The 64838-nt window shown below is 44.3% G+C and overlaps 3 protein-coding genes across 3 annotated transcripts; all 3 read left to right on the forward strand.

Annotated features, from left to right (window-relative positions):
- The first annotated feature begins 23110 nt into the window (after nt 1-23110).
- Nucleotides 23111-31977, forward strand: LOC138961732 (baculoviral IAP repeat-containing protein 3-like). The gene is made up of 4 exons (XM_070333407.1): nt 23111-25512; nt 25890-26059; nt 27898-28603; nt 29468-31977. Exons 1-4 carry the CDS (start codon nt 24459-24461, stop codon nt 29677-29679), a joined length of 2142 nt encoding a protein of 713 aa, XP_070189508.1. The 5' UTR covers nt 23111-24458; the 3' UTR covers nt 29680-31977.
- A 9020-nt stretch (nt 31978-40997) lies between these two features.
- On the forward strand, nt 40998-49536 carry LOC138961735 (baculoviral IAP repeat-containing protein 7-like). Its single transcript, XM_070333408.1, has 4 exons — nt 40998-42014; nt 42379-42548; nt 42840-43167; nt 45485-49536. The coding sequence occupies exons 1-4, from the start codon at nt 41105-41107 to the stop codon at nt 45700-45702; spliced, it is 1626 nt and encodes a 541-aa protein (XP_070189509.1). The 5' UTR covers nt 40998-41104; the 3' UTR covers nt 45703-49536.
- Nucleotides 49537-53637: 4101 nt separating this feature from the next.
- LOC138961111 (mucin-2-like) lies at nt 53638-59607 on the forward strand. Its single transcript, XM_070332711.1, has 3 exons — nt 53638-54056; nt 54297-54583; nt 55448-59607. The coding sequence occupies exons 1-3, from the start codon at nt 53638-53640 to the stop codon at nt 59605-59607; spliced, it is 4866 nt and encodes a 1621-aa protein (XP_070188812.1).
- Nucleotides 59608-64838: the final 5231 nt, after the last annotated feature.

The raw sequence follows: 64838 nt of genomic DNA on the forward strand, positions 1-64838 counted from the left end.
CTCAGCTGACAAGTCTGATTTGTGTGGGTAAAATAAGATTATAATATTTGATTTAGTGGTCGTTTCCGACCAAACGCACTAAACTTGTACAGTATGTGAATGTATCCAGGGCTGTCGAATTGATTTCGATTCATTTTCCAGTCATTACAAGAGGTGATATTTGTCCAGGGTAACACATCCATTTAGATTTGTTTTCAGAATATTGTATTTTAGTTTTTTAATATAATATTTAAGTTGTTATGTTTTCGTTTTATTTTATTTTTTTTAAATTTTTGCCGGCGTTTTAGACCTATTTCAAAATGAGAGAGCGCTCTTAACAATACCTGTCACTTGGTATCATCTGACAGTGACACATATAATTTGAACTATCATAGTGCCGAGTTGAGACATGCATGCACTAACCTATGACCGAGTTCGAGCCTTTGTTCGCTTGAAGGTTTTAATCGCTTAAAGGCACAGTCCTTTCTTTGTGTGCTATTCGATTCAACATGTCTGTCTGGCTGTCTGTCTGTCAGCGTTTGATGTGTCCGTGCGTATTTGAATTGTATGATCTTTCTTTTGTACGTAAGTTGAATAACTTTAAGAAGAGACTCCATTTTTACATTTAGTCAAGTTTTGACTAAATGTTTTAACATACAGGGGGAATCGAGACGAGGGTCGTGGTGTATGTGTATACATGTGTGTGTGTGTGTGTGTCTGTGCGTGTGTGTGTGTGCGTGTGTGTGTGTGTAGAGCGATTCAGACTAAACTACTGGACCGATCTTTACGAAATTTTACATGAGAGTTCCTGGGTATGAAATCCCCAGACGTTTTTTCTTTTTTTCGATAAATGTCTTTTATGACGTCATATCCGGCTTTTTGTAAAAGTTGAGGCGGCACTGTCACACCTTCATTTTTCAATCAAATTGATTGAAATTTTGGCCAAGCAATCTTCGACAAAGGCCGGACTTCGGTATTGCATTTCAGCATGGAGGCTTAAAAATTAATGAATTACTTTGGTCATTAAAAATCTGAAAATTGTAATTAAAATTATTTTTTTATAAAACGATCCAAAATTACCTCTTTTTTTTATTCTTCATCATGTTCTGATTCCAAAAACATATAAATATGTTATATTCAGATTACAAACAAGCTCTGAAAATTAAAAATATACAAATTATGATTAAAATTAAATTTCCGAAATCGTTTTAAAAACAATTTCATCTTATTCCTTGTCGGTTCCTGATTCCAAAAACATATAGATATGATATGTTTGGATTAAAAACACGCTCAGAAAGTTAAAACGAAGAGAGGTACAGTAAAGCGTGCTATGCAGCACAGCGCTACCGCGCTGAACAGGCTCGTCACTTTCACTGCCTTTTGCACTAGCGGCGGACTACGGTCATTGTGAAAAAATGCAGTGCGTTCAGTTTCATTCTGTGAGTTCCACAGCTTGACTAAATGTAGTAATTTCGCCTTACGCGACTTGTTAGTTCTGCAGACAAAAAACACACACATTATTTTCAACCGCTATTTCCTTTAGTTTCAAAGCAAATTTACAAATCCCCCGGCATGTGGTACTTTTTCAAATGTGAGTAGCTGAAAATACCAGAGCTGGTTTTCAGTCAAATATTACAAGCTGTCGTATTTACAGCGTAGCAATAAGGTCCGATATTTTGACTACAACAAGTATAACACGCCGACTCGAAGCGTATTATACATGTACACTCTTCAAAACAAGTTAAGGATCGGTTGAAAAAACGGATCTAATTATAAAAAAATTGCCAAAAAATTAAACATCGGCATAAAAATTAAAAGATTAATGTGTTTGAATTAACAAATGAACAATGAGTCTTGACCTAGAATTTTGTTTGGCAGGCAGAGTTATTTCCCTTTGTGGGACTTCTCAAAAGCTTCTGCATTTTGGAAGAAAAAGGGTGTTTTTTATAGCCCCATTAAATTTGCGGAACGCATGCCAGGGAAAAAAGTTGTGATGCACGTGCTACAACAGAGTCCTGGCTGTGAACATCGCTCACCAGCTTGTGTTTAAAGGTTGACACGCTGACACGCTGGGCGGGGATGTAGCTCAGTTGGTAGCGCGCTGGATTTGTATTCTGTCGGCCGCTGTCACGCGAGTTCGATCCCAGGTTCGGCGGAAATTTATTTCACAGAGTCAACTTTGTGTGCAGACTCTCTTCGGTGTCCGAACCACCCCCCGTGTATACTACATTGGGTGTGCACGTTAAAGATCCCACGATTGGCAAAAGGGTCTTTCCTGGCAAAATTGCTTAGGCACAGTTAATAATTGTCTACCATACCCGTGTGAGTTGGAATAAGGCCGTGAAAGGTAAATATGCGCCGACATGGCTGCAATCTACTGGCCGTATAAAATTTCATCTCACACGGCATCACTGCAGAGCGCCTAGAACTGTACCCACGGAATATGCGCGATATAAGCCTCATTGATTGATTGATTGACACAATTATGCACAATAGCAACATGCCCACACGAAGAAAACAGCGATTTGGATAGTGGAAGGGCAATATGATGGCTACAAGACGGTGTTGCTGCCAGGCAAGTGGCCCAGAGGCTTACAGTGGCACCCTCGTCATCATCAGACTAAAACAGAGATTCAACGCAACTGGAAGAGTGCAGGAGCGACAACGTTCTGGTCGGCCCAGAGTCACCACACAAAACCTGTTTTCACGGACCTATTCCTGCCCTAGCATTAGGAGCGGCTTATTGCGCTAGCCCCCAGGGTGAGCAAAATAGTGTGTCCGACAAAGCGTAAGGAGTGCCGTGAATAACTTATTGCTGACACAGCCATATATTATAGTGTTTGTGTTTCTTTACGGTCGCTCCTCGAATTTGCGATTCCTAAACGCCCCACTGAACGACTGACGTCACATGTCGCTTCGGTCTTTTCCGGAGGAACACCGCGTGTACATAATACACACTTCGATCGCGTAGCACTGCCATTGCACATTTTCGCAACGAAAACCGTGCCACTGTTTCATTCATCTTGGCGTGTTAAATCTGAAAGCAATATAAGTGAACGAACAATTGAAAACATATCACGTTACTAAACTGTAGCTCAGTGTTTCAGTGTGACGTGGAAGTGTTCAAATATCTGCTGTATCAGGGAAGCCTTCACCTGAACGTGACGACTGCGAGAGGCGAGCGCAAACCGTTGTGTTGTTCAGAAATGGTGTTCCCTTTGATATTTTAGTGGACATTTAACTTCAAATGCAACCTTTCTTAGCCGTAGAGTTGGTAACAGAACCTTCATGCGCGAGAAACGCCACATACGACGGAGTAACCCTGAAATGCCTTCACTTTTGTAGCCCTGTCTGCCTGCCAAACGGTTGTGTGACGTGTCTAGTGTGTTGGCGAAGTGTCTTGTGCTTGTCACTTCTCGCTTTCAGCCCTCACCGCTGGCTTGCACCGTCTGTCCTTTTTAGGACAATGCGAAAAGAGAGCAGAATGCGTCAGTCTCTCCTGCCAGTACAATAACCTCTCCACAACAAGCCCTATGTAGTGCCTCCATCGCGGCGACAGGCGTAAACTGGGTACCGCAAGGCCCCAGGCTAGACTACAAGGACTCGGAGGAGGTTGGCCCCTAGACGTGCGGCATGCGGGCCCACCGGTGTGTGGAAACGCCCAGGTGCCCACGAACCAACCTCCAGCTATGGGTCAAATAGCCGGGCAGGATAGGCTCGTCAACCCTGGCAGGCAGCTATCCTAAGAGAAGACCACTCTGAATTCAAAACGAGGGTAGAGGAGGCTCATCATCCATGGAAGGAAACTCGTCTAGGAGAAGGAAAACTCCGAAATGAAACCCACGCAGTCCCTCGAAGACGGAACGGCACTGGCCTTTTTTAGGCGGGGAGCAGACCGGGTGCCTACGCTATCCTCGACAAATGGTTGTGTCGTCAACGAACCACGAATGGTTGTAGCCCTGTCTGTCAGTTGATGTCGTAGCCTAGTGGTTTGTGCTCCAGCTTGAAGGTCAGCTGACTCGAGTTCGACTCCCTTCCTGGTTTTTTTTCTTGTTTGCTTTATTTTTGTCATCTATTTTGTGTCCTTAACTCCACCCTTCAATCTTTTCAACCCTGATGCATTCCGTTTATTTTATTTTTATATATATATATTTTTTTTTTAAACCATTTCCCCCAAAGCGGTTTAGCACGGTGGTATGGAATGAAAACGCGATTACACAAAGCTCACATGTGCACAGTCTGCAAACTAAACGGCGTGGGCTCACCGTATTAGCCAATAACAAGCACACATATTAAACCGCAGCGCAAAGCGTAAACATTAGTACAACTTGAAAAAATCAATAGGCCTATAGTTACCAGAAACAAAACCGTGCTTCGCACCGAACAGTTCGACAGTGACTAACCTACTGACCGAACCGCACCTCTCGCTTGTGACAGTCGCTCATGATACAACCATTCTTTTGCCGAGTCTGATATTGATCTTCATAAAACTATGTGTAAGTGTAACAAAAGAAAAAAACTAATTTCTTTCATATTGCCTGAATAATAACTTTATTAACTGATAATCAAGGTGGCATCGCCGAATGACTGCAAGTGCAACGCGATCGAAGTGGCACGCGGTGTTCCTCCGGAAAAGGCCGAAGCGGCTGTGACGTCGGTCGTTCAGTGGGGCGTTTAGGAATCGCAAATTCCTGCCCGGTAAAGAACGTACAGAACGCAAAGTTGAAGGCAGAGACAAAGATCCCATCTCAACGATCCGGCCGTGTAGTGAATTCATCTGTCCCCCTTATTCAGCTTTCTGATTCGGCCCCGATGATCTTGTATAAACTCCACGCTGGATAGCCCCCCTCCCTTCCATAGTACTGATGATCGAGCTTGGGTACTTTACATTCATGGGGTCCAATTTGTTTGTTTGTTTGCTTAACGCCCAGCCGACCACGAAGGGCCATATCAGGGCGGTGCTGCTTTGACATATAACGTGCGCCACACACAAGACAGAAGTCGCAGCACAGGCTTCATGTCTCACCCAGTCACATTATTCTGACACCGGACCAACCAGTCCTAGCACTAACTCCATAATGCCAGACGCCAGGCGGAGCAGCCACTAGATTGCCAATTTTAAAGTCTTAGGTATGACCCGGCCGGGGTTCGAACCCACGACCTCCCGATCACGGGGCGGACGCCTTACCACTAGGCCAACCGTGCCGGTATGGGGTCCAATTCCTTCAACCAAATTATGTTATTTAAACTTAAACATGTGCTTCATCCTAAAATAATTATTTCCAATCTCCCGCAAGGGACGTAACCAATCGGTGCATATTTTCGAAGAAATCAAATTTTGGAGTGAAATCTATTAAAATTCACCAGCAATTTTCTTCACTTGCAAGAAACTGATTCGCGTTTCTTCCTTAAAAAAGTGTACTTCTCGACCAGGAAAAAACATTTCAGTCTCGAGTATAATTATATACCGTAAACTACCTTGTATAGCCCAGTATCGAGTAGACGCCCACCCCCTACTTTGGGCCGAAAGCTGTGCATAGGGCATACTACCTAGTGTGTGTGTGTGTGTGTGTGTGTGTGTGTGTGTGTGTGTGTGTGTGTGTGTGTGTGTGTGTGTGTGTGTGTGTGTGTGTGTGTGTGTGTGTGTGTGTGTGTGCGCGTGTGTGTGTCAGACAGACAGACCGACAGACAGTTAGTTTTGTGCAATAACGCATCCTTTGAACACTTCCATGCCAAGTGACCAAAATGTCATTATTCTCGCAAAGGACCCGCTCCTGCAAAGGGTATAGTACCTAATAAACGCCCACCCCCAACATTTGGGCAAAATTGGTGCATAGGGGGGATGGGCGTACAAGGTAGTTTACGGTATATATATATATATGTATGGAATAAGAAAGCTGAATTTCGTTACATCGGCTCACCAACTCCGAGTCCGATCTGGCAAAGCTTTGACATGGGATAAGGCCACCCCTGCACACAGAAATAGTGTACGCATTCTAAGGTAATACGCGAAAAAGAAACAAACAAACAATTTTGTGAAACTGAAAGTTCAGGGACAAGAAACATCATGTGTGTTTTTACAGATAACGGAACCAGGGTTAATAGTCGAGGCAAGTTAGCTCTATCCTAGTTAACACAATAAACATTGTTATTTTGATTATCAAGTATTATTTCTACGAATGGATACAATTTATAATAGCTGGTGCGGGGAAAATAAGCATAAAATGTGTGTGATGGGGTTACTCGGGTTCAGCCGGGTAAACAATAATTGCATGGGTTTATTTTTGGCATGACCACGAGATGGAACTAATCTCGACCTATCATGTTTTGACTTTGACCATCCCTGTAATGTCATCTTGTTGGAATGACATGCAAAAACAACCCGGGTGCAGAGTCCGTTGTGAAAGGAGCGGTAGCCTCCCCTGTCACAAGTGGAATGCACATTGTGGTGCACAATAGGATTGGCATATTTATTACAGGTGCTATTCGGTCAAAGTTTACCAATGCAGAAATCCCAAAGGCTTACTGAAGGAAAACTTTAAAAACAAACGACTGAAATAAATAACAAGAAAGCAAGGAAGAAAGAAATTAAAGAGCAAGGAATGAAGCAAAGTACACATTTTATTTTTAAATGGACAGAAAAACATAGAACAGAACTTTATACAAGAAGACAATGACGTCATAAATCAAGTGTCAAAACATACACATAAAATACACAAATAAAATACACAAATAAAATACACAAATTAACAAACAAAATAACAAGCAGACACAAAACAGCATCAACAACAACAAAAATACAGAAAAAATAGAACATTCAAAATTGATGCATATACTCGACACAAACAAAAGAATACATTTGTAGTAAAATCTTTTTGCCTTTCATTTTTGTCTGCTTACGCAAGAATATTCGTTCGGCGAAACTGGTTCCCAATTAACGAAAAATCTACTGTCAATTCGAAAAACTGTTCTGATTAAAGCGGACGCCAAAGTCTACCAAAAACTTAGGAAAACTGCCGAACCCGTTTGGTCTTTATCCGCAAATCGGCGGTAGGGAATGAAACATATCAACATGCCTGTTACGTATACATGTACATAACAATTAACCTATGTATCTGTTCGTCTTACACAGATGAAATATGGCCACCGATTCTGACAACTTCCTCTGTCTCAATGAAATAATCTTGCGACTAACGCAATGTTTACATCGACTTACGAAGACCAGACGTTACTTGTGAAGTCCCAAAATTGGATTCATTCATCGGTCGGTACTCAAGAACTACTCTGACGATGGGTGAGAGATGGTAGAGAGAGAGAGAGAGAGAGAGAGAGAGAGAGAGAGAGAGAGAGAGAGAGAGAGAGAGAGAGAGAGAGAGAGAGAGACAGAGACAGAGACAGAGAGACAGAGACAGAGAGACAGAGAGAGAGAGACAGAGAGACAGAGAGAGAGACAGAGAGAGAGACAGAGAGAGAGAGACAGAGACAGAGACAGAGAGCAAACAACACGCCAGACAGAGGCATTAGGTGGGGAGGCGGTGGTCGAGGAGAAGTCGAGGATGCTGTGTTCAACAATGCAGTTTCCTGCTCCAAAGAGTGCAACAAGGTTGCATCACGTTCACTTTAGAATGAGGTAAAACAATACCAGTGATGAAAGATGTTTCCACTTCAAGACAATCTATCACAACCTCAGTTTTCGTCACCCTAGTAAGCACTATTATTAGATTCACTCTTGCGTGCTAGTTGTGTAACATTTGTTTCAAAAAAAGAAAGAAGCGTGGCCGTATCGGTTTGCCGAACTGGTCTCACGTGACGTGACCCCCCGCGGGTTAGGGGGAAGAATTTACCCGATGCTCCCCAGCATGTCGTAAGAGGCGACTAACGGATTCTGCTTCTCTTTTTACCCTTGTTAAGTGTTTCTTGTATAGAGTATAGTCAATTTTTGTAAAGATTTTAGTCAAGCAGTATGTAAGAAATGTTAAGTCCTTTGTACTGGAAGCCTGCTGGGACACAAGTAATGGGTTAGTGCATTTGTAAACAGGAATCGCTTGACAAGTGGCCCCCTTCATCCCCCCTTCCTCGTCCTGATATGGCTCTGCGTAGTCGGCTGGACGTTAAGCAACAAATAAACAAATTGTACTGGAAACTTGCATTCTCCCAGTAAGGTCATATAATTATTGTACTACGTTGCAAGCCCCTGGAGCAATTTTTTGATTAGTGCTTTTGTGAACAAGAAACAATTAACAAGTGGCTCTATCCCATCTCCCCCCTTTCCCCGTCGCGATATAACCTTGAACGGTTGAAAACGACCTTTGGGGGGGGGGGGGGGGGTGTCATTTTAGGTAAACAATCTCCAAAAAATCTTCAAATTCGGGCTTTTCCCCTGGACCCCACCCCCCAGTAAACATTTATGGTGCGCCGCGCATGCATTCACCGTCGCTTGGGCGATCCCACCTGCGCGGACATACGCCGCGGAGACTACGCGCCGGTGCATTTAAATTCTAGGTTACACCATCGCCACTGTCAATGCGCCATACCGACGCCGCGCAGTTCCAAAATGCGGGTGTATTTGTTTTGCTTGGTTTTTGTTGTTGTTGGTTTGTTTGTTTGTTAATTTTGTTTTTACGTAGAGCCGAAAGGCACATCGGATTGTGGGTTGGTCGTGCAGACGGTAGGAAAAAAACCCAGCTTCAAAATGTGAAAAAGTCCAAATAGCTATTTCTTTCATTTAATTCGGCGGCTAAACGGCTCAAGCGATTTCAAAATCCTTTTAAGACAGTATCATGCTATTGAAGGGGTACACTAAAAAAAATTGGCAAAACAATATCTGGCCCCTTACGGCAAGCAGCTTGATTTCCCCAAAACGTTTCACGAGAGCGGCGTCCTAACCGTAAGAGCTAGCGCCTGCGGATTTTTTGTGAACGAAGAGGGGGGGAATGTGCTTATGAAAATCAAATTTTCGAGAGCCTATAGGTCTTGTTTTTTTTTTAAATGAATTTAGTGGGGGGCGTCGGAAAAGATCTGTTTTCAAATGTAAACACAGTAGATAAAATAATAAGAAGATATATAGATCTGTTTAACCAATCACAATGGAACTCCAAAATATTCCATAGATTTGTTTACTTAATTTTTAAAAGATAAGTTCGAAACATTATCATCTGATAAGTCGCCGCATAACCTTATAGGTTCCAGCGACTAAATATTCCTGATCCTGTTCCCCGGGTTTTCGAACCAAGGGCGGCAACTGTGCAACCATAGACATGTACGTCATCATGATCTCCCCTTATTATGCGTTATTCATCGTCAATAATTTGACCGTTATTTTGGCTGTCTTGGTGAAATGGTAAGATATATCTCTATGTTTTTTACATGTAAAAATACAGTTATAGCAGTTATGTACAAAAATAAGCAGCATATGCTCTTTTCGCCAAAGTAAAGTCCTTTTTATATTTAGTCAAGTTTTGACTAAATATTTTAACATCGAGGGGGAATCGAAACGAGGGTCGTGGTGTATGTGCGTGTGTCTGTGTGTCTGTGTGTGTGTGTAGAGAGATTCAGACTAAACTACTGGACCGATCTTTATGAAATTTGACATGAGAGTTCCTGGGTATGAAATCCCCGAACGTTTTTTTCATTTTTTTGATAAATGTCTTTGATGACGTCATATCCGGCTTTTCGTGAAAGTTGAGGCGGCACTGTCACGCCCTCATTTTTCAACCAAATTGGTTGAAATTTTGGTCAAGTAATCTTCGACGAAGCCCGGGGTTCGGTATTGCATTTCAGCTTGGTGGCTTAAAAATTAATTAATGACTTTGGTCATTAAAAATCTGAAAATTGTAAAAAAAAATAAAAATTTATAAAACGATCCAAATTTACGTTTATCTTATTCTCCATCATTTGCTGATTCCAAAAACATATAAATATGTTATATTCGGATTAAAAACAAGCTCTCAAAATTAAATATATAAAAATTATTATCAAAATTAAATTGTCCAAATCAATTTAAAAACACTTTTATCTTATTCCTTGTCGGTTCCTGATTCCAAAAACATATAGATATGATATGTTTGGATTAAAAACACGCTCAGAAAGTTAAAACAAAGAGAGGTACAGAAAAGCGTGCTATCCTTCTTAGCGCAACTACTACCCCGCTCTTCTTGTCAATTTCACTGCCTTTGCCATGAGCGGTGGACTGACGATGCTACGAGTATACGGTCTTGCTGAAAAATGGCAGCTACTTGACTAAATATTGTATTTTCGCCTTACGCGACTTGTTTCTTTTGGTTTCTTACATGTGTCACAGCACACCGCAAGCATTTAGGCGAATAGCAAGTGAGTGGTATATATATATTATCAATTGTATAGTAGGTAACGGTGTTAATTACACGTTTTCCATTTGTGTCTTTGATTATTACTTGATGCCATGTATGATATTACAATATGTCTTTCAAGTCAACAGTGTGTCCAGTTAGATTGCGTACATGCATAGTCATCATAACTCGAATTTTGTTTTACTTCGAATTACTTGGGATGCGCCGCATCGACTTCTAGCATGCATGTCACCTGCTCCAGGCATGGTCACGCGATGGTCAGGCGCACCATATACGCATGCGCCGCGTCGACTAGTGGACGATCATAGTATTGACTGAGGCGCATGCACCAAAGTTCCATGAGGCGCATGCACGGCGCAGGTGTATGGTGCATGCGTGGCGCATGCGCGGCGCACCCAAAATGTTTACTGGGCGGGAGCCTCCTGCGGCCCCCAGACCCCCGCCTTTGTAAGCTGAACTCACTTTTTCCAATGCTAGGCCCTGATATCAGCGGTTGTTCGATGATTTCTGACCCGTTTATATTAATGGTGATTTTTTCCATGCCAACGACGGTTTTGAAGTTCCATTTCAGCGATTATGTGATGAAATGTGCACCGTTGATCGATTTCAATGGTTATTATTTTTGGGTCACGAAATTATGCACAGTGATGCTGCAGGCTAAGATGTACTGCGTTGTCACCTTGAGTAAAGTGTGTACGCTTTCACCCATCAATATATTGATGTATTGCTCCTTTTTCTTTGCACGGGGAGTTGCAGTGTAAGTTGTGGTTATTGGTTAGGTGAAGTCAGATTTTTCAAAGGGAAAAAAGGTTGGGGAGTGGAGGTGAGGCGCGGTTACACGTACGCACACACATAGACTTATATACTAGGGTCTGTGTAGAGAGTGAGAGAGTGAGATAGTGAGAGAATGAGACAGAGTGAGACGGAGTGAGACGGAGTGAGAGAGAGAGAGTGAGAGAGAGTGAGAGAGAGAGAGAGAGAGAGAGAGAGAGAGAGAGAGAGAGAGAGTGAGAGAGAGAGTGAGAGAAAGAATGAGACAGAGTGAGACGGAGTGAGAGAGAGAGAGAGAGAGAGAGAGAGAGAGTGAGACGGAGTGAGACGGAGTGAGAGAGAGAGAGAGAGAGAGAGAGAGAGAGAGAGAGAGAGAGAGAGAGTGTGAGAGAAAGTGAGAGTGATATAGAGGGAGTGAGAGAGAGTGAGAGATAATGAGAGAGAGAAAGAGGGGGAGGTAGAGAGCTAGAGAGAGAGGGGGTGAGAGAGAGCGAGACAGAGAGAGAGAGAGAGGGGGGGGGGGGGAGAGAGAGAGGGAAATAGAGAGAGAGGGGGGAGGTGGAGAGGGAGAGAGTTTGTCAAAAACGAAGACCATACAAGTCATATTGTCTGGTTGATCGCATGATTGATTAATATTGGATAGAACGTGTTATTTATCTGTGTATTACAGGTAGAGAAGACTTATTCTTGTCTATATTGATGATAAATCAGTTAACAGAGACGATGCCAAGAGTATGAAAACTAAACACAACCATCAACAAACCAATCAGCCTACTATTAAAACACACATTCAGCTGATGACAAAACTCGGGTTCACTTAGAACGACCTCATATTGGACACTTAGAGTACACGAACAAATGGGGGGATTCCGTGGGTGCAGTCAAGCATTCACAAGTGAGTGGCAATATATTTGTTCGCTTAGAATGGGATAGTATCTGCTAATTATTCTTTTGGCCCACACACTTCCACAACAGTATTGAACAAGTCACACGATCCTCGATTGCGATTGTGGGATCCTCGGGCCAATCACTAGCGAGGCGTGTGTCTGAAACACGTGACGATTGTTTGTTCAACTAAAAGCAAGGGTATTCACTCTTTCACAACACATTCAAACCGTACAGAGTTATTTCCGAACATCGTCTAATGGGCCACTGGGATAATCTGCAGTGCGTCGTCTGTGCCGCTGACTCTGCGCAGGTATAGTCTGCCCCTTAGGGGCTCTGCTCTCATAATGTAACTTCAGCAGGACCGACGACGCACTGCACATTATCGGCCCAGCCCGCTACACGTTGCATGAAAGGAAAACAGGCCAAGTACTCGTCATAATCCTTATCGCGACATAAACAATATGCAGTGCGTCGTCTGTGCCGCTGAAACTGCGCAGGTATATTCTGCCCATTAGCACAACCTTGGCCAGCGTCAGCTGTGACCGACATGGGGGGAAACTTGGTCGGCTCTGCACGAGAAAGCCTCAACGTTGTGGGGAGCAAGTGCAGGGTCGGATTGGTTGGAGTTTGTAACAAAACTAAATACAGTCTACTTCGTTTATAACGTCGCCGGATATAACGTCACCCCGTTATATCGTCACCCAAACACCGGTCCCGGCTCAATTCCTTCTTTCCAAGACTATTTTAACCTCGGATATAACGTCACCGGATATAACGTCACCCAGTTATAACGTCACTCATCCATGTCGCTTATAACGTCATATCAATCCCCATATGCAGCAGTTTGCATGGTGAAGGACTGTCAAGGCATGTTCATTTACCCTACACGTGTCACAAGTTTTGTGTGTTAACGGTATTCAAGTTTTTCCGTTTTCCCGTTGTTAGAGACCCAAGGAAAACTAGGTTCAAGGCATAATCATTTTTGCTGCATGCGTTTTGTGAGTTCCTGTTCGAGGTTTTTAATCAAAAGAAAAATGTTTTATTTCATTTCGTTTTGTGAGTTCCTGTTCTATGTTTTTAGTCAGTAATGAAAAATGTTTCATTTCATTTCGCTTTGTGAGTTCCTTACTTAGGTTCCTCAGTGTTCTAGGTTTTTAATTAAAAGAAAAATGTTCCATTTCATTCGTGTTGTGAGTTCCTGTCTTTGTTTTTAACTAAAAAAAATTGTTTTAAAAAGTTTCATATCGAGCATACATGGTTACTCCTGCGCGAGCGCGTGCGAATGGATCTGTCTACTTCTGTCCTTCAATCACGCATATATAAAAATAAATCGATTATTGAAATGACGGTAGGAGAAGGTCGAGAGGATGAGAACAGACTACGACGTTTGTTTGTTTTTGGGTCCGTAGAATACAGACTACAACTGCCCTCGACGAGGAGGCTGAGCGTCACTTTCAATTGGGCGTTGTCGACAGGCTGAGTAGGTCGCTCAGGCTAAATTGTAAAGGTAAACATTAAGTGCAGTGAACCGACAAATTGAGAAAAGTGATACTGCACTCTTAAAGCACTATTTTGACTCAACTTGGAAAGCCATGGACGTTATATCAAGTGACGTTATAATGATAATAATAATACAGAAGTAGTCTAACGAGTATAACGTCCCGCTCACAAGATGTGGTGGAGACGGTCGATGGGGAAGGGGGGTAACTATGAACCCAAAGTTGTTACTACCAGAACGATTGTGCGTAAAGGTGGGCAGCCACTTTGCTGTTGACGAGAAACTTCTTCGTTAATAATAATAATATAAGTCAAATAGACATTAATTACGTATAAGGACCCATGAAGTTCTCGTCATTTTTACATTTAGTCAAGTTTTGACTAAATGTTTTAACGTAGAGGGGGGAATCGAGACGAGGGTCGTGGTGTCGGTGTGTGTGTGTGTGTGTGTGTGTGTGTGTGTGTGTGTGTGTGTGTGTGTGTGTGTGTGTGTGTGTGTGTGTGAGTAGAGCGATTCAGACTAAACTACTGGACTGATCTTTATGAAATTTGACATGAGAGTTTCTGGGTATGATATCCCCAGACGTTTTTTTTTCATTTTTTTGATAAATGTCTTTGATGACGTCATCCGGTTTTTCGTGAAAGTTGAGGCGGCACTGTCACGCTCTCATTTTTCAACCAAATTGGTTGAAATTTTGGTCAAATGATCTTCGACAAAGCCCGGACTTCGGTATTGCATTTCAGCTTGGTGGCTTAAAAATTAATTAATGACCTTGGTCATTAAAAATCTGAAAATTGTAAAAAATAAAAAAATAAAAATTATAAAACGATCCAAATTTACGTTCATCTTATTCTCCATCATTTTCTGATTCAAAAAACATATAAATATGTTATATTTGGATTAAAAACAAGCTCTGAAAATTAAAAATATAAAAATTATTATCAAAATTAAATTTTCGAAATCAATTTAAAAACACTTTCATCTTATTCTTTGTCGGTTCCTGATTCCAAAAACATAGATATGATATGTTTGGATTAAAAACACGCTCAGAAAGTTAAAACGAAGAGAGGTACAGAAAAGCGTGCTATCCTTCTCAGCGCAACTACTACCCCGCTCTTCTTGTCAATTTCACTGCCTTTGCCATGAGCGGTGGACTGACGATGCTACGAGTCTTGCTGAAAAATTGCATTGCGTTCAGTTTCATTCTGTGAGTTCGACAGCTACTCGACTAAATGTTGTATTTTCGCCTTACGCGACTTGTTATTTCTTCGGACATCAAGGACAGGTCAAGATCTAGCAGAATATGAATAAATGACAGCCATGTGTGTGTGTGTGTGTGTCCTTAAAGCTAATAACGTCGGACACTATAATTAAAGACTGAGATTGTCGATGGAACCAGACGGAGCTTGACACTCTAACACAAGCAACCTGTCTCAGAATCAGCATGCAGCCCACAATACTGTATGTTGATACTGTTGCCGAATTTCGGGGAAAATGTTGTGTATACAATTTTGTATTCATGGTATAGCCAGGTTTTGGAAATACGCAAAGAAGAGAATAGCCCACAATTCTATATATGAGGAAGTGAATTAAAGATTATTGTAATAAGTTAGTTTAAAACTTACAACAATATGTTGTTGTAATTTTTAAACAACACTAATGCATGCACTTTCCATTTCTGCACAGTTTTATTAAAACAGTCAGTACTTTAGAAAGGGACATAACTCTTGGACTCCGGATATAACATCACCCGCGCGTAAAAGTGACGTTATAACCGATGAACCGGATACAGCGTCACCGCGTATAACGTCGCTCAAAAACATCCCCCAAGGGGTGACGTAATATCCGGAGTATCAACCAATCCGATGCAGCATTACGGTCCCACCGACTTTGGCGTTTTATTGGGCGTAACACCTCTTGACTTACTTGACTTATTCCTGTAGGCTCGGGCCCTGTGGAGCATAGGGCCGGGCATAACACCTCTGGTTCATGTATTTATTTTATTGAGGCTATGTTGTGTTTTATTGGAGCATTGATCGGGATTCTCCCGAAATACGTCATTCGTATAGGGACTGCGTAGAAAGTCTTTCATGCTATTTTGACACTCGCGTCTCTCTTGTAAATTGGCCTTCTGATTGGTGGTTACATTATTGTGTACCTCATTTTTCTACGTCGCTGTGAGGGTATGCTTGAGAGAGAGAGAGAGTGTGTGTGTGTGTGTGTGTGTGTGTGAGAGAGAGAGAGAGAGAGAGAGAGAGAGAGAGAGAGAGAGAGAGAGAGAGAGAGAGAGAGAGAGAGAGAGAGAGAGAGAGAGAGAGAGAGAGAGAGAGAGAGAGAGAGAGAGATAGAGACAATGATTCGGGATGTGGGAATGACTAAAATACCAATTAAAGATATTAGACGACCATGAAAACCACTTCCGATCTGCCGAGCATAGCATAAGCATAGCCTGGCATAAGAGTATCCTAACCTTTGGATACTCTACTCAAAATCTATAATTATGCAGGTTTCTTTTTGTGCGGATGTATAGTTTTTTGTTCAGTTGACTTTTACACCTGTGTCAAACCTCGAAACACTGTACAGGGAACAGCCAGGCTGCAGATTATTCAATATTGGTATGTGCCTACGTTGAAGGAAGCTCATATCCCATCTAAAAGCCTTGATGAGTCTGCGGTAATTCACAAAACGTCTGAGACGGTACGGTTTGCATCTTGAACCATATTGATTCGATGAGGTCGTTGTACTAGGTACCGGATTTGCGTTTGCAAGGCGCGGTTGTTTACTACGAATATTGCAGCATTTGCGCATTGCGCATTGCGTAAATAGGATTAGTCGCAATTGTACCAGAGAATTTTCAGTTGTTGTTCATTGTGTTAAGATTATTCACAGAGGAAAGACGATTTATTCAAGCATTCTGGAGTTGTATCAGTACAATCGGTATGTGATATTTATTTATCGATGTGTTTGTTGTATACTACTCCCTTTTTACATTTAGTCAAGTTTTGATTTTTATATCACTTTTATTAAGTTTTATTTGTAAGGTCTGCTTTGTAAGGCAGAAGCATTGTGGTTTCTTTTTCTCCCCCCCCCCTCTCTCTTCTCTCTCTCTCTCTCTCTCTCTCTCTCTCTCTCTCTCTCTCTCTCTCTCTCTCTCTCTCTCTCTCTCTCTCTCTCTCTCTCTCTCTCTCTCTCTCTCTCTCTCTCCGACATCCTTTGAACGGGTGGCTGGACTTCTGATCTATATTTATTTTGAGATCAGTGGAAGGGCTGAAGCAGGGGAGGCTAGCCAGTTACAAGCTTGTGGGTTACATATGCTTTGGATTGGATCAGTTGCGTCCCATATATTCAGCGCTGTCTGCCATGGATTTTTTATCATTGGGATTGGATGGGGCGGGTAATACAATTGGGTCTTATTTTCAACGATTTTTCTCTCCAATTCATCTCTGGTACGATGTACACGAATTTTAATGAGGAAGTGTTGTTCAAAGAATAACAACAGCGCTCAGATCAGAAATATGTATTCAACACGAGCTACTTATATTTCTTTCATTAGCACGCGATATACTTTGCCCTTCTTAAATTATTATGCACTGGTTATGCAAACTGCTATCTGAAAATAGGAGTGTCCATAGTTTGAAGTATAGTGCAACACGTGGGTACAGCTTCAATATATTTGCGTTGCTTACGAAATACAGTGTCCATATCCATAGATTACAAGACTTTGAGGTGTGTGTGAGTGTGTGTAAGTGTGTGTAGGGTGGGGGGGGGGTGCGTGCGTGCGTGTGTGTGTGTGTGTGTGTGTGTGTGTCTGTCTGTGTGTGTGTGTGTCTGTGTGAGTGTGTGTGTGTGTGTGTGTGTGTGTGTGTGTGTGTGTGTGTGTGCGTGTGTGTGTGTCTGTCTGTGTGTGTGTGTGTCTGTGTGTGTGTGTGTGCGTGTGTGTGTGCGTGTGTGTGTATGTGAGTGTGTGTGTGTCTGTGTGTGTGTGTGTCTGTGTGTGTGTGTGTGTGTGTGTGTGTGTCTGTGTGTGTATGTGTGTGTGTGTCTGTCTGTGTGGATGGTGTGTGAGTTTCTGTGTGTGTGTCTGTGTGTGTCTGTGTGTGTGTGTGTGTGTGTCTGTCTGTGTGTGTGTGTGTGTCTGTGTGTGTGTGTGTGTGTGTGTCTGTGTGTGTGTGTGTGTGTGTGTCTGTGTGTGTGTGTGTGTGTGTGTGTGTGTGTGTGTGTGTGTCTGTCTGTGTGTGTGTGGTTTCTGAGCGGTGTTCAAAGCGCATGCTCCAAGCCACAGGAGCTTGTATCGGACTACGACATACTACTAGTATGTCGTAGTAGTGGACTGTAAATAATGATCGACCGGCGATTGGATACAAGCTCCTGTGCTCCAAGCGGCTTTCAGTGCTGTTGAAGTACATGCGGATATGCATTGGCCTTTTAAAGTATTGCCATTTGTTCTGAATGGAGCTGTTATCTTTATATTAGTCCTCTTTGGTTTAAACATAAGTTTATTTTAAAGGCACAGTAAGCCTCCCGTAAACCATCACAGATACGGTCAGGCTTTTACACACAGTACAAACACCCTTTCATTTAAAAACTCACCGATTGAGAACATCCCAGGTGCCCTCCGTAAAGAGCGAACAATTTTCAAAGAATTTATTTTTGCGTGGTTTATCTTACCCCTGAGCCATCGTGAACCCGTGTGATCCAGTTTCCCTTTTTCACAATGTAGTCGTCAGTTAGTCATTTGAATGCGACTCGATGTGAGCTTATTTACAATAGCACGTTTTTATGCACGAAACGAACAGCTGTGGTTCACAAGAACTCTAGCGATGGCTTTTTACTGTTGAGAGGAACGGCGATATGCATAAACCGTCGTCTGCCACGACCATTGCGTGACCCTGCTTCCGGGATTTTCTTTTATCAAACTTTCGAATTGTACTGATCTTGTCTTGATGAAAAAAGAATTATTTTGTAAGAATGTTTGTGTAACAAGCTGTCAATTTATTATTTAGATTTTAAAAGTTAGGTCTAGCGCAAAAACGCACCACGGTCCAAAAACATTCTGATAATCATCGATCCACGGCTATTGCCAGTTTACATCGATAGAATGAGACCCGAAGGGAAGTAACTCACTTTTGACCTGAGTTCAGGATGGGTCCAAAAAGTGTTCGAGACAATCTGCAAAATTAATTCTTTAAAAATTGCTCGCTCTTTACGTAGGGCACCTAGGATGTTCCCGTTTGGTGAGCGTTCAAATGGAAGGGTGTTTGTACTGTGTGTTAAAGCCTGACAGTATCTGTGATGGTTTACGGGAGGCTTACTGTCCGGGCGTGATTTCCGGTATTGAATATTCATAACAGCCGTCCAGCACCAAAACGAGGCGCCATTGTAGAGGAACAAGCCCACGAAAATAAATTCTTTGAACATTTCTCACGCTCGACAGAAAGCAGCCAGGATGTTCCCGTTCGGTGAGCGTTCAAATGGAAGTATGCTTGTACTGTATGTAGATGCTCGGGGAGCTCTGTGATGGTTTACGGGAGGCTTACTGTGCCTTTAACAAAGGTTACAATCATGACATGCATACAACATACACAGGTAACAGCAGCAAGCTAGAAGCTTATAGTGGTGTTCCTGCATGACAGTACAACGTAAGGCGGTAACGGCTGAACAATTCGTCTCAATAAACCAAATATATTAATAACGTAATAAACGTTGCCTACTGATTATCAAGAAAGACAGTAAAAGGAAGGAAGGAGGGGAAGAAGAGGAATACAAAGAAGAGGGATGGGTAGGAGATGTGCAGACGTTAAAAGTTGTTGTCCGGATTGTGTCTTTCGTTTTGGTTTATCTTCGTTGCCTCCCCACCCCCACCGCACCCCTCTCTCTCTCGCTCTTTCTCTCTGCACCCCTTCCCCTGTGTTATGTTACTACGATTCGATACAGTTGTGCCCATTTGACACTTTTACTTTGTCATTATTCACGAGACGTTGTACCGACGTGCTGCTGAATACGATCATATTTCGTGCTCGGGTACTGGCACATAACCACAAATCTGCCGTGTGCTGACAAAACCGAGTAAGTCCATTTTTTTCAAAAATGATATTTTTTTGTTCATCAAAAAGAAGAAATCAATGCGCATCTTTTGTGTTAATTTCTACTTTTTAGAGTGCTTAGATAAGCAGATATGAACAGGTAAGTCCACAACCAACAACAACTTTTTAAGTGTGCATGAATGTTTTGACAAAACCAAGTAAGTCCAAGGCCAAAGGTTTCCCAATTTTCGTATATTATAATGGTAGTTTCAAAATTCTTTCAGAGGACTCATACAGAAAAGACGTCATTTTAAGTTTAGAACTCACAAATGACGTCATTTAAATTTTAGAACACACAAATGACGTCATTCGATAAGGCGAGACATAATGACGTCACCTTATGACGTTTTATTTCAAACATTTTTCTTCTGTATGATTCTCCTGACGATCCTTGTCTCCCATGTGTGAATGTGTAAGTGGAGCGTATAAGAATGTGTAAGTCGAATGTCCATGTGTGAATGGGTAAGTTGAGCGTATAAGAATGTCCATGTGTGCGATGTGTAAGTGAGACATGGATGTGTTCATGACTCAATGCGTAAGCACAATGCAAGGAATGGCCAGAGAGGTATGTGGGAGGTGTGTTTATAACCTGCCCTGTCATATAGTGCTATATGTCTTATGTCAAAACAGTGTCCTGTTTGTATTATTGTTATGTACCACGCCTGAATTTCTCTATGAGATAATAAAGTATTCTTATTCTTATTCTTATTCTCTCTCCCTCCCTCCCTCCCTTCCTCCCTCCATCTCTCTTTCTATCCCTCCCTGCCTCTCTCGCTATCTCTCTCCCTCTTCCTCCCTCTCTCAATGTCCCTCCCTCCATCATTCTCTCTATCCCCCCTTCCCTTTCGCTCTCTCCTCCTCCCTCTCTTCCCTCTCTCCCTACCGCCAACAATCGACTTTTCTCTGCCTCCTTCCTTGTCTCTCTCTCCCTCCCCTCTGTCCCTCCGTCCCACTCTCTTTCTCTCCCTATCTCCCCCTCTCTCTCCCTCCTACTCTCTTCCTCCCTCCTTATCTCCCTCCCCATATCTCGCTCCCTCCCTCCTCTCTCTCCCTCCATCCCACTATCTCTCTCCCTCCCTCCCTCCCTCCCTCCCCTCTCTTCTCTCTCTCCCAACCTCCATCTCTCTCTCCCAACCTCCATCTCTCCCACGCTTCCCCCCCTCTTCTTCCTCCCTCCCTATCTCCCTCCCTCCCTATCTCCCCTTCTCTCACTCCCTCCCTCCTCTCTCTCTCCCTCCATCCCACTATTTCTTTCCCTCCCTCCCTCTCTCCCTCCCTCTTCCTCTTCTTTCCTCCCTCCCTCAAGCCCACTAAGTCTCTCCCTCCCTGTCTTTCTCTCTCTTCCTTCCCCTCTCCCTCCCTCCTTTCCTTCCTTTCTCTCCCTCCCTTCCCCCTTCTCTCTCACTCAATCCCTCAATCCCTCCTCCCCCTCCCTCTCTCTCCCTCGGTCCATTCCTATATCTCTCTCTTCCTCCCCATCTATCTCTCCCCCCCCCCCTCCCTCTCACATTCCCTCTCTTTCTCCCTCTCGCCACCCCTCTTTCCATCTCTCTATCTCCCTCCCTCCCTTTATTTCTCTCTCTCCCCCATCCCTCCATCCCGCTCCCCCCCCCCCTACTTTCTCTCCTCTCTCTTACTCTCTCTCACTCCCTGTCTAGTCTCTCCCCCCTCTCTCTCTCTTTCCATCTTGTGCAAATTCGTAGTGTTATTTTCACTGTTTTGTCATTTCTCTTGACAACACTTCTTCTTCCAAGATCTGCGCATTTTTTGTTAGATCTGATATTGGGGGGAAAAGTGGTAAAACCAAGTAAGTCCACAAAATGCCCAACAAAACCAAAACCATCCATCAGATTATTATGAAAATCGGGTTTTATACGTAAATTAATGCTATTTATCTTATTATCTCGGTTGTTTGATCTAGATAATCATCACTGTTGAGACATTTTATCAAACAGTAAAAGTCGTTTTTCTCGGAAGTAGCGTCAGTGGACTTACTCGGTTTTGTCAGCACACAGCAGAAATCGGGTTGGGGTGTTTGGACGGTTCAAGTATAGGTAGTCAAATGCGTCTAAGGGTTTGTATATGAATGTGAGGTTTGTATATGAATGTGAGGTTTGTATATTAATGTGAGGTCATGCATGTGTCTTCTCGATTGATACACGCTTGCTATGCACTCGCACACACGCGCGTGCGGCATACAGCCAGAAATAAACAGAAAATCAGACAAACAGGCACACACACACACAGTCACAAACACACACGTGTGTCTCCGTGTGTATGAATGCGTGGTAAATCCACAATAACATTTTAAATGATTCTGACAGGTGTACCCATTTTTGTTTTTCAGGTTCGTTGACCATAACCCAAGATTAGAAGCTCACACACGTTTGCAGGAGAAAGCATTCAAGTACGAAGCGCTAGATAGTGAAGAAATCAAGCAGATTCACTGTTCTGTGAATTCGCCATCGCCGAAACACTGTTCTGTGAATTCGCCATCGCCGAAACACACGCGATATTTGAGAAACACAAAACAAACACAAGTGATGTGCGCCTTTGCTTACTAAATCAAGTGATTCGGATCAAATTACTCAAAGGATCGTCAAGCCACCGTTTAGCAAGCGTGATCAGCAATGTTCCTGTCTTCGCAACTGTAAGTAGCAAGTGTGATTACCAAGCAACCATCTTACAGCTGTAACTGTGACCGCTTCACACCTGAGATCACGGTTTTGTCAAATCATCACAATAATGGGGATGTCTGTCAGCTTTATCTTGTTCCTTGTACTGCAGCTAACGATGAATAAGCTCGAGGGACGCAACCTAGTATTGAACCAGAGTCTTCGTGGCTGCACTCTGCCCAGCTTTATGGAAAGCCGTTTGGCTCATAACCATTACACGCGTAATAAAAAATAAATACACGCGTAATAAATGATTAATACGCGTGTAATATATGATTAATGCGCGTGTAATTTATCTTTTTTCTTATGCTATGGAATAGCATAATGATTAAATACACGTGTAATAAATATTTCATACGCGTGTAAGAAATGATTATTACGCGTGTATTAATTATTTCTTACACGCGCATGAAATATTTATTACGCGTGTATTAAATATTTTTTACACGCGCATGAAATGATTATTACGCGTGTATTAATTATTTCTTACACGCGCATAAAATATTTATTACGCGTGTATTAAATATTTCTTACACGCGCATGAAATATTTATTACGCGTGTATTTAATCATTTCGTACACGTGTATGACATTTTTATTCCACGTGCATTTAATCATTTCTTACACGCGTATAAACTATTTCCTGCATGTGTATTTAATCATTTCTTACACGTGCATGAAATATTTATTACACGCGTATTTAATCATTTCTTACACGCGCATGAAATAGTTATTACACGCGTATTTAATCATTTCTTACACGCGTAAAAAATGATTATTACACGCGCATTAATCATTTATTACACGCGTATTAATCATTTATTACGCGTGTATTTATTTTTTATTACGCGTGTAATGGTTATGAGCCAAACGGCTTTCCATACAGCTTTACAGCTGCACGAGCGTTTTCCATCGAGTCGTCAATCCGAGAACGACTCAACCTTGTGACCCTGGCGGAACATACCGAATTCTTAACGCTCAGATTTGAGAAACGTTTTGCTCGTGCAGGCTCTGTTTCGAATGGCACGTGTTTCACCAAGGCTTGGGATATTGTCACGGACCAAAGGCTTTTTCATCGAGAGAACAACGACAGAAAAGAATGCTTAGTACGGAGAATCTGCGCATCCCTTCCTTTTGCGTGTCTTTTTAATCAAAGTTACATCTTGTGTCAGGTTTCGGTCGTCACTGCCTGTTTGAAAACGTCTACTTCTCTTTGGAGCAGCACATTCACCCGTCGAAGCTACACTTGTTTGAACATTTCTGTGAGCTCTGTCTGTTTGAAATTGTATCCGTTTCTTTGGAGCAACGATCAAAGCAATCTTTGTTCGAATCTTTATATCGGATATGTGTCTTTGAAAATATCAGCATTTATTTCAAAGAATGTATCCATAGCTTCAAGACCCGCTCACTGTTACCTGGTTAGCTTCAAGAAAGTACATTTAATCCTGAATGCTTCTGGGCTTTCAAATATAACAGAGTTCGGTGCCACTCTCATACACCAAGCAGAACAAGTTTCTCACTCAAGTGCCGCCAATTATGAATGGACCTTTCTGTTAAACCTGAAACATTTAACTGATGTGGCAGTTCTAACGGAATTATCACTTGCAACAAGTCTTCCATTTCTCAAGCATAGTAATGAATGTCCGAAACCATCTGCGATTTCCGGGTGCTGCAACAGAAACAGACCAGTTTTATCAAGTGACGTCACGGATGACGTAAATAGAACTATCAAGATAAACGTCACATCAGACAATCCAGAAGATTTGTCATCTGCGTTTACCGCCAGAACTCTTTCAAGCCTTCTTCCCAGTGTGAACCTTGTGTGTTTTTTTCATTCAGCTGACAAAACTTGTCATTGTGGCAAAGTTTCAGAAACTATCAAGTCACTCGTTTTCACCGTTATTGCAGTCATTGGGTGCTTATATGTCCATCACATATACACAGTGTTTAACAGAACAGTTTGTGATATACACATTGGCCTGACGGTTTCTACTTGCTCCTTTTCAAAGTTTCAGCTTGTGACCGAAGAAACTCAAGAAAACACAATCGTGAATGACCGGTGTTTCGACCTCTCTGGCTCTAATGGTAAAACGCTTTTCCGGAAGAGGCATCTGCTTCAAAAATTAAACAACAGAACACTTTCTGCGCATCTGAATGTACAGTTGTGTACAGACAGAAAGTTCATATCTTCTGGTGGCTCTGACAAGTATCATTACCACTGTGTAAAGCAACTTGACATGTTTCCAAGGACATTCAATCCTCCAGAGGTTCGCGTAGCGCCAGTCACCCGGTTTTTACCGGACGCGACCTTTAACCCAGACATTGACCTTGCTCATCTTGGATACCGGCTGGCAACGCTCGGCGCGCTGTCGGGGTTATTTCCGGTGTCGAGGGTCAAACTAGCAGACGCGGGATTCTACTTCCGGGGTCAAGGTGACGAGATGACCTGCTACAGTTGTCGCGTGCGCCACTCTGGTTGGACAAGAGAAGACAATCCAATGGATGTTCACCGACGGTTGTCTCCCAGTTGCCAGCACGTGAGGGAGAAAGACGGAGAACAGTCTGGTGGTGTAGGTCCTCGAGGAAGCGGTGATGTAGCTCCAACGGGCACCGAAAGCAGACCTCTTCACAGTCATGCGATGGTGAACAGAGCATCACCGGGCATGAACACTCCCGTGGAAGATTCAGAAACAACCCCTACACAGACAGCATCTCAGACAGGCGAAAGAACATCATCATTGCAAGCAAGTGGCTCTGCTGCGTCTCCAAACGCAAGTCACAGAACCTCAGCTATTATTTCCCAATCTGACTCGAACTCGCGGCCTGCAGAAAGCACTGCAAGAACAGCGGCTGCACATAGTTCTTCTAGCTCTGAAAATAGGAGCAGCAGCAGACCTCTGCAGAACAGTACAAGCAACAGTACACCTCAATTCAGTAACAACTCATCTCAGGTCAGTAACACAACAGCTTCCCCAGCAGCAAACAGAACTTCCTCCAACTCTTCCGCGACACTAGCCACCAGCAGCAACGACAACACCAGAGACCCTCCCACAAGACCTGTATCCACCAACACGTCAACGAGACAGGAGAGCAGTGACGCCAACAACAGCAGCAGGGAGGGGGAGAGGGCGGAGGGGAGGAGCCTGTTTCCCACGGCAGCGTTGGACCTGGGAGGAGCAGTGTACCCCATGTACCAAGACATGGCCAGCAGGAGGCGGACCTTCACCCAGTGGAATGACTCTCAGGCCCCGCCCCTTGACTACGTCATTCTGTGTGGCATGTTTTATGCTGGTAAGTAGAACTTTCGCTTGAATGTCTGTTCACTTGGGTAGGGATTTTATCCGATGTATTAAGACATGGCCAGTATAAAAAACGGACCTTCACCCAGTGTGATGACTCTCAGGCCCCACCCCTTGACTACGTCATTCTGTGTGGCATGTTTTACGCTGGTGAGTAGCCTTTATTCGACTTTGAAGCTGACACATGGTTTTAAAAGGACCTATTATATCTATAAAATTTATACAACGTCAGTTCTTCATACAAAGTTTTAATCTCTTCGAATCAAACAAAAAAATCAGAAGACTTTTGAGTTGATTTGAAAGTGTTGTTTTTTGTATTTCATTTAGAATTGCAGTCATTTATTGTATGTTCTTGTTTATCTGGTGCAGGTTATGCAGACTGCGTCAGATGCTTCTACTGTGGTGTCGGCCTCAAACACTGGGTGCCGACTGATGACGTATGGACAGAGCACGTGCGCTGGAGGCCCGGATGTGGCTACCTGATAGCCATCAAGGGAGAGCAGTTCATCCGTGACACACAAAGACGACTGGGAATAGAGGTAACGTAGCGCAAAAGAGAGTTTTTGAAGACACCGTACACGGACATGGGATTCTTCCGTAAATTTACGGAATTCCGTAAATGTTCAGGCTCCAGGGATCATTCTTGAGATTCGTGCAAATCAGTTGAGAAAATTTTGGGGTATATGTGGGTATAGACCCAAGTTTTTCGGCCGGTCCGCTGATCGCAACTCTCCATTCCATACTATTCTTGAACGGTTGGGTCCTAAAACGGTCAGACTGTTGCTGGTCGATCCGTATGGGAACGCGCTCTTTGTCTCCTACCAGTCACCGTTTCAACGTAGCTATCGGGGATTCAGTATAAGCATACCGTATGAGAATGATTCGGCGCCATTTTTATATCGCTTCGAGCCACCTGCCAAAATGATGAGGAAGCTAAAGCGAGACGAAACCGTTCTAGCCCGGGAAATTGACCAGCAGAAGTACAAGAAAAATCTCTGTAGATTCGACTGGCACGATGAAGTTGTATCATTGAGCTGGAAAGACGAGAAAGGCAAGACGTGAAAGTTGGCGATGCTTTTGCTAAAATCAACTTGCCGGAAAAAGCTCAGTGCACTTTGTGCAACGATGTTGTCAACTACGGCTCCAATGGAAAGACTGCCCTCAAAAGGCACTTGAAAAGCAACAAGCACCTGACTATCCTGAAAACCCAGTCGGGTAATCAGTCACTGGGGTCGTTTGGCACCGACAAAGTAAGAACATTGAAACCGCACCTTCACACGCCACCACCCCGCCCCCCACCTCTCTCTCTCTCTCTCTGTCTCGCTCTCTGTCTCTCTCTCTCTCTCTCTCTCTCTCTCTCTCTCTCTCTCTCTCTCTCTCTCTCTCTCTCTCTCTCTCTCTCTCTCTCTCTCTCTCTCCCTCCCCCTCCCCTCCTTATTTTGAGTCTTAGCGTAAAATTCATTTGAGAAACATGGGAAGGAAGAGAGAGGGGGGGGGGGGGGGGGGGGGGGGGGGTTGGGGGTTAGGTTAAATTCACTTGAATTAATTTTTTCTTGCAAGTAAAAATGTAGGCCTATGCAGTGGACTCTGACAAACTATTTTCTACTCATGGAAAACAGTTCTGCTTTAATTCAAGGTGAGGTAAAAAAAAAATCAATTTTCTTTCATATGTTTCCCTGCTGTTTGAATTGTTGTTATTGCCATTGATATAGAAGCTCTATGATTAAGCTGAAATATGCATTTCAGGGCCATTTTTGTGTGTCTAAAACACTAAAAACCTTCAGCTTCGCCCCCAGACCCCGACCAGGGGCGTTGCCCCTGGACCCTACTGGGGGCCTTCTGCGGCCCCCAGACCCCCACCTTCTTTTTCCTTCTTTTTCACTTTTTCTGAATCCCATGTCTGCGTACAACCCGCGTAGAACTTCTCGGTAATCACCACCACAGATCTGCCTTATCTATAACGTGGAATGGAGTATAATTCTATCAATATGAGGCTTATATCGCGCGTATTCCGTGGGTACAGTTCTAAGCGCAGGGATTTATTTTTATTTTTATTTTTAATTTTTATGCAATTTATATCGCGCACATATTCAAGGCGCAGAGATTTATTTATGCCGTTCTACTAGAACACATACCAACAATCAACAGCCTTGCTGCTTTCTGTGTCTCGTGACAGGATGCTGCTTTTGCTGTTAGACCATCAAACGGGTTTTCCGATACTTCGATTGGTCGTCATCTTTGATATTGGTGTGATTAATCAACACTGTTTCTGTCTTTTTTTTACCATTTAAAGCCGGGTCACACCCGGGAACATGCCCCTAATGGTTTTACCGTGAGGGCGTTAAACAATATTTATCATCATGGCGTATTTCTTCAGACCTCTGGGGGCTCCCAAGGTGCAGCAAACAGCAGGGATAGTGTCCAGACTGCTGGCCAGAGACCCCCGTCCACCACCCAGAGATCATCAACCGGTACAGCATCGTCTGCAGCAGCAGCAATAACAACATCGGCAACAGCTTCTGTTCGGTCAACGTCAGCCTCCTCGTCGTCTCAAGCGTCAATAACCTCAAGCAACACAGGCAACACAGCTGCAACAAGAACACCAGCGACAGTATCAACAACTCGCCAAACGTCAACAGCATCTTCGTTTCGATCACCAAGCAACCAGAGTCAAGCTACTACGACCAGAACAACAGTCACAACGTCAACGTCTTCGGCTCGTCAAACGTCAACCTCTTCATCATCACAAGCACCCAGAGCATCGGCCAATACCTCCAGAACACCTACAACTTCCCATCATCAACCTTCAACCACGTCTTCATCAGATGCTTCTGGAGAATCAAGAGCTAGTGTTAGCCAACCAGCTGTGACAAGTGCAGAGCCAGCAAGCCAAGGCTCTCGAACACCGTCTTCGATAACCTCCGCAACATCAGGGAATGGAGAGAGGAGAGGTGAAGGAACGTCGTCATCTGGGACGACATCAGGGGCATCATTGTCGGAAGGTGGAAGCAGCGTCCAGAGTGATGGTGAAGGGAGTCATAGCAACCGAAGAGGAACGAACGTCGTTGCTGCTGCGTCGAGTGGTAAGTTTGTATACAAAAAAGTGTCTCTAATTATGTTAGCCGGTCGATCTGGTTATAACCCCCCGCGGGTTAGGGGGAAGAATTTACCCGATGCTCCCCAGCATGTCGTAAGAGGCGACTAACGGATTCTCCTTTTGTTACCCTTGCTAAGTGTTTCTTGTATAGAATATAGTCAATGTTTGTAAAGATTTTAGTCAAGCAGTATGTAAGAAATGTTAAGTCCTTTGTACTGGAAACTTGCATTCTCCCAGTAAGGTCATATATTGTACTACGTTGCAAGCCCCTGGAGGAATTTTTTTATTAGTGCTTTTGTGAACAAGAAACAATTAACAAGTGGCTCTATCCCACCACCCCCCCCCCCCCCCCCCTTTCCCCGTCGCGATATAACCTTGAACGGTTAAAACGACGTTAAACACCAAATAAAGAAAGAAAGAAAGATCTGGTTATATGGTGTCTTTATCTTGCTCTGGTTTTCACCATATCAGTCTCTTTGCCTCTGCCTTTGCCTGTCTGTATGTCTCTGTCTCTGTTTCTCTCTCTGTAACTCTCTCTCTGTAACTGTCTGTCTGTCTGTCTGTCTCTCTCTCTCTCTCTCTCTCTCTCTCTCTCTCTCTCTCTCTCTCTCTCTCTCTCTCTCTCTCTCTCTCTCTCTCTCTCTCACACTCACTCACATATCATCCTCTTCCTCCTCATCTTCTGCATAATCATCATCAACCTCATCATCTTCTTCATCACCATTAGTGCAACGATTGTAATATCAATAACAGTAATGTTGTTGTTGTTGTTGTTATTGCCCTTTTTATAAGCTGTAATACATTCGCATTGTGTGCGTGTTTTCTGATTAATATCGCGTTGTGTTAACAGCAGAGGAGCGAGAACGGCTCGCTCGCCTCCAGGCAGAGAACAGACGACTGACGCAGAGGTTTCAGTGCAGAGTGTGTCGCCAGGCGGCCATTGATACCATCATCATGCCATGCGGACATCTCGTCGTCTGCGAGAGTTGTGCCGGAACTGTGACGTCATGTCCGCTTTGTCATGACGCCATCCGGGCAACCGCCAGGGTTCACATGGCGTAGTGGGAACTTGTGTAACATCGACTGCAATGTATTCAAATCGAGTAAAAATATGTTATTACTCATGTTCAAGAATGACTCTTACTCTCATCATGATCAGTTTACTTCGCCCAAATCAATCCATACTATAATGATAAGAATCTCTTCACAGAATATATCTGGTTCTTCTTCATGATATATATACGAGCTTATGGTTTGTTGTGAATTTCTAGATGCATTATAATAATATCTACTACTAAGTTTCTAACCATGTATTGTCGCATTGTCTGTCGGGCATTCAAACGGAGTTCATCGGTCACCCAAAGCCAAACTGGATTGTGGTCAGTATATTTGTTACATTATGTGAGGATGATATTGTACACAGGTGCTCACTATTCTTTTCATTGCTCTTGTAAATATTGAGAATCAAAAAACCAGAAAGGTAAGATGTTTTTGGACTTGTAAATATTGACTTCGGCGTATATTCTGGTTAAGTTGTTACGTTTTTTTTGTTTTTTTGTTTTTGTTTTCCGTGATTATTTTTCTTGCCTTCGGGCACGCCGGATTGCGATTGTTTTCAGGCTTGATTTTTGTTGAGTTTTTCTTGAGAGAATGTCAAAGTAAAAAGGTTCTCACTTGGCGGGATTTGCTGGCTTTTTGCGTGGGAACGAACGAAAAGGAATATTTCTGTCCTACAAGCAATGTGTTGGCCTCTTTAAGGCAAGTATGGGGTGATAATTATGATATTTTTGTGCGTGGGTCATGCAGCCATCTCTTGTACCTGGTGCTACTGGTAAACATAAGCACGGTGTTTATCTGTGTAATCCTTGCATTTAAACAGTTAAAGTGTAATTTATTCTCCCGTGTCATTGCTTTAACTTCATTCAGACAATGAGGCTTGTACCATTGCCTATTGAACTGATTGTGTTTTTTTATGTGAACCGCTTTGTTCTCGTGAGAAATTGTCAATGTTTCTGAAATTAAAATGCTTGTTATAGGCTTATATCTGTAATCCGTGCAATTAAAACGTGAAAGAGTAGCTCCACCATACTTTATGTCTTTGTATTATTTCAGACATTGAGATATATACAATTGTTTCACCGGTTTTCAATGATATGTGAACCCGCTTCGTCCAGTATTTCTCAATTTGTACAGTTCCCGAGAAAGAAGTGAGTCAATGTTTATCTTGGCCACAGGATGTAAGTACTACACAAGAAAATTGGTTGATTAAAATCAACATGGCCGAAGCAATGTTTTCATAAAAGAAGCGGAACGGTATTGTACGGGCACATGTTGAATTTGGGTTACATATGATGTGTTGCAGAGTATTTGAAAATCCGTAGGCATAAAAACATGCAAAGAAGAGTGATAGGTCCCTGTTGTGAATATAATCAAGTGTTCACCGCCCTCAGCTAATTGAAGAAAGAGGGCGGCCATCAATAAAATAATAGTAGATCATAGTGCAATTTCATGTTGGCATCTTCTCCACTGAAAGCTATAACCCAAAGACTGAAGACCAAAGTCCTTTACCCCACTTCTGACCCGAATCACCCCCCTCCTGCTAGGTACACGTGCACTCAAGTTAACCTCTGCTTTGACCTGTGTGCCAGGAGTCGGATGGGAGAGAGAGAGAGAGCGAGAGCGAGAGACACACACACACACACATAAACAGAGACAGACATAGAAAGACAGAAGCGGAGAGACTCAGGGGGAGACACAAAGACATACATACACTGATACAGAGAGAGAGAGAGAGAGAGAGAGAGAGAGAGAGAGAGAGAGAGAGAGAGAGAGAGGGAGAGAGAGAGAGAAACTGTAACTGTAACTGTAACTGATCTCGTGAGAACGGTAACAAAACGAGACATGTCAGATCTCCGAACCCATTGCAATAGATGACCGCTCCTGCGGCCATCAAAAACGGGATGCTTTTCATTAGTTTGACATTATGCTGATTCAACATTAGCATTAGTTAAATAAGGTTTAAGTGCAACACACAGTCGACAAAAAGATGTTGCCCTATGGAACCTGGCTGGCACTGTGCAACTCTTACTGCTATACCTTCATGCCAGACTTTTCTCTTTAGTTACTTCGTTCGATTTTTTGGTTACCTCACTGTTTTCTTTTCATTTCTTGTTGGAACGCATAGAAATTGCGCTTTTTTGGTTTCTGATCTCACTTCAGGGAAATATTCCGACATTCTGATAGCATACCATAACAGTATTTGGTTTCACAGGAAGACATATCGGCTGTTTAGTTTGAGGTTATGTGGTTGTGGTTTTTTTTTATTATCAATTCACCTTCAATTAAACTTGTATTTTGACATTCCGTGTACCTCCCTTGTGTGCGTGCGTGCGCACACGTTGTGTGTGTGTGTGTGTGTGTGTGTGTGTGTGTGTGTGTGTGTGCTGGCTCTCTCTCTCTCTCTCTCTCTCTCTCTCTCTCTCTCTCTCTCTCTCTCTCTCTCTCGCTCTCTCTCTCTCTCTCTCTCTCTCTCTCTCCCAAACACACACCCACACACATACACACACAGAAATCATTTAACATGATCATTGTCTCTTTATTAACAGATGCCCTAGCCAACTTCCAGTCCGGATCTAGACAAAGTGGGTTATGCATCCACTTCTTTTAGCACTAATGTTCCCTCAACATCGCGCAAAAAAGGTGATAACGAATAAAACACACATAAACACACACACACACACACACACACACACACACACACACACACACACACACACACAAGGATATACAACAAAAAACCACCACTGCAACATCATCAATAACGAGCAAACAACAAAAACAAAATCACCAAAATCAGAATACAAACAAACATGTTGGCAACAGACAAATAACTCACGTAGCAAACCAATTTTGGTTCAAACGAACCAGTTATGTCGCAACCACAAGCCTATCACTTGACAAGTGACCATTGCTTCTGTCGACGTGCGGTATTACATTTGCACTTTGACGTTTTCTACCAGCGGATGAACGTAAAAAACAGAATGAGGAATAGGAGGACATTTCCAAGTGAAGTAGCACACACGTTCAATAATACAAACCTTGCGCATGAGTAGAGGTTACACGCCGAGTCTCAGTGATTATCAAAAATAATGGTCGAAGTTAGCGGATCATGAAAAATGCGAGCTTTAGCGAGCTTTTTCATGACCGCGAACTGAGACCATTATTTTTTATAATCACTGAGACGAGGTGTGTAACCTCTTTATTCCTCCTTTCTTCAGTTATTCAAAGAAAAGAGGAGTTTTTTTGCGAAAGTTTGATCGAATCCTATCCTCTCAACCAGTCAACCTGCGCAGGCGATCGATTAATGCACGGTTGTATAGTTCCGTGCAAATCATTCCATTCTGTTAACACTTCTTGTCAGTTTTCCTATTTTGGGCTACAATCAAGTACACAGATATGCTGTTATTCTGCTGTGGCGGCAAAGGCAGATATTGTGTGTTCTGTATATGTTTTGGTATCGCTTAGGATAATGTTTTTTCGTCAAATGGGACTAGCAGACGAACTTTTGCACCCGTGTTCCAACGTTAAAAACTGTATGAAGTTCAGTTTTCTGGGGAAAATAGTGTATGAAACCCCTTTATGTTGTTTGAATTGATGAGATGTGTGCATTTGGTTGCGTGTGATCTGTTTATTAAATGAAATATTGTTGAAAACTGACCGTCGGATTGCAGTCTGTTGTCGAAGGAACTGAGTGAAAAGAAGGGGAACTACTCTTGTCGCTAGACAAAGTATGAGTTACTTGCCTTGGGAAATTGCTTGTGATGAACGGTTTGAGCACGGCAGATCTAGATTCAGAAAACAACCGAACTCATGGATTTTATATGGAGATTCATGTGTTCAGGCCTGTAGTTGTTAATTTAAATGCGGCATGTTTGTATTGTTTGCTCCAGAGATGTATACTTCGTACATTAGAGCGTTCAGAACTTTTCAGTCGCAAAAAGTAGTACCGAAACAGAACAACCTCTCAACCCATTGCACTATCGAGGATTCAGGCTGTTGCTGGGTCGTTATTTGTTTGGTTGCTGGGTCATTATCGAAAAATAACTACCCGTACAAGTTTACAGAGGTAAAGAAGCAGAGGGGGGAATAATGCATGTTACAGATTTTATTTTATTTATTTTATTTATTTATTTATTTACGAGGATTTATATCGCGCACGTATCTCACCACACAAGGCGACTCAAGGCGCATGTTACCTATTAATGCCGTGTGAGATGGAATTTTTTACACAATATATCACGCATTCACATCGGCCAGTAGATCGACTGCCTTTAGGCGCTGCATCCACCTTTCACGGCCTATTATTCCAGGTCACACAGATCGTCTAAGAGTAAAGGTACATTATTCATTCACTGCAGTTTGCTGGTAAATGCTGTTCACAGATTGGTAGTTATTGAATGGTTGGCTCGTGGAGGGCGTATTCGGTGATGACTGATATTATGGTATGGAATGGGAGCATCTCGTTACTCCCCCGTATCGTTACTCCCCCGGCTCGTTACTCCCCCGTATCGCTACTCCCCCGGCTCGTTACTCCCCCATATCGCTACTCCCCCGGCTCGTTACTCCCCCGTGCCTTTTTATTACACTTAAGTAATGCAGTTATTACGTAATTGAATTTTCAAGAGAGAGAGAGCATGTTTAAAGAACTTACAACTGTCAGATCTGCCTGTACATTCGTGTTCAGTACATCTTTGGGAAAAAAGTATATATTTTAAGCAGAAGAGATACGGGGGAGTAACGAGATGCTCAGCTCGTTACTTTTTTTTGTTTTTTGTTTTTTTTGTTTTTGTATTTGCCAAGCACATCATTGTGGGGCTTTTAATCAGTAACATGCATCCGTCTACAATGTATCATCATTCATCCTTCAACATGTATCATAAATGGCAAGTATGTATAGGTTACAACATTAAGACATAACAGACAGACGAGAGAGAGAGAGAGAGAGAGAGAGAGAGAGAGAGAGAGAGAGAGAGAGAGAGAGAGAGAGAGAGAGAGAGAGAGAGAGAGAGAGAGAGAGAATGAGAGAGAGGAAGAAAGAGAGAGAGAGAGAGAGAGAGAGAGAGAGGCGGGGGGTGGGGGTGGGTAATGATGGTGGTGGTATCATTTATAATGTATATATATATATATATTTTTTTTTCTTTTTTTTCTTTTTCTTCTTTTTTTTTTTCTCTCTCTTTTTTTCTTCAAATTATCAAACGTTCCATGAACAAACTTCACCTCGTCTCGACTTATACAGTACTCACAATCTTCTAATGTACATTTCATTTTCCAATATACTATTCAAATCGTATCTATCACCATACTTATATTTACTAATACACATTTTTGCAATCAAAATAATGTGATTAATTACCTTATTATTTTGGCATATATTATTAGGTTGATAACCAAACAAGATATCGTGTTCTGAGAGGTGCACATTTAATCCTGTATTTCTAAAAATATAATGGACAACATTTTCCCAAAAGCACGTCAACTTCTCACACTGCCAAAAAAAGTGTTCAACATAATCAATGTGTTTACAAAATGTACATAATTTTGTTTCTCTAATTTTCATTTTATTTAATAATATATTCGTGGGATAAATATTATGTAAAATTTTCCATTGTAACAATCTCAATCTTTCTTCTTTTGTACATTCGCTTGCTAACAGCCAATAATTGTGATCTAGTTTAACCTGATATTTATGTAACCAAAATGTAACAGCGCAAGGCTCGCTCGCTTTAGACTGGACTATCAGCATGCGAAACTTTCTCGCGGAAGGGTTAGTGATCACAGGGTTCCGCGTGTCAAGGTCATTATTGTGTTCGCCTGCTCGCGGTCTGGCTGTGTTTTTGCGAAGTGCAAGCGCTCGCACAGCGGTCTTCATTGCGCCGTACTCAAAAAATCTAGAGGGACTGTATCCTATCTTTGTGCACAGCTGGTTAAAAGGAATCATATCTCCGTTATCCCAAATATCTTTCACCGTATCTAAGTGTGCTTCTATCCATTTTTTAAAATATAAGCTTTTATTTTTATACATCACATTTATATTGTTCCATAAACATTGATCACCAAAGCGATCTTCTCTCTCATAAATCAATGCTTTATTATGGATCCATTTTAAGAGAACTTCTTTCCAAAAATTTGATCGAATGCATTCAATACCTTGAAACAGTTTTAGTGGTGTTGTGGCTTTAAAACAAAGTAAATTTCTTCCCAATACCTGATAAAGACTTAATGGAATCGTTGTCCACGGTTCATATTTTCGTTGTTGAAGTTTTGCTGCCCATGTGAGTAAAAAAGAAGTCTGCATATCGTGGACGTTTATCATGTTAATACCACCTTCTTCCACCACATTACACAATACATTTCGTTTAACTTTTTCAAAGGCTTTTGTATTTGAATACTTCCTTTTCCAGAGAAATCTGAACAAAATAGTATTCAGCTTATCGAGAACTTTAACAGGGGCAAGAAGCGCCTGCATAGCGTAAACAAATTGTGAAACTAAGAAGGACTTAATAATACACAATTTGCCGCTTATACTTAAATTCCTTCTTGACCATCTGCAAATGATTTGTTCAACTTTTTCAAGTCTTTTGGACCAATTTTCCATAATTTCAGAGGCCGGGATGTCATTTTTAAAAATAATTCCCATGATTTTAACCTGGGTATTCCATTTAATAGCGCAATATTTCTCTTGACAGTTTTTACGCGATCCCAACCACATTGCTTCCGTTTTACTTTTATTTAATTTTAAGCGAGATATATTGGAGAAATCATCAATGATTTCCAAAACCGTTTCCATGTCGTTTTTATCTTGAAGTAAAACAGTTATATCATCGGCGTACATAGCCAGTTTCAGGATACGCGATGTTTGTTCTGCAAAATCTACATCTGGTAAGGCAAATCCTTTAATATTGGGGTGACTTCGGATTTTGATTGCTAATAATTCTACAGCAAGCACGAAGGCCAAAGGTGAGAGGGGACATCCCTGACGGATTCCGGAATTCACACTTATTTCTTCCGAAATCCAGCCCATATAATTTATGCAGCTCGTGGTGTTTGTCATTAGAACTTTAATCCATTTCACAAATTTTTCGCCAAAACCAAATTTTTTAAAGGACCAGACCACATAGTCTTTTGAGATGGAATCGTAGGCTCGGGCGTAGTCAAGGGCAAGTAATATACCGGGTTGATTTCTTTCATTTGCGTAATTAATGACATCATCGATTAATCTAATCAAGTTACTTGCCTTTCTTCCCTTAATAAATCCTGTCTGATCTTCCGACACGAGGTCAGAAATAACACCAGATAAGCGCTGCGATAAACATTTTGCCAGCATTTTATAATCTGTATTGGTTACAGATATAGGTCTCCAATTCTTAAGGCTATCTCTCGGCAAATCTTTACCCTTATGAATTAACGTGATAACTGCTCTTTTCTGAGTATCTGACAATTCACCGACTCTAAATGCATTTTGAAGGGAATTAACCACCATAATTTTTACTTTAGGCCAAAAAAATTTCATGAAACTTGTAGTCAATCCGTCTAAACCTGGTGACGAACCATTTTTTAATAGATACAGCGCCCTGCCGATTTCTAACACGGTAAAATCAGTTTCCAAAACATATTTGTGTTCGTCATTTAACTGAGGAATATTTAAATTAAGAACTTTACTTTCAGCATCCTCCTCAACAAAATTCCCATTTTTATCAAACACGTTATTGTAAAATCTCACTTGCTCCTGTAAAATACCTTTTTGCGTCGTTATCTGAGAGCCATTTTCATCAATTAATCTGTCCATAAATTTTAAATTAGCTTTCACTTTTTCCATATTTAGAAAATATTTTGTATTCTTTTCACCTTCTTCGATATATTTTTCACGGGATCGAATTTGAGCACTCTTTGCCTTTTGAATATCATATATTTCCAACTTTGCTTTTAATTTTTCCTTTTCAACAACAAATGTTGAATTTTCAGGGTGCATGGATATCTGTTTATCTAATTGATTCAAATCCTTTTGCATTTGTTGTTGCTCAGCTCGTTACTCCCCCGTATCGCTACTCCCCCGGCTCGATACTCCCCCGGCTCGTTATTTCCGGCCCCGGCTCGTTACTCCCCCGTATCGCTACTCCCCCGGCTCGTTACTCCCCCGTACACAGAAAATGACTGGATAACCCTGTGATAGAAAGTTAGCATGAAATATTGTTTTTCCGGAGAAATTGTCTGGATAAACAAACAAAGAAACAAACAAAACAGCTGGACAGGGGGGAGGGGGGGGGGAACAATATTTCATGCCAACTTTGTATCTGTCATATACCACCCATGAAAGCATTGAAAAGAAGAAGAACAAACTTTACAAAATAAAAGAAGGAAGGGTGAAGACAGAGAACATATTTGCAAGATTGACAACAATTCAGCTTGCACAAAACGGTCCCAAACCAAACTGGACCGTTGTCTAGAGCGCAAAGGTGGTCACTTTTTGACCATTTAAAAAATAAACTTATATTATTTTCGAGTGTTACTCGTGAGTTCCCGTGCACCTCCGTTTGCAGTCTGCGTGCTGTACTACGCTGTGTCGACCTTCACTGATTGAGTTGCCTCAACCTCATGACTTTTCTTTGTATCCCGTTCATTTTGAATTGTGGAAAGAAAAATCAAAAAGCGCTGACTTTCAGCGTGTTTAAAGTCCCAGTCTGTCTTAAATGGTTTACAGAACGATTTAAACCTTCTCATCAAAAAAGCAGTTTTAACCTTATGGAACACACTTGCAATAGCATTTTATAGCATTACATGAAACAGTTCGTTTGAATGGCTATTTAGCTCGCGTAAACCACACACCAGATTTTGTGGTTTATTTAAAAACCTGAGCCATCGTGAACCGGTGTGATCCACTTTCCTTTTTTTCACAATTTAGTCGTTTGTGATTTCAATGCGACTGGCTGTATCTGCACGTAATACCACGCTATTGTGTACCTCTGAATCTAAAACGCAACAAACGGCTGCGAGTCACATGAACTTATCGGCGACGGTTGGCTCCAAAGAAGCAAGCGCTATGCAGAAAATTCGTTTGCTTTGGGAAACACGACCTTGCGTGAACTGCTTCCGGGCTGTCTTCGAATTGTACTAATCTTATCTTGATTAAAAAAGAAATCTTTTATGATTTAAGAATGTTTATGGAACGAGCTGTCAATTTATATTTTAGATTTTAAAGGTTAGTGTTAGCGCCAAAACGAGGCGTCCGATTGTTGGACTAGACAATCCGGCTGGCCACGCAAAAATAAACTCTTTGAAAAATGCTCGCTCTTCACGGAGGGCACCTAGGATGTTCTCAAGCGGTGAGTGTTTAAACGAAAGGGTGTCTGTACTGTGTGTAAAAGCCTGACAGTGTCTGTGACCAGAAACTGATGGTTTACGTGAAGCTGTGTTTGCCTTTAATAGATGAGCGATGCTAACTTGTTCGATGATAGGCCGCGTGTGTCTCTACAGTATGACAGGCGGTTAAAGGCTATATCGAGAATGCGGAAATACCCTTAGCCCGGAGGCCATGTTGTTTTGGTGCGGTGGATGTGAAGGCGCTCCCATAACACTCGTTACCCTGCAAATAATCATTTAACGATTACATAAGGTAAGTTATATGATTTCTTGCATCTCCATTGCCAGGAGTATGTTTCGTGTGTCTACTTTTTACGCGTCTCTTTGCGAACGTGGCTGCTTTGTCTGAACAACTTATCTAGTCATCGACCAAGTGTGTTATTATTTATAGACTGTATGTTAGCGGCAAGAGGCGTGCGAGTAGCGTTTTGAAAACGTAGTCAATATTCCTTTATTTAGTTGCTCTGCAACAGATATTTGTATGAAAATCGTTTGTTTATGATTTAAGCAGGTATGCAACAACTCCTTATATGATATTAATTTGTAATTTCCTGAAATGTAGTGAGAGTTGCCATATCAGTATCAGAAAATCAGTCAACCGTAGCCCTTTACGCATTCATACCGGGCAATGGTTGAGCTACTTACAGTTGTTAATCAATTAATGTATTTATCTATCAATCAAAATAATGATTCAGTCTGTAATTCTAACTATATGTTTGAGACCCCAAAAACACAAAAAAACATATTGTGAAAAAACAAACAATGTTGGATTTGTGACGATGCTGACGTAATAAAGGGGTTTCCCGAACACGCCAGGGACAGGCATTGTCGTGGTAAGTCTACAAACGCGTTTTATCTCATTTGCATATTGATTTTCCCAAAATCTAGGTCAGTGGATCAAGCAATAGGACAATTAAAATCACAACATAGACGCACCTGGATGGGGGAGGGGAGGGTTAAGAACGTGTCCCCCACCCACTCCCCCTCCTTTCTTCGCGACGGTTGTGCAAATCTAGTTGGTTCCTGCATATGATTGACAGTTTACAACTGTACATGGCTTTTTTATTCTATTTAAATAAGTGTAATTTTGTAGTTGTCTGGCTCAATTATAAGGTCTCTGGCGTCTGTGACACCTGCCTCACATGTCGTAACATACTGATATACAAATCATACTAGAAAGTTTATTGGGATACTACATGTAATACATTCCTCGGACAAAACAAAATACATGTTGTGATAGAAGCAGATGCAGGTTTTGTCAAGTGAGAGAATTCAATCATTCAATCAATATGAGGCTTATATCGCGCGTATTCCGCGGGTACAGTTCTACTGAAGCGCAGGGATTTATTTAATTTTTTTAATTTTTATTTTATGCAATTTATATCGCGCACATATTCAAGGCGCAGGGATTTATTTAAGTGAGAGAATTGCCCTATGTATATAAAATGAAATTTGAATTCATGTATATAGAGGGAGTAAAATGCAGTGGTATGTTTTATCATTCTGCGTAATTGTACACGGACACGAGTTCGTCAAAGACGAATGAGAGTGTCATTTTGTTTTGTTGTTTTCACTAAGTAAGTACAGTGGAACCCGCTTATAAGAAAGTCGAGGAGGATTTTCCCCCTTTCTTACATGCGAGTTTTGTTCTTATCCGGAGACATCGGAAATACCTTTTTTTCTCAAGAAAACCTCCAAAATACCCCTCTTAAATGCTAAAATTCAACAGTAGCTGGGAGGTGGGGGGCAGCCCCCTCCCCCCGTCTGACTAGCCCCTGTACCCCTGTCCCATTTTGGATGCCCCTCCCTCTCATATGCTAGGTCTGGTCCTGGTGTGAAACACGTGCGTGTGTGTTGGGGGAGGGGATGCGTTGTTCCTGAGTGCGTTGTGTGTGTGTGGTATTCGAATACACACTGGATGCTAAAGCACATTCCATAATGCTGATGATTTGTCTTTCAGATCACAATGTTCGCCACACAGACTGGTATGAAAGGAGGAAGTGAGAACTGAGCTGGAGTGGGCAAATAGAAGGAATAGGTGCCTGTCGTCAGGAATTTTTTAATCAGGAAAATGGCGTCTGATAATTGTTCAGCAATGAATTGTTCTCGCTTTTTGCCAGACCCTTCTCCAAACCCTTATATGAACTTTACCTCTCTGGGCTACCGCCTAGCATCCCTCGCCAAACTGCCATCTTCATTTCCGGTGTCCCGGGTCAAGCTTGCTGATGCCGGCTTTTACTATCAAGGTCAAGGTGACACGATGACTTGCTTCAAGTGTTGCGTGCGTCACTCTGGTTGGACAGGGGAGGATAACCCCATGGATGTTCACCGCCGACTTTCTCCAAATTGCCCGTATGTACTGCAGGAAAATGATATCTCTATAAGCACGGCGCCACCTCTCTCCACACACATACCTATCCCGGTTGACATTGACGCTCACTTTGTGCCTGTTGAATACGGACATGAAGATCACACTGGTGATGTACTTAGCAGAAACTCAAGCTTTGCCGGGACAACGCGCAACACAGGGAGAGCTACATCTGATCCCAATGACGACAGAACAGCTTCTTCGGGACAAGATAGAAGGAACATCTCAACACTAATGTCGGATAACAGAGAGAACAGAAATTGTGGCTTCCAGGCAACTGACACCACAGGCGGAATTCAAACTCAATCCAGAAACGAAAGCAAAACAGCACCCTTAGAACCCGACAGAAGGAACATGACGCCTCTTTCGCCTGCCAACAGCATTCCTGCCTTGGAAAGCCAGCACAACACGAACGGTGCTACAGCCGGCATCATCGGATCTTCTGTCCGAAGAGCGAACGACGAGACTAGTGGCAGGCCAAGGCTTGAACTCAGCGGGGCTCTTTATCCGAGTTACCAAACTGTTGCAAGCAGACGTCAGACGTTCATACAGTGGGATAATAGCCAGGCACCTCATCTGAACCAAGTTATCCTGTCTGGCATGTTTTATGCTGGTACGTTGCTTTTGAACATGTTCAATTTGTGTTTGTTTCATGAATGTATAGGGTGTTGTATGTTTTCACCAAAACTGCTTAGGATCATGAAAGCAAAGTTTACATTGAAGATACATACGGTCTTTCCTTCCAGTGGAAGATATTATGGAGAACACTACCCAAGCTTTTTACGTGAGGTAAGGAAATCCCTCCGCTTTGACATAATCATACATAAATTCAGCAGTTTGACTGCTTTTGGTTACGCGTGAGATTAATCATTTTCTTGGATTAATTTGGCAGATGACATAATTATATGTGTAAGCAGCAACATGTTGTTCGGCTTCAAGCATATGGTCATCTTTAACTTAATATTGTCCATGTGCAGGCTATGCCGACTGCGTCAGATGCTTCTACTGCGGTGTTGGTCTCAGAAGGTGGTGGACGACTGATGACGTATGGACGGAACACGTGCGCTGGAAACCCGGATGTAGATATCTAAGAGCTATCAAGGGAGACAATTTCATTCAAGATACACAAAGACGACTGGGAATAGTGGTAGGTTCAGTTTGGCTCTTAGCGCGCGCGCGTGTGTCAGTGGGCGTGTTAAGAGGGTGGAGGTTGGGTGATGAATGTGTTTGTGTGTGTGTGTGTGTGTGTGTGTGTGTGTGTGTGTGTGTGTGTGTGTGTGTGTGTGTGTGTGTGTGAATGTGTGTGTGTGAATGTGTGTGTGTGTGTGTGTGTTATGTATGGATGAATGGATGGATTGTAGTCTTAAATCTGTTTCTTTTTGCTTTTTTTAGCAGCCTGCATGCAATATAACTTACACTGTTATAAACACTTACTTAGAGTCATGGAGGTGCCCAAGATTCGCAAAGGACTAGCAACTCAGCACAAGCCAGTTATCACACAACCGTATCTTCTGCAACTGGATCACAACCAGTAGTTTCTGCAACTACGACAACAAACTCTACTAGCCCGACCGCTCAGACCAGACCTACAAAAAACAATTCTACTCATCCGAGCACGGCCACTCAAATCTCCTTCTCCTCCTCCTCCACCTCCTCACCATCATCATCATCAGCATCAGCAGTCGGCTTATCGTCATGGAGACGCAGCGAAAGTGGTGGACAATCCAGGGAGATGCACCGCCGCAGTAAGATAGGCCGTAGAAGAGGTAACTGTTCGGTTCTCATGAGACCTATTTTCTTCTGATCTATCTCGGCATCTGGCTTACTTATCATCTCTCTTTCTCTCTCTCTATCTCTCTCTCTCTCTCTCTCTCTCTCTCTCTCTCTCTCTCTCTCTCTCTCTCTCTCTCTCTCTCTCTCTCTCTCTCTCTCTCTCTCTCTCTCTCTCTCTCTCTCTCTCTCTCTCTCTCTCTCTGTCTCTGTCTCTTCTCTCTGTACATGTTTCAAGGACAGGTTGGAAGATTAGGCTAAGCCTAAAACCTTTATCCTGATGTAATAAAGTTCTGAGTTTTGAGTTATCTCTCTATATAATTTAACAGTTCTTGATGGCTTCAGTTCTTTCTTTAATCTTTTACACTTGTTTCCTTTTTTGTGAAGCACGGGCAGGACAGAGTGAAGGACAGAGTGAAGGACAGAGTGAAGGACAGAGTGAAGGACAGAGTGAAGGACAGGTGAAACTAGAGTCATGTTAACATGTTCAATCCATGAACCAGCTTGATAACACGTGTGTGATAGCAACATTTCATTGAGGCAGAATGCGGCTTCATCCCTTTTAATAGATCTTCTGCCACACACTCCACAAAGAGAATGTAGTCTCTGTTCATGTAACTGTTCTGTATGCACTTGGTCTGCTTTATTTGCCATTACACGGGTGGTACTCACTTCACTAAACCGCGTAACATTTCACTACACGCTGCACATAGTAGTCTTCATGAGACACATAGAGAATGAGAAAATAAATAAAACATACGCAATCAACATCATGTGTGCCACCTGAGATACTGGCACTGGCATCGGATTAACACTGCTGGCTTAGAGGAGGTCAAATCAAACACCGAGTCACTTTTGAGTCAATAAGAAACACTATGAAGCACATCACATTATTCTGGTTTTACTTTTATTCAGAATACATGCCCAGTGAACAACGTCCACGATGGAAGTGATATCGTTAGCGGGATGCGTGGCTTTTTACTTAAAAACAATTTACATTCCAGAGATAAACTCTGGCCCCTGCCAAGCGAGCTGCCGAGATTATAAACATTAGCCGAGGTGCGCGGCGCCACGCTGACCCTTTATCGCACCTCCCCATCAACACCCTTTCACCTCTTGGGAAAATAATTAGGCTGTGCTTGTTCTACACATGCTATGCTTTGCGTGGGTGTACACATTTTAATTGTGTTTTGTGCGATGCGATGTCCACGGACGATGGAAGTTGATGATATTTCAGAAAACGAAGACAACACAACACGGTCGCAAACATTTACCTTCAAATGCAAGCTTACGCACACAACCATGGTCAATTCTTATACATTTTATATGAGCGTGTAGGGCAAAGGGTGTACTTTAAGATTATGAATGTTTTAGTACTGATTAATAAACGCACAGAGCAACACAAGTGAAAAACAAAGCCAATCAGTTTATTCACAAAGACAGCGGGAGATTGCCTGTAGCATTAACGCAGCGTGACTCTTCACAGTGCGTGCCTCCAGCCGCGTAAAGACTGGCACACAGCGCAGCATATAGACACGGCTCGGCTGGAAACTAACTGTTCATCCCCACCGTTGCGGGAAACAGCCGTGCTCTCAGTCTCTCCCTCTACCTCCATCTCTATATCTTCTACCTCTCTCTCTTCTTTCCTCTCTATTTATCTCTCTCCCCTCTCTCTCTCTCTCTCTCTCTCTCTCTCTCTCTCTCTCTCTCTCTCTCTCTCTCTCTCTCTCTCTCTCTGTCTGTCTGTCTGTCTGTCTGTCGGTCTGTCGGTCTGTCTTTCTGTCTGTCTATCTGTCTTTATGAAAGTTTACATCGAAGTTCTGCCAGATGATATCCCCAGACTTTTTTTCTTCCTTTTTCGATATTTTGTGTGTGTTTAAAGTCATATCCGGCTTTTGCCAAACTTTAGGCCGCACCTTGGTAACGTCCTTTTTCACTCAAATTGATTGAAATGTTGTTCAAGCAATATTCAAGCAGAAAGTTAAAAAGAATAGAGAAGAGGGCGCTTTCCTGTGAAGCTACTGCGCTATACTGGCTTGTCACTTCAACCGATCAGCGAGTCGTGGGTAATCGGCAAATGCAGCAGCGCGTTCAGTTTAATTATTTGAGTTACAATACAATACAATACAATACAATACAATAACTTTATTAATCTCTAAAAGAGAAATTGCATTGCTGAGCGTTTGTGTCCGTAATAATAACATACATAAAACATTCAAAATAAACATTTGTTCTTTGTCCTTCGACAGTTTGACTAAATATAATAATTTTGCTTCACGCGACTTGTTCAGGTCTCTTCCTTTCTTTTTACAGCAAGTGTGGGAAGAGCAGGCGCCTCGGACCCTCCAGAAGGAAGGCTTCAGGTCTTATCCGAGACCTCCCAGGCATGCCCAGTGTGCTACCGGACTCCCACGGACACCATACTCTTTCCATGCCGGTGTGTCCTCTGCGAGTCATGTGCAGCACCTGTGACGTCATGCCCTCTCTGCAGCGAACTCATCCGGGCAACTGATAGTGTTCGTACGAATTAAACTGAGCTACTTTGATAACTTACACATGTGATCAGCTAATTATTTCAGTATTAAATGTAGCTATTTAATTCAGCTGAGATTAATTCAGTTAATTAATTCATAGTTAATGCACGTTAACTTCCGTCTGTGCATGCTCAGTCTGCAAGGTTTCCAGTATTGGTCAATGACAATTTAGCGTGACGCTTGCAAGAGTGCCTGCCAAACCAAGGGGGTCATTTGGGAACATATTTTGAAGGGGATATAAAAGTCGGACCCTGTAGGGGCGACCACCCCCAACCAGGCGCGTTCACAGGTGGCGGATAGTGTGATGGCCTTCAGATATGGAGGTTAGCTGCGAAATAAGCCAGGCTTGCCAGGACGAATAAGCAGTCGCGGACCAACTGGCGGTGCTTCCAACAGGAGGGGGCGGGGTAACAGGTGGCACTGTTACACTCAAGAAATACCCCAGGTGTCCAATGACGGGAGCATCATGCGAACAAGAGCCGCATTTTAAGTTCTAGCCCTGGGGAAGGTCATCTCAGATAAACAAACCAGCCAGCTATGGCCAAATAGCCGGGTAGACTGGACTCGACAGCCCTGTAAAGCCACCAGTCTAGGAGAAGGATCACTCCGATATAAAAACACGCTGAAGCCGGATGAGCTGGGCCATGTATGGCGCACAACGACAGCTCAACGCATCAACGCTCATATGACAGACGACAAAGTCGGACGTTCTGATTGCGGACTGGTCATGCACAAACTGATGTTAATGTGCACCAAATATGAAGGAATGGGCTGAACACATGTTGACGTTGATAGCATGTTTGAGGCATATAGTAGTAGTAAGGGTTAGCATGCAGCAGTAAATACTAAGCATGCAGGAGTAAATAATTATCGACCGGTGGTTGGATAAAAGCTCCTGTGGTTTGAGGGTGTCATTGTTCTTGGGTCTCCCTATCTAAAGTGGCTGCTTCTGTGTAAATTATGATTTTCTGACTTTGGGTGACAGTGAGCGTCGGTCCAGTGCGCTGCTTTTGTCAGCGATTGCACAAGCCATTTGGACTAAACATCTGAATGGTTAATTTCTGGAGATATTTGATGAAATAAAATAACAAATGTGTATACTTACTGGCCGTTATGCCTTATGGCATGTAGGGCAGCTACGCAATACCTCCATTCCTATATGTCTTGGGCAAACTTGTGGATGGTACCCTAGTTGTGGTTCAGGTTTTTCAGTTCTCTCTTTATGCAGGCATGAGAATGCTCATCGGGACCGCTATTTTCAGAGGTTTAGAAATGACATTGCAGAGGACAAATAACATTTTCAGAGGACAAAAAGTTAAACTTAAAAAATTCGCAAGAGCATTGTATATGCCCAAATCGCTCAAGCGTCGTTAAACAGAACAGCTCTGAATGCGGACATTTTTACAAATCACGGGTTAACACCTGTGCTGCGACTTCTGTCTTGTGTGTGGCGCACGTTATATGTCAAAGCAGCACCGCCCTGATATGGCGCTTCGTGGTCGGCTGGGCAACAAACAAACAAACAAACAAACAAACAAATGTGTTAATTGATTGATTGATTGATTGATTGATTGTTTCATTGGTTGATTGATTCATTGATTCATTGATAGTCTTCGAGCTAACTTGCTAGTGAGTATTAAGTTACTACAAAAAGAGAGTAGAATAATGGTTGGTTGTTTCTTGCTTGTTCCTGTCCTTTCACCTATTTGGCTATTTGGGGCCGATTCAATTGTGTTTCCTTTCTCAGTTTGCGTGGTGGTCTCCGAGTTTAGAATTATTTAGGCGTACATACGTTTACTATCGCTGTAAATTAAAGAAAAGTTCAGATCCTTTGACATTTGTTTCTTCCAATTCTAATAAACATCTAGATCCCGTTCAACAAATCTTGTCCAGTGAGAATAAAATCTTCAGAGTATCTGCCCTGTATTGAAGTAGGTCAGTGAATGAGTACAGACCAACCCATCAAGTTAGCAAGTACTGTGTGACTAAACAATTGAACTAGCATGTGAATACATCTCAAGACAAAGAAACGAGCGAACGTCGAACCGATACAGAAGATGACGTTTTCTGAATTCCATTTCTGTCAAGATGACACTAGTACATTTAGACGAGGAACCAAATCGGAAAAAGGCGCTTAGTTAAGGAGTTTAATGCACAGTCGGTACTCCCGGGCACATTTGGTTTCATTTGACAGAACAATGCATAATTGTGACCCTCCACCACGAAATGAGTCGCATGTCACCTTTGCATGATTTTCATATTTTTACATTTTCCTAAAGAGTTTTTTATGCTCTATCCAGTGGTGAAAACCGTTTTAGAAAAGAGCGAAAACTGTTTGAGTTATAAGCCTGTGACTAAGGTGACCCTCACACTGTTACCAGACACTCCCCGGACTTATATTAAGCCTAGCGCAGAACCGCGCGAGGTGACATGCGACTCATTTCGTGGTGGAGGGTCACAATTATAGTCTCCGAAACAACCTTTCTTAGTACCCAAAAGAGGCAGCAGCTATACCCAATTTTAAGACAAAGTAGCCCAGTTATTTTGAAAAATGCACAACAGGTGTTGCAAAAAACGGCAATACCAGCTTAACCGCAGGCAGCAGAATAGATATTTCTGAGTGAACTATCAAGTAATGGGACGGTGTTCAACAGTAAGTGAACAAATTGTTTGCGTGCATGAGGCCTTTATGAAAACAAATATGCTGGTGCTGCCGACAGAATCAAAGACCGAAGACATGATCTTTTACTTGAACTCTTCATGTTCGTTATTCGCCTACATGCACAGCTTGACGCATCAATGGATCTTCTGTTTCAACACATAGCTGAATATAATTGCGAGAAATCAGCCAACGCTTCAACGGCTTGGTCACTTCGACCGCAGAATATGATCTCACAGACGACTCGGGTTCAGAACTCAAAGAACTACCTCACGCTCCTGGTTCTTTGCCAAGAATGTCCTTGAGCGTTTTGATGAGCGCCTCTGCTCGAAGCTGCCGTCTACGCTCCATGATAATGTTGAAAGCGTAGTGGAAAGGGTTGATGGCCGAGTTGAGAGGCTGACTAGAACAGCCATGGCCACGTTGACCTCAAACGAGAACGTTGACCTCAAACGAGATGTATTGGTACCCCGATGCCATCAGTCCCATAAGACCAATGGGGAAACACCAGAGGAAGTCCGTTAGGGCCACGCAGGATAGTCGTTGTGTGATGGCCAGCTCCTTGGGTGTTCGTGAGGCCAACCGAACTAAAGTCCTGGCCAGCGCAGATCAGCAGGAACAGGACAAAGTTGAGGACGAGGATGACACCAAAGGAGTAATTGCGTAAAGAGAATGTTGTCCTAGTGACGGGCGGCAGATGCCTGTCTGGCTGTAGAACTGCCACTGTGTCGCTAGAGGCAAGAGCGGCACAGTACACAGTGACACGCCGATTACCAATACCACACCGCCGACAATCTGAACTGAAATTGTGCACAGATGAATGCTGCTAAACTGGAAGCGTGTCACACGAGACCGGTCTATGGGGATGACGCAGATGATCAAGGCTGGCACCTCGGATGACAGTGACGAGATAATTCCGGTCATGTCACAAAACGTAACCGATTCTCCACGTCATGTCATTCCACCAGTGTAGGACCCAATGTACCTTATATCCAGGAAGCCGCCAAAGAGACAGTCAGATGCACACAAAAGTCATGTGTTTCAAAAATTAATCCCAAACACGTGGTTGTTATCTGCCATCAGACGAACACTGCCCATGTCGCCACTGCGTGCATGCGCGCGCGCGCACGTGCGCGTGTGTGTGTGTGTGTGTGTGTGTGTGTGTGTGTGTGTGTGTGCAAGCGCGCGCTTGTGTGTGTGTGTGTGTGTGTGTGTGTGTGTGTGTGTGTGTGTGTGTGACAGTGTGCGTGTGAGTGTGTGTGTGTGACAGTGTGTGTGTGTGTGTGTGTGTGTGTGTGTGTGTCCCACCATTCCTCGACAGACTATCACTAATTTCAGACAGCTTCTCAACAGAAGGCCAAACATGATTATTGTTATTATGAAATAGTGTTTATATTTTTTACCTGATAGGAATAGAAATATAACAGAATGTTCAATCATGTATTGTCCATTGTATTTCAGAGCAATTTTCTCATGGAGAATGATTTACTTATGCTAAAGCACAAAATCATCAAAATCACCAAGAACCAACATTCCAGGACGACGAAGATATTATGAGTTATTTCTAATATGCTGACTGTTAGCAAATGATAACAGATATGTCGAGAAAAAAAATATCAAGCATGAGCCTTTTAGGCGAATGCTGATATCGTTTGTGAGACATGCTTGTTATCATTTGCTAACAGTCAGCATATTAGAAATAACAGTTTTATTACCGTAATTCGACCAACAGAAATTTCGAAGCGACCCCGGGAATTAGACAGAACAGCCGCAATGGGAACTTGAGCGCTCCTACCTGATTATGCCTGTCAGTCAAAGAATTATCGTGACCTGGGTCAGCCAATCAGAGTAACACACCTGACGTGATGAATATTCACAAGTCAAATGCATTTGACACACAACAATCTCACAATCGCTTTTTCTTGTTGAACAGAGAGCGACAGATTTAGAACCGACTCCAGACGGATGGGAAATGACGTAAAGATACATTTGACATAAAGCGAGTGACGCAATTTCACTTGATTTTTCCGAACTTAGATAATTTAGATTTTAAGTGAGCGGGTCGGCATTGTGCACACTCAGATGATGGGCGGTGCCTTGCTGTTCCGTAAAGCACCTACCGACAAAAGTCGCTTTTCGGTATTTTTTAGATAAAGAGAGTATTATCTGACAGCATTTGAAGTGTCATTCTTTTGAATAAATCACGCTAATATTGTTGATTTAATTGTTTACTTTGTCTTGTTAATTTTTAGCTTGATAAACAAAAAGGGTCCCTGCCTGAACGTTATAACATTTAGAGGGTCATCTAGAATCCGTCCTGATTGGTCAAAAAGCTATATGGGGCACTGAATTGGTAATAAACAGAGTTAAACAGTCATGTCATTGCTTTTACTTTAGACAAAGAAACGCGTACAGTTGCTTAAACAGGTTGTTTTATGATGTGAATCCCTTTGGTCTAATAAGCAATCAATGGCCAATGTTTCCTAGTTGAAATGCCGGATGTTTATCTGTGTATTTATTGCAAAGACAAAGTTGTTGAGTGGCTCCCACTCACTCTGTGTTTATCAATCATTTCAGACATTGAGAAATACAACTGATGATCGGGTTACTTTATGATGTGAGCACCTTTAGTCCAATGAGCAATGGTAGACGGCCAATGTTTTTGAATGTTAAAGGGGTCGAGAAAGAAGTGAGCGCTACAGTTTTGGTCAAGAAAGACAAACAAGTTATACGTTCGAATGTGTGTAAGAAGCGTGCTTTGTCGTGTCGATTTCGATTGACATCAGTTGATTTTACAATTCCGATTTGTAAATAACAACCTTTGTCATCATTTTCACGAGTTTTCATTCACAAGCACCTGGGAAATAAATGTCATGTTCCCCGGGGAATAAATCCCCTGTTACCATAGTTGAAGGAAGCCCTATTACATGGATAATCAAAAGCAAACCCAATAGAAACGCTGGAGGATTCTTCGGCTCTTTTCATTGGCGTTTCCCCAGACCTAAACAGACGACACGACCCTGCTTTGCAAAGTTCCAAAAACAAACTGGCAAACTGGCAAAAGTAAACAAAAAACAAAACTACTTCAATATATTCATCGCAAACAAATGAAACCTACCGATATGTTATGTCTTCTTACAAAGTCATGGAGTGCGTGTATCTTTGTGTGAGAAACACGAACGTCAAGTTCAAGTCAAACCAATTGACCCCTGACACACATTTTGACCCGTGCACAAGACGTTGTATCGATAAACGAAGCACGAAAAAGAAATAATGATAAAAGCAAAGAAACTAGCAACAAGATATGCAAACATCTCACAAAGCCGAGCAAGCAGATTGACAGGTTTAATGAAAAACAAAGAGGTACTGAGTCGGAAACAAGTTCGCGATTCTTTCCTTCGCTGCACGACGCAAATCTTCTGTGACCTTTGACGCAACGTAGCTTCCACATTCGATTACTAAGCTTAATACTCACAACTGAAAGCCGAGGGAGTGGAATACAGAGATGAACAAACAGAACTGTGCATCCTCAAACCTGACATATTCGTCCCAACATTTTATGAACTCAAAAATACAGAAAGGTGCTTTCACACGCCAGCTTTGATTGCCAGTGGTTATCCACACGGAACTCGTGTGGTTATCAGCACGGAACCCGTGTTTCAAAGCATGGCTCCCTGTGTTGATTGTGATCTTATTTTCTCACTACCAAAATGATGACAAAAACGATGTTTGGTGGTTTGTTGTCAGACCAGCTTTTTTGTCGGTCTTCGGGGGGCATATCGACTTTTGTTTCATATTTATTGACCGCGGCCTTCGGCCTTGGTCAATAAATATGAAACAAAAGACGATATGCTCCCCCTCAGACGACAAAAAAGCTGGTCTGTCAACAACCCATCAAACATCTTATAATGTCCTTGTTTTTGTTTCTGTAATAAGTGGGATGTTTTGATTTAAAACGTCGGACACAAATCTGTTTAACATTGTGAGTTGCAAAGAACGATTTATATTTTGTTTAATTTTGAAAAGAAATTGCATTTGCATTTGATTCAATGTTGACAGTGTATGTGTAAAAAAACCAGCTGACAAGCAGATGTAGTAAAGAAGGCCATTGCACAGTAGAGGTCCTACTGCCATGCCCTTATGCCAGAGTTAACTTTTGATTTACTTTGCACTGTTGTTACTTTGACTTATTTTCATGGAAATCTCTTTACTTGAATGTACAATCATTGAGATTATTTGTTTCCATCTTAACTTTATTGAAAATTATATTTCAATGACCAGAAAAGTTGTGTAATATTAAAGATGAGTACATTCCTTTCACTCATTTGTAACGTTTAATCTGTACATAACTTCCTGTATGCTCTTGTTGTTTGTGTTTTATCATCATTTAAACAAACAAACTTGCCACTTACCAAACATACAGTCAGTGTGCAGATGTGTTTTCAATTGACATTTCATTCCTTGCCATTTCTCTCTCTCTCTCTCTCTCTCTCTCTCTCTCTCTCTCTCTCTCTCTCTCTCTCTCTCTCTCTCTCTCTCTCCTCTCTCTCTCTCTCTCCTGTCTCTCCCTGTCTCTCTCTCTCTCTCTCTCTCTCTCTCTCTCTCTCTCTCTCTCTCTCTCTCTCTCTCTCTCTCTCTCTCTCTCTCTCTCTCTCTCTCTCTCTCTCTCTCTCTCTCTCTCTCTTATAAACACGCAACAAAAAGGGCAAACATCGTTCACATCTAAATAATTCAGTCCGCATCCAAACAGGCGATACCGATGGAAAGGTTCTTCGCATATCAACTTCTCCAGCCTCTGGACACTCTGAGAGCATGGACAAAACTGAAACCTTTATTTCTGCCCCCCCACCCCCACCCCCCGCCTCTTCTCTCCCTCGAACTATGCAGACAACCGTTATCACAGTCATTGTGGACAGAATGTTCATCGGAGTTAAGATCTCTCAACGCATATTCTGCTGGGCCCGTTCTTTATGATTGCAATACAGATTTGAACAGAATTTCTTTAAAACAAGGGCAAAGAAAAAGGATCCCACTAAAACAACGGGAAAGAGAAAGGATTACACAAGGACTGTACGAAGGAATCTTCGCTCCACCTGTGGATTTAACTTGATTCAAACAGGAGGAAACAGAGTGCGGTGATTGTCAACAACTGCGTCACGATGACATCCTTAAAACTTAAACTGTTTTACGTTTACCTTTTCTTCTTTTCTCAGTTCAGTGACTCTGCGAATGCACCACTGAACACGACTCATCAGGACTCGAACACTGACATCATGGACGTGTCTACTGACGTCAGTGTCACCACAGCTGACACATATGACGTGTCTACTGACGTCAGTGCCAACACAGCTGACACATATGACGTGTCTACTGACGTCAGTGTCACCACCGCTGACACATATGACGTGTCTACTGACGTCAGTGCCACCACAGCTGACACATATGACGTGTCTACGGACGTCAGTGCCACCACAGCTGCTGCGTATGACGTGTCCACAGAGATCTCTGCCACAATATCTTCTGCGTTTATCGCTGCAGATGTTTTAAACAAATACGTCATCTGGATGTTGGCGGTTGTGGGTATATGTGGAAACCTAGTGAACTTGTTTGTGTGGAGTGCAGAGTCAGGCTTCAATCCGACCACCTTCTTCATCAAGGTGCTGGCTGTGTCTGACGTAGTCCTGCTTGTCCAGTATGCAGTCTATAATTGTATACCCTTATACCGCATTATGAATATTCTCTTTTTTGGAATCGGCTTGTTCAGCCGTTTCGTCACAGTACACGTGACGCTAGCTGTGGTCACAACGCGATGGATCGCGGTGTACAAACCGACACAAATGAAAACTCTACTGTCTAAACGTCGCGTAATCCTTGGCTGTTTGCTTATGCTGCTCTGGTGCTTTCTGGCTGGTCTTCCTTACTTGATCAGCAGATACCACCACGTCGGGAGCTATTACGTCAGAGTCACAGCCATGCTAACGTTTACTGTGTGCGCTGCTCTCCCCGTGGTGGTGCTGGTGTGTCTCAACGTCAGCCTGGTGTACAAGCTGTGCAGACACAGAAGAGACGCCTGTCTGCACACTGCAGCACGTGCAACTCGCTCGTCCAGATTCTACCGCCTGCTGCTGGCCGTCGTCTGTCTCAGCGTCACCACCACCATCGCCTATCCCCTGGGTTTTTTGGCGAGACTCCTGGTCAGCGAACGAATGATTGAGCAATGTGACATAGCTTGTATTTACCTTGTCTTCCTAATTAGTTATTTGCTGGAAATGTTAAACTCTTCAGTCAACGTGGTCTACTACCTGCTCTTCGCTTCTCAGTTCCGTGCGCTGCTCATCCAAAGATTCCGCTGCTGTGTGTGCCGCAGGAAGCGGGCTTCTGACGTCGTCATGCTGACGACCAGGTCACCAACAGATATTGCTGACAATCCGTGATCATCAATTGCACACATACACACACACACACACACACACACACACACACACACCACACACACACACGCACACACACACACACACCTACACACACACACACACACACACGCACACACACGCACACGCGCGCTTACACGCCAACACACACACACACACACACACACACACATATTTGCACACACACACATACACACACACACAGACGTACACACACACACACACACACACAAACACACACACACACACAGACGTCACACACACACACACACACACACACACACACACACACACACACACACACACACACACACTTAAACACTTAAACACGTAATCAAACTCATACAGCCATGTGTTATGAATATTTGTTTTTGGTGTATTTAGTGAGTGCTTTTAAAGGTGTTTGCACTGTATGAGTTATTTCTAGTATGCTGACAGTATGATAACAAACATGTCGTGGAAGTAGATATCAACATGAACCCACAGGCTTATTGTTATTGTTCAGTTAACATCCCTTAAAGCGATATGGCTAACCGTGAACAATGCAAGATAGTTTCCTTTTGCAGTTCACACGGTTTTCTCTATGTTTGAACCTATTCCCGTTAATGTCTATCACCGCAGTACCATAGTATTTTGTGTTGAACATAAGCAGTGGTGAGCTATCAAAATATTTCCACCGAACCGCCGCGCGGCAACGCCGCCGTCGCGTCGCGCATACAGAAACATGCGTTCGTTGTTTCTACTGTTGTGATCGGTTCTGCCGCTGCCGCTGCTGCCACCTCCTGCCGCCACCTCCTGCCACCTCCTGCCGCCACCTCCTGCCACCTCCTGCCACCTCCTGCCCCCACCTCCTGCCACCTCCTGCCGCCACCTCATGCCACCTCCTGCCACCTCCTGCCACCTCCTGCCGCCACCTCCTGCCACCACCTCCTGCCACCTCCTGCCACCTCCTGCCACCTCCTGCCACCACCTCCTGCCACCTCCTGCCACCTCCTGCCACCTCCTGCCGCCACCTCCTGCCACCACCTGCCACCACCTCCTGCCACCACCTCCTGCCACCTCCTGCCACCACCTCCTGCCACCTCCTGCCACCTCCTGCCACCTCTTGCCGCCACCTCCTGCCACCACCTGCCACCACCTCCTGCCACCACCTCCTGCCACCTCCTGCCGTCACCTCCTGCCGCCACCTCCTGCCACCACCTCCTGCTACCACCTCCTGCCACCACCTCCTGCCACCACCTCCTGCCACCTCCTGCCGTCACCTCCTGCCGCCACCTCCTGCCGCCACCTCCTGCCACCACCTCCTGCCACCACCTCCTGCCACCACCTCCTGCCACCACCTCCTGCCACCTCCTGCCACCTCCTGCCACCACCTCCTGCCACCTCCTGCCACCTCCTGCCACCTCCTGCCGCCACCTCCTGCCACCACCTGCCGCCACTTCCTGCCACCACCTCCTGCCACCACCTCCTGCCACCTCCTGCCGTCACCTCCTGCCGCCACCTCCTGCCACCACCTCCTGCCACCTCCTGCCACCACCTCCTGCCACCTCCTGCCACCTCCTGCCACCTCTTGCCGCCACCTCCTGCCACCACCTGCCACCACCTCCTGCCACCACCTCCTGCCACCTCCTGCTGTCACCTCCTGCCGCCACCTCCTGCCACCACCTCCTGCCACCTCCTGCCGCCACCTCCTGCCACCACCTCCTGCCACCTCCTGCCGCCACCTCCTGCCACCACCTCCTGCCACCTCCTGCCGCCACCTCCTGCCACCACCTCCTGCCACCTCCTGCCGCCACCTCCTGCCGCCACCTCCTGCCACCTCCTGCCACCACCTCCTGCCGCCACCTCCTGCCACCTCCTGCTGCCACCTCCTGCCACCTCCTGCCACCTCCTGCCACCACCTCCTGCCACCACCTCCTGCCACCTCCTGCCACCACCTCCTGCCACCACCTCCTGCCACCACCTGCCACCACCTCCTGCCACCACCTCCTGCCACCTCCTGCCACCACCTCCTGCCACCTCCTGCCACCACCTCCTGCCACCTCCTGCCACCTCTTGCCGCCACCTCCTGCCACCACCTGCCACCACCTCCTGCCACCACCTCCTGCCACCTCCTGCCGTCACCTCCTGCCGCCACCTCCTGCCACCACCTCCTGCCACCACCTCCTGCCACCACCTCCTGCCACCACCTCCTGCCACCTCCTGCCGTCACCTCCTGCCGCCACCTCCTGCCGCCACCTCCTGCCACCACCTCCTGCCACCACCTCCTGCCACCACCTCCTGCCACCACATCCTGCCACCTCCTGCCACCTCCTGCCACCACCTCCTGCCACCTCCTGCCACCTCCTGCCACCTCCTGCCGCCACCTCCTGCCACCACCTGCCGCCACCTCCTGCCACCACCTCCTGCCACCTCCTGCCGCCACCTCCTGCCACCACCTCCTGCCACCTCTTGCCGCCACCTCCTGCCACCACCTGCCACCACCTCCTGCCACCACCTCCTGCCACCTCCTGCCACCTCCTGCCGTCACCTCCTGCCGCCACCTCCTGCCACCACCTCCTGCCACCTCCTGCCGCCACCTCCTGCCACCACCTCCTGCCACCTCCTGCCGCCACCTCCTGCCACCTCCTGCCGCCACCTCCTGCCACCTCCTGCCACCACCTCCTGCCGCCACCTCCTGCCACCTCCTGCCGCCACCTCCTGCCACCTCCTGCCACCACCTCCTGCTACCTCCTGCCGCCACCTCCTGCCACCACCTCCTGCCACCACCTCCTGCCACCACCTCCTGCCACCTCCTGCCACCACCTCCTGCCGCCACCTCCTGCCACCACCTCCTGCCACCACCTCCTGCCACCACCTCCTGCCACCACCTCCTGCCGCCACCTCCTGCCACCTCCTGCCACCTCCTGCCACCTCCTGCCGCCACCTCCTGCCACCACCTCCTGCCACCACCTCCTGCCACCTCCTGCCACCTCCTGCCACCTCCTGCCACCTCCTGCCACCTCCTGCCACCTCCTGCCGCCACCTCCTGCCACCACCTCCTGCCACCTCCTGCCACCTCCTGCCACCACCTCCTGCCACCTCCTGCCACCTCCTGCCACCTCCTGCCACCTCCTGCCGCCACCTCCTGCCACCACCTGCCACCACCTCCTGCCACCACCTCCTGCCACCTCCTGCCACCACCTCCTGCCACCACCTCCTGCCACCACCTCCTGCCACCTCCTGCCACCACCTCCTGCCACCTCCTGCCACCACCTCCTGCCACCTCCTGCCACCACCTCCTGCCACCTCCTGCCACCACCTCCTGCCACCTCCTGCCGCCACCTCCTGCCACCACCTCCTGCCACCACCTCCTGCCACCACCTCCTGCCACCACCTCCTGCCACCACCTCCTGCCGCCACCTCCTGCCACCTCCTGCCACCTCCTGCCACCTCCTGCCGCCACCTCCTGCCACCACCTCCTGCCACCTCCTGCCACCTCCTGCCACCTCCTGCCACCTCCTGCCGCCACCTCCTGCCACCTCCTGCCACCTCCTGCCACCACCTGCCACCACCTGCCACCTCCTGCCACCTCCTGCCACCTCCTGCCACCTCCTGCCACCTCCTGCCACCTCCTGCCACCACCTCCTGCCACCTCCTGCCACCTCCTGCCACCTCCTGCCACCTCCTGCCGCCACCTCCTGCCACCTCCTCCTGCCACCTCCTGCCACCTCCTGCCACCTCCTGCCGCCACCTCCTGCCACCTCCTGCCACCTCCTGCCACCTCCTGCCGCCACCTCCTGCCACCACCTGCCACCACCTCCTGCCACCACCTCCTGCCACCTCCTGCCACCACCTCCTGCCACCACCTGCCACCACCTCCTGCCGCCACCTCCTGCCACCTCCTGCCACCACCTCCTGCCACCACCTGCCACCACCTCCTGCCGCCACCTCCTGCCACCTCCTGCCACCACCTCCTGCCGCCACCTCCTGCCACCTCCTGCCACCACCTCCTGCCGCCACCTCCTGCCACCTCCTGCCACCTCCTGCCACCACCTCCTGCCACCACCTCCTGCCACCTCCTGCCACCACCTCCTGCCGCCTCCTGCCACCTCTTGCCGCCACCTCCTGCCACCTCCTGCCACCACCTCCTGCCACCTCTTGCCGCCACCTCCTGCCACCTCCTGCCACCACCTCCTGCCACCTCCTGCCACCTCCTGCCACCACCTCCTGCCACCACCTCCTGCCACCACCTCCTGCCACCACCTCCTGCCACCTCCTGCCACCACCTCCTGCCGCCACCTCCTGCCACCTCCTGCCACCACCTCCTGCCACCACCTCCTGCCGCCACCTCCTGCCACCTCCTGCCACCACCTCCTGCCACCACCTCCTGCCGCCACCTCCTGCCACCTCCTGCCACCTCCTGCCACCTCCTGCCACCACCTCCTGCCACCTCCTGCCGCCACCTCCTGCCACCTCCTGCCACCACCTCCTGCCACCTCCTGCCACCACCTCCTGCCGCCACCTCCTGCCACCACCTCCTGCCACCTCCTGCCACCACCTCCTGCCACCTCCTGCCACCTCCTGCCACCACCTCCTGCCACCTCCTGCCACCTCCTGCCACCACCTCCTGCCACCTCCTGCCACCTCCTGCCACCACCTCCTGCCACCTCCTGCCACCTCCTGCCACCACCTCCTGCCACCACCTCCTGCCACCTCCTGCCACCACCTCCTGCCACCACCTCCTGCCACCTCCTGCCGCCACCTCCTGCCGCCGTAAAAAGGAAAGAGAGAATGCTTTACGTCCTACAGGCCAAATATTTCGCCTCTTAAGGACAAGATATGGGTTACATGATTCGAGCTTTACGCCCTCACGGCTTTTGACAAGATTCGCAAGTGTATGCGTGTTTAGGTGGTATCAGCCATCTGCACTTATGGCAGAATGACGTGTCATTGTGGTGACACGGGGGGTGGGACATGGCTTCCGTCTCTGGGTCTGCACATAAAGTTGACTCGTGTCCGTCCCGGCCCGAATACGAACTTGCGACCTTCCGATCACAAGTCCAGTGCTCTACCAACTGAGCTACCGGTCCCCCCTGCCGCCGTCGTGTCCCTGCATTGAAACATAGCTTTAGTGTTAAACACATTGTGCAGAAGTGTATTACGAGTGTCATACACCGACATTGTTGTATTATGAGTGCCTACTTAGCATCGGTGAATTAAATGTCGTAATGTAGCATTGATGTATTATTCGTGTCGTACTGTAGCATTGGTGTATTATTCGTGTTGTACAGTAGCATTGGTGTATTATTCGTGTCGTGCATTATTAAACATTATTCCCCCCTCTGCTTCTTTACCCCTGTAAACTTGTAGGGGTAGTTATTTTTCGATAATGACCCAGCAACCAAACAAATAACGACCCAGCAACAGCCTGAATCCTCGATAGTGCAATGGGTTGAGAGGTTGTTCTGTTTCGGTACTACTTTTTGCGACTGAAAAGTTCCGAACGCTCTAATGTACGAAGTATACATCTCTGGAGCAAACAATACAAGCTCGCATTTTTCATGATCCGCTAACTTCGACCATTATTTTTGATAATCACTGAGACTCGGCATGTAACCTCTACAAACACTGGTTGGTCTAGCAGGGGCGTATTGTGTGTGTGTGTGTCGCACAGTTGTAGTGATGTATAATGTGTGTCGCACAGTCGTAGTGATGTATAATGAGTGTCACACAGTCGTAGTAATGAGTGTCGCACAGTCGTAGTGATGTATAAAGAGTGTCACACCGTCGTAGTAATGTATAATGAGAGTCACACAGTCGTAGTGATTTATAATGTGTGTCGCACAGTCGCAGTGATGTATAATGAGTGTCGCACAGTCGTAGTGATGTATTATAAGTGTCGCACAGTCGTAATGATGTATAATGTGTGTCACACAGTCGTAGTGATGTATAATGAGTGTCACACAGTCGTAGTGATGTATAATGTGTGTCGCACAGTCGTAGTGGTGTATGATGAGTGTCGCACAGTCGTAGTGATGTATAATGTGTGTCACACAGTCGTAGTGATGTATAAAGAGTGTCACACAGTCGTAGTGATGTATAATGTGTGTCGCACAGTCGTAGTGATGTATAATGAGTGTCGCACAGTCGTACTGATGTATAATGAGTGTCACACAGTCATAGTGATGTATAATGAGTGTCGCACAGTCGTAGTGATGTATAATGTGTGTCGCACAGTCGTAGTGGTGTACAATGAGTCTCGCACAGTCGTAGTAATGAGTGTCGCACAGTCGAAGTGATGTATAATGTGTGTCACACAGTCGTAGTAATGTTTAATGAGTGTCGCACAGTCGTAGTGATGTATAATGAGTGTCGAACAGTCGTAGTGATGTATAATGAGTGTCGCACAGTCGTAGTGATGTATAATGTGTGTCACACAGTCGTAGTAATGTATAATGAGTGTCGCACAGTCGTAATGGTGTATAATATGTGTCACACAGTCGTAGTGATGTATAATGTGTGTCACACAGTCGTAGTGATGTATAATGTGTGTCACACAGTCGTAGTAAAGTATAATGAGTGTCGAACAGTCGTAGTGATGTATAATGACTGTTTGCACAGTCGTAGTGATGTATAATGAGTGTCGCACAGTCATAGTAATGTATAATGAATGTCGCACAGTCGTAGTGATGTATAATGAGTGTCGCAAAGTCGTAGTGATGTATAAAGAGTGTCACACAGTCGTAGTGATGTATAATGAGTGTCACACAGTCGTAGTGATGTATAATGAGTGTCGCACAGTCGTAGTGATGTATAATGAGTGTCGCACAGTCGTAGTGATGTATAATGAGTGTCGCACAGTCGTAGTGATGTATAATGAGTGTCGCACAGTCGTAGTGATGTATAATGAGTGTCGCACAGTCGTAGTGATGTATAATGAGTGCCACACAGTCGTAGTAATGTATAATGAGTGTCACAAAGTCGTAGTGATGTATAATGAGTGTTGCACAGTCGTAGTGATGCATAATGTGTGTCACACAGTTGTAGTGATGTATAATGTGTGTCACACAGTCGTAGTGATGTATACTGAGTGTCGCACAGTCGTAGTGATGTATAATGAGTGTCGCACAGTCGTAGTGATGTATAATGAGTGTCACACAGTCGTAGTAATGTATAATGTGTGTCACACAGTCGTAGTGATGTATAATGTGTGTCACACAGTCGTAGTGATGTATAATGAGTGTCGCACAGTCGTAGTGATGTATAATGCGTGTCACACAGTCGTAGTGATGTATAATGTGTGTCGCACAACCGTAGTAATGTATAATTAGTGTCGCACAGTTGTAGTGATGTATAATGAGTGTCGCACAGTTGTAATGATGTATAATCGGTGTCGCACAGTCGTAGTGATATTTAATGAGTGTCGCACACCCGCAGGGGTGTGTTATTCGTGTTGTTTAGGATCTTAGTGTATTATACGTGTCGCACAGTAGCAATGATGTGTTATTCGTGTCGTTTATGATCTTAGTGTAGTAATCGTGTCACACAGTAGCAGTGGTGTGTTATTCGTGTCATTTATGATCTTAGTGTATTATCCGTGTCGCACAGTAGCAGTGGTGTGTTATTCGTGTCGCTTAGGATCTTAGTGTATTATCCGTGTCGCACAGTAGCAGTGGTGTGTTATTCGTGTCGTTTATGATCTTAGTGTATTATCTGTGTCGCACAGTAGCAGGGGTTTGTTATTCGTGTCGTTTAGGACCTCAGTTTATTATCCGTGTCGCACAGTAGCAGTGGTGTGTTATTCGTGTCGTTTAGGATCTTAGTGTAGTAATCGTGTCGCACAGTAGCAGTGGTGTGTTATTCGTGTCGTGTAGGATCTTAGTGTTGTATTCATGTCGCACAATAGCAGTGGTGTGTTATTCGTGGCGTGTAGGATCTTAGTGTAGTATTCGTTTCGCACTGGAGCAGTGGTGTATGATTCGTGCCGTGCAGGATCTTAGTGTACTTTTCGTGTCGCACTAAAACAGTGGTGTTTTATTCGTGTCGTGCAGGATATTAGTGTACTTTTCGTGTCGCAAAAAAACAGTGGCGTATAATTTGTGTTGTTCAGTAGGAATAAAGTGTTATTCGTCTCCCACAATAGCAGTGGTGTGTTATTTGTGTTGTTTAGAATCTTAGTGTATTATTCGTGTTGCTCAGCAACAGTGGTGTGTTATTCGTGTCGTTTAGAATCTTAGTGTATTATTCGTGTCGCACAGCAGCAGTGGTGTGTTATTCGTGTCGTTTAGGATCTTAGTGTAATATTCGTGTCGCACAATAGCGGTGGTGTGTTATTTGTGTTGTTTCGGATCTTAGTGTATTATCCGTGTCGCACAGTAGCAGTGGTGCGTTATTCGTGTCGTTTAGTACCTCAGTGTATTATCCGTGTCGCACAGTAGCAGTGGTGTGTTATTCATGTCGTTTAGGATCTTAGTGTAGTAATCGTGTCGCACAGTGGCAGTGGTGAATGATTCGTGTCATGCAGGATCTTAGTGTACTTTTCGTGTCGCACTAAAACAGTGGTGTGTTATTCGTGTCGTGCAGGATATTAGTGTACTTTTCGTGTCGCACTAAAACAGTGGCGTATAATTTGTGTCGTTCAGTAGGAAAAACGTGTTATTCGTCTCCCACAATAGCAGTGGTGTGTTATTCGTGTCGTTTATGATCTTAGTGTATTATTCGTGTCGCACAGCAGCAGTGGTGTGTTATTCGTGTCGTTTATGATCTTAGTGTATTATTCGTGTCGCAAAGTAGCAGTGGTGTGTTATTCGTGTCGTTTAGGATCTTAGTGTATTATTCGTGTCGCACAGCAGCAGTGGTGTGTTATTCGTGTCGTTTAGGATCTTAGTGTATTATTCGTGTCGCAAAGTAGCAGTGGTGTGTTATTCGTGTCGTGTAGGATCTTAGTGTATTATTCGTCTCGTGTCGCACAAAAACAGTGGTGTATGATTAGTGTCGTACACTAGTAGTATTATAATTATGAGTGTCGTTCAGTAGGAAGAAAGTATTATTAGTGTCGAACAGTAACAGTAGTGTCATTATGATTTTCCTTTAGCAGCAGGTGTATTGTCACTGTTTTACTGTAGCAATTATATATTATTAGTGACGTACATTATCAAGTTTATGTAACTTGACTGAATTTAAAATGGTTGTTAATTAATGTATATTTACATATTTCATACATTTTATTTATACATTTCTGCTAAAACAAAAAAGAATCACCAAATATAAACGTCACTCATCTTTTTACATTTATTCAAGTTTTAACTAAATGTTTTAACATAGAGGGGGAATCGAGAAGAGGGTCGTGGTGTATGTGTGTATGTGTGTGTGTGTGTGTGTGTGTGTGTGTGTGTGTGTGTGTGTGTGTGTGTGTGTGTGTGTGTGTGTGTGTCTGTGTGTCTGTGTGTCTGTGTGTCTGTGCGTGTGTAGAGCGATTCAGAGTAAAATACTGGACTGACCTTTATGACATTTTACATGAGAGTTCCTGGGTATGATATCCCCAGAAATTGTTTTTCATTTTTTTTGATAAATGTATTTTATGACGTCATATCCGACTTTTTGTAAAAGTTGAGGCGGCACTGTCACACCTTCAATTTTCAATCAAATTGATTGAAATTTTGGCCAAGCAATCTTCGAAGACGGCCGGACTTCGGTATTGCTTTTCAGCATGAAGGCTTACAAATTAATTAATGACTTTGGTCATTAAAATTCTGAAAATTGTAATTAAATTTCCTTTTTTATAAAACGATCCAAAATTACTTTTATTTTATTCTTCATCGTGTTCTGAGGTACAGTAAAGCTTGCTACGAAGCACAGCGCAACTGCTACCGCGGCAAACAGGCTCGTCACTTTCACTGCCTTTTGCACAAGCGGCGGACTACGTTCAGTTTCATTCTGTGAGTTCCACAGCTTGACTAAATGTAGTAATTTCGCCTTACGCCACTTGTTGCTCTTCTTTTTGATCACGTCGTATCCAGCTTTTTGTGGCAGTTGAGGCAGCAGTGTCACACCCTCATTTT

Source organism: Littorina saxatilis, linkage group LG3, assembly GCF_037325665.1.
Source record: "Littorina saxatilis isolate snail1 linkage group LG3, US_GU_Lsax_2.0, whole genome shotgun sequence".
Classification (NCBI taxonomy): Eukaryota; Metazoa; Mollusca; class Gastropoda; order Littorinimorpha; family Littorinidae; genus Littorina; species Littorina saxatilis.

Excerpts from the sequence above, each read along its gene's own strand:
- LOC138961732 (XM_070333407.1), top strand. The coding sequence starts at position 24,459 with ATGTTTCCAAGGACATTCAATCCTCCAGAGGTTCGCGTAGCGCCAGTC. Across the intron at positions 26,060-27,897 it reads AAAGACGACTGGGAATAGAG|ACCTCTGGGGGCTCCCAAGG; the intron begins GTAACGTAGCGC and ends GTATTTCTTCAG. Across the intron at positions 28,604-29,467 it reads CGTTGCTGCTGCGTCGAGTG|CAGAGGAGCGAGAACGGCTC; the intron begins GTAAGTTTGTAT and ends TTGTGTTAACAG.
- LOC138961735 (XM_070333408.1), top strand. The coding sequence starts at position 41,105 with ATGGCGTCTGATAATTGTTCAGCAATGAATTGTTCTCGCTTTTTGCCA. Across the intron at positions 42,549-42,839 it reads AAAGACGACTGGGAATAGTG|AGTCATGGAGGTGCCCAAGA; the intron begins GTAGGTTCAGTT and ends ACACTTACTTAG. Across the intron at positions 43,168-45,484 it reads TAAGATAGGCCGTAGAAGAG|CAAGTGTGGGAAGAGCAGGC; the intron begins GTAACTGTTCGG and ends TTCTTTTTACAG.
- LOC138961111 (XM_070332711.1), top strand. The coding sequence starts at position 53,638 with ATGGACGTGTCTACTGACGTCAGTGTCACCACAGCTGACACATATGAC. Across the intron at positions 54,057-54,296 it reads GACGTAGTCCTGCTTGTCCA|ATACCACCACGTCGGGAGCT; the intron begins GTATGCAGTCTA and ends CTTGATCAGCAG. Across the intron at positions 54,584-55,447 it reads CGAACGAATGATTGAGCAAT|TGGTGAGCTATCAAAATATT; the intron begins GTGACATAGCTT and ends GAACATAAGCAG.